Below are 72,089 nucleotides of genomic sequence, written 5' to 3'. Positions count from 1 at the left end.
TTTTGTCAAATACGTAAAGACGGCTTTATAAGAACTCTGCACATTTTTATTCTAATCATTATTTTTCTGATTGAGATTTTTCTATTATTCAATGCTTGGATTATGACAATTTAAAAGATTTAGATAAAGAGTTTAAACCTTCCAGAGTTTGTGGTTATTATATGGGTGCAAATGTTAGTGTTACCTATTCTCTTGCTAACTCCCTGATCCAATAATACTTTAGGTACCGGTTAAAAGGATTGGTAAGTCAATGCCATAGGTCCTAAATGAAATTTATAAATCACTGATTAGAGGAAAGGCCACAGGTTACCTGGTTAAACTCACATACAAGTTTGTTTTGTTTTATGGTCCCAGCTGAGTATGGTAAACCGAGTCGGGTAACCTGCGCGCTCTATCAATACCAGTAAAAGCAATGTGGATGTTCGCCATGATTTAGAAATATATTACTATGCCAATATCAATATCAATGTCAATATGTCGATATCGATGCATTCTATGACAACTGTATGCACAATATTGACTGCCATAATATTTTTAGGAGTTCCACTTAACTCGCATCGTTATTGTCGCATTTACCTAAGGTGATATCCCCATTAACACTGAGTGAGAGATACATGGTCAGGCAGGTCCTGCAACGCATATCCACGCCAATTGAATAACAGGTACAGATCCGTCTTCTCTTAACCCAAAGACAAACGCATGTCCAAGGAAAACCTTAATCTATCCCACAGATAGATAGTGGCACCACAAACAGGTCCAAGGCAAATGGCCCCAATAAAATAAGTTTAGAGAAAGGCTCTTGTTCCCCAAAAATACCACATGTAGATTGAAAAACTCAGCCAATCAGGACATGACATGCACACCACATGTAGCGATCTAGCACTCCTCATGTCGGACATCTGGACACTTACACACTTGCCCACACTAGTTCTTCCTCAAGGTGAAGAGACATCTGTGTCCTTATCTGATGCTCAAGCTCATTCATTAATGACTGAGATGCTTTTCAGGAATGTAGAAATTGCTTTTTACACCTCATCAGAAGTATATAACACCTGCCAAAACTTTGTACACAAAGAGACTTTCCTCAGATGTACTCTGTTGAGACACTGCCAGCCATTGTGTTTAATGAAACTAACTTTCTCCTCTTTTGCCCAACACCTCTTGTGTTTTCATTTCCTTATGGTAAATTCATATCCAAGCAACACTCCCTTAACCTAGGGAAATCATTAGGGAATGACACAAGATCACTCCTCCTCCAAGTCACATGAACATAACCTCCACTGAGTACCTCTCGTAAAAGAAAATGTGTAGTTCCTGCTCCCCCTGTCTAGAAGGAGGTGGTTTCTCCATAGATTTTTTGTGAGCTTTCCTTTTTTGACCTGCTAACTTCTCACTTAACCTCACTTCAAATCCGGATGCTTTGAACTAATTACCAAATGTGCATCTCCATCTCAATCTCCACATCCTGATTGCAAAATGAGAGTTGGTGGCTCTTCTGTATACCTTTGTCCACTCCAAATCAGCTTCATATTTCTGATCTATTTCATACAATTTATAATAGTCTTGTCTTGCTCATCTGGCAACATCCTTGCTCATAAACACAAGTCAAATTTGTTGATAAGTGTCCATTCAAGTCAATTCAATATTCCCACTTCATCATTTCATCCAATTCTAATTTCAATTCCCCCAAATCCAGCAAATTTACCTTCAAAGAGGACTGAATGGTTCCTTGGCTCAATTCTGTACTTTCACTCCCATTCAATCAAACATTAAGAGCTTTCAACTACTCATCTAATTCCTGAACATTAAGATTTTACTACACTTCAGAAGCTTAGGCACCCTCTTCACTCTAGGTCTGTTACTATGCACATTCAGAGGTGGCTCCAATGTGAGTGAATCCAAGTCTGGCACCCCTTAAATGACCTTAAAGGTCTACATCCAGTCCAATTAGTGGGTAGGTCTGCAATCGCACCACACAGGGAAATTGCATTAATTGTGATTAACCTTAGTCAGACAAAATGCCCCCTTTGAGGAAATGGAGACTTACCACAACATTGACACACACAGCCTTATACCAATAGGATGACAGTGGGCTTAGAGGATATAATCAAATTAGGCAAATCTAAAAAAATATATATAAAACGTTTATTTATACATAAACAATATCATATGCATCATGGTATTAGAATTCATTAAACAGTCCTACACCTATATAATGCAATATGATAGTGAAAAGACACTGCAATGATTAAAAAAACACTGTAATGATTAAAAAACATGCAGACACAATCTTATTTCCATTAAAAACCACACATTTGTGCACAGAAAAATAAGTTCATTAAATCAGAATGTTGGGAACAAGACAAGAAGGAAAAATAATTTCCATTTTTAGCAAAGAAAACCACAATTTAAGCAGAAAACAGAAATATACAGCTGTGACTAGTCATTCAAATGTTTCCTATCCATAACAGTTGTTCTCCATAGGACATCAACACGTTTCTGTGGGCATGAGTTTTTAAGCCAACACCTTCTTCAGGAAAGTCACTTAAGGTCCCAATTGTAACAACAGCCTGCAAAAAGCTTATAAAAACACAAATTTTAGACCCATTCCTCATGGAAACTGGTGTCTAAAAAACCTGCCTATTTGAGTACATCAGTCCAAAGTCCACAGCTCACCCCACTAGTGGATGAGATAAGGCCTACACATACAGCCACACATGTATACCTTCCAATCACAGATGTTCAGTTAATAAATGGGCCGAGACATGCTCTGCTTTCCCATTCTTTCATTCCAGTGATTAATCAGCCATCATACCTCAACATATAATACATTATGGATGATCTGGCCTACATGGTTTCCAAAATAGGGTCCCACGCTTCCTCATTGCGTCTCAAAATACAAACCCTTTCTATCTATGTTTCCCAGGATTATATTAGGGTCAACATTACCAATGTAGAACGGAATGAACGATCTACCTGTATGTTCCGGGCATAAACACGCTTCCCAATAAATATTATGAAAAGGTACCCCAGGTCATAAAAACCTATACAGGAAAATCCGACTGTTAGCTAATTATACCATAACAATGGACTGCACACATCTATATTTAAAATAATGGCAGCCTCAACTTACCTTATGGCAGGAATACCTAGACCAAATATCAAGTCCTTCGTAGGCAGGTTTACGCCCAGCCGTCAGCACAGTGCATTGCCGATCACCCTGGAAGCCTTGTTGACAACACAATCTGAAATAGAGAGGAACTCATGACACACAAATCTCTAAGGCCCTCAATGTACATCACTCTACTTCCCATGCATAGGGGATATTGCACCGTGTATATACCCATCCAATGGAAAAATCTCTCAATTGCTTGTATAATGGAAAATCACTCAATTGGTCATTACATAAATTGTTGTGGAGTGATTATCAAAACAAACTGGTCTAAACGTAATTCATTGAGATAATGTGCGTGTATACCTTCTCTAAATATTAACATACACAAAACCTAAACAAGTTTCCTTTATCCTATGCGGAAGGCCAAAATCACTCTGTTCAATTAGTCCAACAGAATGAAAGAATAGTGGTGATTAAATACGTAGTCCCTTACTTCCCACAGAATGTCTAAACATTATATTGGACTTCAAGACTCTGAACCCTTACCTTTAGAAACAGTTGATAAAATATAAATACGGTACGCTAATAATGTCGCAGATTAAAATTAAAAGACAGTCCATACAGGGATCTGCAAGAGATAACGCGATACGGAAAATCAATACTCTACTAATTCCCTGTTACTAGTACAACCCCCTCCCTCTCACTCGAGAACACACTGAAGTTCCCCCCATACGCATACCTGCCAGAATTGGAAGAGAACGACACGGGGCATAAACCTCCTGGTATCGGAATCAATCCAGTCTGAGTTGAGTTTGAGTTTAAAATATTTATAAAGCGCACGTACACCTGACGGTTTCATGGCGCTATAGAGTACTGAGCTCAGGAGGTCAGGAAAAACGGGGGAAGATAAGAGTAGCAGTTTTATGGAGAGAAGGCTTGTGAGAAAAGAAAGGTTTTTAGTGATTTACGGAAGAGTGGGTATTGGGTGCACGATCTAAGGTGTGCGGGGAGAGAGTTCCAGAAAGCGGGGGCAAGTGTGGAGAATTTCATGCCTCCCTACTTTTTGTGTTTGAAGCGAGGAACTGTCAACAGCTGTTGGGTGGATGAACGAAGTTCCTTGACAGGGACGTAGGGTTTGATTTCAGAAGAGATGAAGGCAGGGGCCGCGCCGACCCGAGCCTGAAAGGTAATGCAGCCCATCTTGAACTGGGCCCGTTCATGGACGGGGAGCCAATGTAAGGACTTGAGGAGGGGAGTGACGTGGTGGGATTTGGCCAAGTTGAAGACCAGGCGAGCAGCCTGGTTTTGGACCAACTGGAGTCGTCGCATGCTGTAGGCGGGCATGCCGCAGTAGAGGGCGTTGCCGTAGTCTAGGTGAGAGGTTACCATTGCCAGGACTATGAGCTTGAGGGCGGAGAAAGAAGAGAGGACACAACAAAACTAACCTGGGAGTGAAAAGTGAGTTGGTCGTTCAGTTTGACCCCAAGAGTTTTTACAGATGACGATGGAGAAGGGGGGGACCAAAGGAGGGAGGCCAGAAGAGAGAGGTACAGGGACTGGAGCAACCACCTGTCAAAACCAGCTCCGTTTTGTCGGGGTTTAACTTCAGGTGGTTGTAGTTCATCCAGTCCTGGATGAAGACCATGACAGACTGGAAATTAGACATGGATTCGGGGGATGTGGATAGAGAAAAGATAAGCTGGAGGTCGTCCGCATAATTGTAGACGGAGACCTCCAGCTGTTGAAGGGCAAAGATAAGAGGGGTAATGTATAGGTTAAATAAAAGAGGGGAAAGGGAAGAGCCCTGGGGAACCCCGCATTGTACTCTACGGAAGTCCGCAGAGAAGTTACCCAAGCGCACTGCCTGGGTGTGGTCTCTCAGGAAGGAGGACAGCCAGACCAAGGCCGAACCTCCAACCCCCGCCGCCCTGACACGCAAAAGTAAGATAGAGTGGTCAACCGTGTCAAAGGTGGCGGACAGGTCGAGGAGGACCAGGGCCTGGGGGTGGTTGGTGTCCATACCTTCTCTGAGGTTGTCAAGAACCGATAACACTACGGACTCCGTAGAGTGAGCGGGCGGAACCCAGCCTGACGGGGGGCTAACACCCTGTTCTCCTCCACAAAGGTGCTGAGTGTTCTAGTCACATGGCGCTCCAGAACCTTCCCCAAAAAAGGCAGTAGTGAAATGAGGCGGTAGTTGACAAGAGCGGAAGGGTCGGTGCCAGGTTTTTTTAAGATAGGGACGATGATGGCCGATTTGAGGGGAGGAATGACAATGCCCTGGGACAGTGAGCTGTTGAGGAATGTGAGAGGGGGCAGCACACAGGCTGAGTAGATCTGTTTCAGGATGTGGGCGGGGCAGGGATCCAAGGGGGAGCCTGATTTGACCATGGGCAGGAGGGAGAAGAAAGACTCTTCTGTTAGAAGAGGGAAGGAGTCAAGGTGAGCTGCGACTGACGGACACTGGGGGTCAACAAAAGAGGAGGGGGGAGGGATGTTAGCTTTGATGTTAGCAATTTTGTCCAGAAAGAAGGTGTTGAGTGAATCACATAAGTCCTGGGAGGGAGAGGGTTTGAGGGTAGCTCGGTCAGAGAAGGCGAGGTCCTGTACGATAGAGAAAATCTCTCTAGGCTGATTTTCGCCCGCCAGGATTTTGGAGGAGAAATAAGCATTCTTGGTTGCCAAGATTGATTTTTTGTATAAAGCCAAAAGGGAGATGTACCGATTTTTAAGATTAGGGCAATAGTCACGCTCCAGGACCGTTCCGTGCGGCGGACGCTGAGTTTTTGGGCCTTCAGTTCCTCACTGAACCAACGCTTCGCGTTGTTTGTGCGCCTGGCGGACACTCGCCTGAGGGGGGCCACGGAATCACAACCTGATTGGAGCCAGGAGTTAATAGAGTCGGCTTGAGCGGAGGACGACAGCCCGTAGAGATCCGGGCTGGATGCGGAGAGAGTGGCGGACAGAGATGCCACGTCTACATGGTTCCACGAGCGTGCCCAGGTGTTTTTGGGAAGAGAGGGCGTGGGAACTGAGGTGAGGGTTAGGGAGAATCATATCAAAAGGTGGTCGGACCAGGTACAGGGGGAGATAGACAAGGAGGTTACTGGGCAGTTGAGGGACCAGATCTGGTCAAGGATGTGGCCCTGGATGTGGGTGGGGGAGTGGACGTGGGATTGGAAATTGAGGGAACGAAGGGTATCTGAGAATTCTTTCGAGGTGGAACATTCAGCCGGGTCTGAGGGCCAAAAGTTGAAGTCTCCTAACACCAGAATGGAGTAGTTGTTGATTGCTAGAGTGGCCACTAAGTCTTGAAAGCTGGGGAGAAAGAGTTGGGAAGGTGAGGGAGGGTGGTACATGATTAGACAGGTGAGCGGAGTGCTAAAAGAAAGTGAGCGAGCAACTAGGAAGTCTGAAGAGCCGAAGGAAAAGAAGGCTAAGGATTGAAAGGAAATTTCTTTACGGGCGATCAGAGCGACGCCGCCGCCCAGTTTGCCAGAGGGTCGGTCAGCTCGTAAGGCATAATAAGATGCGGGAAGCGCGGCCAACAGAGAGGGAAGAGAGTTTTCGCAAAACCACGTCTCTGTAAGGAATAAGAGGTCAGGTTTGTGCAGGTCCAAAAGGATAAAGAGTTTGTGGGGTTGCGTAACTGCAGACCTGGTGTTGAGGTAATAGGCGGATAAGCTGGTAGGTGCAAGAGAAGCCGGCAGGTCGGGGCAAGGGCCAGTAGGAGGGGGGATGGATGAGGGAGGGGAGTGGGGAGGAAGGTGCGGGGCAGACAAGCCCAGCCTGTTGATTCGCTCGGTCGCAGTGTCGTCCAGTGGCCACGGGCCTTGGAGATTAATCAGCTGCGTAGAGGAATATTGTATAGTTTGGCCATGATGGGGGGCCCCTGAGCCCGGTCAAGCGCGGACGGGCGCAGATGGGCTTACCTTTGGCGCGCCTTCGGCGCACAAACGTCGCGCCCGCTGCGCTCATCCGCTGCGCTTCCGGAAGATGCACATGATTTATGGGCAGATGGGGCGGCGACCGGGGGGGGGGCGTGGTCTCCAGGAAGGGGCGTGGCCTCCGGGCTAGCAGAATGGCGGCAAGAAGTGGTAGGATTGAGGCGCCGCGTCAGCGCTAGATCCGCTGCACGGAGCGACTCGTTAAGCCAAGAAGGTGGGTTTAAAAACAACAAAGTAATTTAGTGACAATCAATTTTTAAAAAGTATCTTGCTCCCGGCTTCCGCCTCAGGAGCTCAGTGCTGTGATGGTGGGTGCCAGTAATCGGCGTCTATATATAGTGCTCACCGGGGGGCGTGGCCTCCAGGAAGGGGCGTGGCCTCTGGGCTAGCAGAATGGCGGCAAGAAGTGGTAGGATTGAGGCGCCGCGTCAGCGCTAGATCCGCTGCGCGGAGCGACTCGTTAAGCCAAGAAGGTGGGTTTAAAAATAACAAAGTAATTCAGTGACAATCAATTTTTAAAAAGTATCTCGCTCCCGGCTTCCGCCTCAGGAGCTCAGTGCTGTGATGGTGGGCGCCAGTAATCAGCGTCTATATATAGTGCTCACCCGGGGGGCGTGACCTCCAGGAAGGGGCGTGGCCTCTGGGCTAGCTGAATGGCGGCAAGAAGTGGTAGGATTGAGGCGCCGCGTCAGCGCTAGATCCGCTGCGCGGAGCCACTCGTTAAGCCAAGAAGGTGGGTTTAAAAACAACAAAGTAATTCAGTGACAATCAATTTTTAAAAAGTATCTCGCTCCCGGCTTCCGCCTCAGGAGCTCAGTGCTGTGATGGTGGGCGCCAATAATCGGCGTCTATATATAGTGCTCACCGGGGGGGCGTGGCCTCCAGGAAGGGGCGTGGCCTCTGGGCTAGCAGAATGGCGGCAAGAAGTGGTAGGATTGAGGCGCTGCATCAGCGCTAGATCTGCTGTGTGGAGCGACTCGTTAAGCCAAGAAGGTGGGTTTAAAAACAACAAAGTAATTCAGTGACAATCAATTTTTAAAAAGTATCTCGCTCCCGGCTTCCGCCTCAGGAGCTCAGTCTGCATCTAGCCATCCTTTAAATCAGCGAACTGCTAATTATGAACCCGTAAGCACCTGATCCAGCGCTCCTAATGAAAAACTGTCTCAGAAACGCTACCCATCTCCACAATACTGACCATTAATCTTGAATCCCTACCTAGGCCCATAAAATTACGAGACAATTTTTTGAGCGTCTGAATCATGTGACCTAATTAAAACACTCTATTCATAAACTTTTTTCAAAATTATATACAACTGCAGTTTATCATTTCTTACCATGGTTTTTAATCATACGACATTAATTAAGTCACATAGACAAATGGATCTAATAATGATAACTAGACCATGAATAAACAAGACCAGCTTGTCATTTCAAAAATCTAATTTATTAACTTTATTTTATTCAAAGAAAGAGCATTCTTTATTCAGAAATCATTATTTTATTAGCAAATTGAAAGCTTCATTCAAGGAAAGGCTCATTAGTCTGACATTTCAAAGAATATCATTTAGCATGAATTAAAGCAAAATAAAGTTTCCATTCCCTAAATTCTATTTCCCTGTCTAAAACTCTCTTCACCTAAAGGAATATTTAATAAAGACTGCTGTCCTTACGTGCACCAAGAGTCCAACAGCACGTCATTCAGGAATCGGGAAGCAGGCCCCTCCTGCCTGTGGAGCCAGATTTTATACCTTTCTAACTAGCTAATCTTATCAAAAAGTTCACTTTTTCTTGCCATCAGAGTTCCCATTGGCTGACTTATGCCAGACCATCCATGTCATCACCGCTTTCGAACTATGAACAGGCTCTTCTTTAGCCCTATTGTTCGTGTTATTTCGCTTCCTCGAAAATTTATCAGAATAAGTTCTTTCGAGTTACAAATCATAGCTTCCTTGCTTCGGCAATCCTGCCGCTTCCTGTCCTTGGACAAACTTCATGAGCACATTATGCACGTCTTTATTTCAACAGTATTTTCTTTTGACAAAATTGTCAATGTGGTAAAACTTTCCACTTCTCGAGTGTGCAAGGCTCCTCTCTGGACAGGTTTCAAAAGCGCCATCTTTTGTAGGCCCAAAAGGCCACTCACGGTAACTAGTATTTAAACAAACACAAGACAGTAATTAATTAAAGAATTGAAACCCAATCTGTTACCCTCCCCTTTGCTAAATATTAACTCATAAATTATGTTACCTAGCAAAGCACATAAAGCAGAAGGTATAGTAACCTTCTTTCAGGCCACCAGGATTCTCCACGAGCCATTGCTACAGAAAAGACACGAAAAAACATATGCACACGAATATAGCATATGCCATTAATAAAACAGCCGCATTTAATACTGACAATAACAATAGAAAAGGTTAGTTTATTATTTTTCACACACTTGCAAGTGCAACATGAAAGCACATTAGTCCCGCGTGTAATGTATGCAATTTTAATCTAGGTTGGTTAATTATTTCAACACATGCTTTTAGTACTGTTACATTTATTATGGACATTTAATTTTGCGAGTTTGAATAACATTTTATTCAACATCTCGCTCCATCAACTCCCTCATCTGGTGATTTCTAAATCACCAAACAACACCCAAAAACTTTCAGCAAAAATTTTATCTATATTGACCATGTTTTGAACATTCACTTTATTAGTTTTTCTAAAGCTTAGATTCAGCAGTTTGCCTACTACTCCCCTACTACTCCTGTTCTTTTCTGAGCTTATAAATTCTTTTCTTTTCCCTCACAAATTTCTTTCTCTTGTGTAACATGCAACTAATTTTTAACAAAAGTATCACTATGACTATAACTATTACAGGATAAAGTATTTTCCCAATGATTGAACTACCAATCTCTTGGAACCAGCGTTTAATTGTTGCGAATCTTTTAGCCAAGCACTCTGTAAAACTCTCATCTTCAACAGGTTCAATTTCAGCATGTAATTCTATTAAATTCTTTATATACATTTCTATATCCCTACGCTTATCTGGTATAAAGGTACAGCAGTGTTGGACATGCAATATCCCACAAACTCCTCCCTCTTTTGCTAGCAGAATGTCTAGAGCAAGACGGTTCTGCATTACCATGGATCTCATGGCAACAAGTTTAGTATCAACTAATTGAAATCCACTTGCAGTGTCTGTTGACAATCTGTCAACAATTGTAGATACTTTTCTGATTTTATTTGCATTCAGGGTAATTCCCACCATAGGTATTATTGCACCAAATATATCTCCTATAATTTCTGAAAAGCTTTCCCTTTTAAATCTACTCAGATGATTACCAATTTCAAATGAACCCTTTGAATTTCTATCTACATGGAATATCTTTGGGAAAACTAAACAAAACAGGTCAGATACCAATGGTCGAGAAGACTGTAATAGGCTTTATTCCCACAAATTAAGTAAATTCCAGGAAAAATTGGATCTTTGCCCCCTTTAAATCCCCAACCTCTTATAATACGATAGGTATCTTCACATTGACTTGCACCCACAAAATAATTATCATATTGTGTATTATCTCTCCTAATGCAAAGCTTTCCTTTATCAGGTTTATCTATGTTAATAGCAACATTTTATTTTCTTCCATTAAGTTTCTCGTCCTCCTTTTGCCAAAACTTAGACTTGGTATGTTTCGTCATCATGTTTCTCTTATAAATTGCTCTTCTCTCTTCCACCATATTTAACAATGTCTTTTCTTCTGTTCTCAAGTTACATGTTAGATTTTTTTTAAAGGCATAGTCATAATTGAGTTCACCAGTCACTAAGAAAAATTCCCTCATCTGTTTCGTAGGTCTCACTTTTTTGTTTAAGCTATTTACAACTTTTAGATTTGCAGAAAATTCATCAAAGTCAGAATAATAATATTCCAACCGACCAGTTTCATAAAACAAACTAGTTAATACACTGCAAGTAATGCCATAAGTAAGGGGAAGCATATTATACGTAACCCCTTCCAAAACTGAAGCAGGTAATTTCACACAGATATAACAATCTTTTACATTCATCACTTTAACGTATTTAGAAAGAAGTCTAGAAAAAATATTACTAGAAAAATCACCAACAGATCCATCTTGGTGGATCTCTGGTTTGTGCTCCATGACTCTATTAGTCTTGCCGGCTACATCATAAATAACTTGTTTAGTCTCAACTTTACTAGACATATTAGCTTTGTACATTTCTTTGTCAATTCCAAAAGGGAAAATGACAGCTAAAATTAACCAGACCAAAATTATTAAAATCACACAAATAGAAAACATTTTGCAACATCTTCTCAAAATAGAGCACCTCGAATTTTTGTTAGAATTAGGCATCTTTTACTTGAGAAAAGAGCCTTTCAGAAAAAACAAAACAAAAATTTTAAAGTTTAAAAATCACTAATATACACCCCCCTTTTTAAATGTTTTTTTTAAAGAATCCACTAACAACTTTTCTTCGACCTTACGTCTTACAATGTGTTTTTCCAGCTAACACAATTTCTTCGACCTTGTGTCACCTAACACATTTTCTTCAACCTTGTGTCACCTACAATTTTACACCCACACAGTTCCGGTATGATCACTGGTCCTACAAAGTGATACGTAACTAAAGCCATTTTGGGAGTATGCCTACCTCAATGCCGGATCCTGCCTTTCTTTATTATTAATGGCAATGCAAGATAAAATGTGGCCTCAGATGTATCTACATAAAGATACCTAGTCAACACAGATTTTTCCAACTCTCTCCTCAATATTATGGGAAAAGCGGCACAATATGCAAATTTCTAAATGAATTGTACCACTAAGCAATGCTGCCTCTGTAATGCTCTCAACCACGCAGTTCCGGTTTGATCACTAGACATTACGCCGTGATACCTAACATCCGCCATGTTAGAAGTATACCTAACTCATTGGTGAATATTGCCTTACTTAGTCATTGATGGCAGTGCAATGCTGCCTCTACAATGCTCTATAATGACCGTGACCACGCAGTTCTGGTTTGGCCCCCTTCTTTTGCTATATACGGCGACACAAATAAGAGTAAAAGTACAGGATAGGTTTTAATGATACACAAACCAGCCTTGGCAGACACCATTGCGGGTCAATAGATAGGTTGTAGAAAAATCTGTGACATTATTATGGGAAGATTTTCTTTACCACCACAGTTGGTGAACAAGAGGGATAGTTCTTACCCTGAACAAACCCTCTATTGGATAGTGTAATAGTCTGGGGACGCAGGCGCGTGGTGACTCTAGCGCTGCGGCATGGAATGTCACACAGGACACACTGCTCAGTTACTGCGTGGTCTGGACTTCCGGTCCCGGCCGCGCTCTCTCTATTATATACTTGCACGCGTGACGTAGGACGTCTGCGCACACACACACTCGTGAATACGCGGGTAACTAGACTGCTGCCCCACGGTCGTAAACATTACAGATAGATCGATTAGGGACTTAGAATGAGGAACGGCCCAAATATATACACAATGTTTCATGTCTCGTTGTAATTTCTGCCTAGGGGCTGGATTGCTTAGTGCTGTACCTAGTTTTGATATTTGCATATTGGGCTGTTGTTTTTAAAATATTAGGGAGATAGCTGGGTGACACCAGTGATGACTATGTATCTTTATTTGGATGCAGCTGTGGCCACAACCTATCTCGCACTGCCATCAATAACTAAGTAAGCAGTATTCACAGATTTTTGGGCAACTTACTGGCCACACTCCTGCGATTTAGGTTTCATGTTCTCTTCTGCATCCCAATAAATATGAATGCATGAATGAATGACCAACTTATAAAGCACAAACAAATACCCAAGGACATCTTGGTGTTAAGCGGTTCCACTGTCACTATGGCTGGGGCATCAACCCTCTATAAGAAATAGTTACAGGGCAAAGAGCCAGATCTTCAAGGACTTACCAGAAGAAAGGTGTGATTAAAGACAAGAGATCGATATGGAGAGAGTGTACCAGAGTTCAGAGGGCGCAGCAGCAAAAGCTCTTCTTCCCCATCTCGCCCTCTTGAACCTGGGGATAACCAGCCGATTTCTATCGGCAATACACAACTGTCTAGTGGGGAAATAGCGTTGGGAGAGGTGTTTATTTCCTTTGGGCCTGAGTTGTAAAACGCCCTATGAATAATGCATAGGGCCTTAAACAAGATTAGTTTATCAGCAAGCAGCCAATGCAATTAATGAATAGCAGCAGAAATTGAGTGAAATGTCGAAATTTTCAGGACAAGACTCGCTGAAGCATTCTGGACAAGTTGCAACTTTTTAAAGGATGCCTGTATTGATTGCCAGGTAAAGTGCTTTACAGTAATCCATCCTGAACAAAATCAAGCCCAAAGCTGCTTGCTTTCGTTCAGGGAGAAAGGGAAACTGAACTATCTTCCTAAGGGTCCTTATAACCCAGAAACAGGATGAGACAGTCCTTTTGACCTGGAAATACAGTTACCTGATTAGGGAATGTATGGTATGCTCATCCTCATGATAAACTTTACAATTGGCTTTGAGTATGCCTTGTTGCAAGAGCATTGTTGATTGAGATCCTCACTGATACTTCCTGCTGCAAACTTAGCCTTTGGAACTGTAAAGTTACAGTTTGGGAAATCAGGGGATTTTCATCATCCTATGCACACATTAGAGTTTACAGCTTGAATCTACATCATCCTGCATGCCTCTGAATCATCCTCACCTAAATATCCTGTGCAAAGTCACAGAAATCCCAAGCTTTCTACATTGCAGTGTACCAACCATAAAAAGACTTTCAACATACTTTAGGCCTGATTACGAGTTTGGCAGAATAGGAGCGGGACCGCCTCAATCCCCCACCACCAAACCAGTGGTTGAACTGCCCACCAGATAAGGAGTTTTCTCCTGTCTAGTGGGGGGTTCTTTGGCGTTTCCACAGAAGTGCCTATGAAATCGGCACAGCAGTCGGAACATCAAAATCAGTACCTGCACAGTATAGACTGCTGCAGTCCATGCTGTGCAGGTACTGGGTTGCATGCAAACAGGTGGGCACATGTGCTTCCCTGCATGAACACCATGGCCTTGAGACGATAAGGGGCCCTGTGGGTCTCTCTTGGTTCCCTCTCCACCACAGTTTTCATGGCAGGCTCAACGCCATGAAAACCATGGTGGAGAGGAAAGTTGTATTATGCTTAGTGGGATTGCAGTGGTCTTGTTAACCACATTGCAGCCTCAAGACTGCCACGCCACCACCTGATCCCTGGAAGTTGTGGTAGCCCCAGGGCAGCCTGACTGTCCTGGTTGTCATAGGGCAGTCATAAGATCACCACTCTCCCCCAAGTCTGGCGGTTTTTGAATCACCAGACTTGTAATGAAGCCTTAAGTTTACACTTAAGGAGCTAGTGATTCTTTACAAATGTGGTACTTTGCATGAAATGTTCATATAGGATCAAATTGTAATTTATTTTAATGAAACACAAATTCAGGAAAAACTGTGGGCACAGGAAGATTCCAGTTTGAAAGACGTTGACACCATAGTAAATAAGGCAGTACTGTAAAAAAGGTGAGCTAAAGCAGCATTAAATGGTGCAAAGAATAGAAGGGACAAATAAGGCAAAATTATCTTGGTAATGTCAAATTCTGCTAAATTTAACAAATGGAGGAATACGAGGACTTCTAGTAGGGATGATACCAAAATGCCTGTGAAACAAAGGTTGGGTTGAAATGATTGGAAATCCTTTTGTAGGTGTGGGAGTAAGAATCATTTTACACAGGACATAAACTGCTAAAACCAAAGTGTTAATTTTGCAGAATGTTGGTGCGCTTCACTGGAGAGTGCAGGAAGAAATTTGATGAGATTTGTGTTAAGTTTGTTAGAGACAAGTATAATCGAGAATCTTCATACGCTGATGAAAATAACATAGAGGAGTTGGTGCTAAGTATTGAATGTAACATATTTAGGCTATCTGGTTTTAGGTTTAAACCTATAATAACTGATAAAACCCCACCAAAAAGAATATTGCCATCAACAGTGTAAACATATAAACACTGAACAAACACCTTTACAACCCCAAACTAAGTGCCATTTAAAGAAAGAAAAAGATGAGTGAAAGTCATTTTTATTTCTTCCTGAAGTGGCCAATACAATATAACTTTGTTGTACAAGGTAGCATCAAGAAAGACTGAGCTAACATCACTCTGCTCGAGTTTTGATTGTTATTGATGTCACTAAAACATTGTCTCTTCTTCCTTCTGCTTTTTTCAGTTTTGTGGTCTTTGGTCTAAAGGTGCAGTGTTTTGATGCAAGTCTTAGGTCTTACTTAGTTATTCTATAAACTGTAGAGCATCAGAAAATATCAAAATCATATTGATATCTTGGCTACATTTGATTTCACTGATAGGTAAAATGGTTGGTTTCATAAGAATCTTTCCAAATGTGTATCATTACATTTACTCACAGACAGAGAATAGGTGAAATCTTTTGATATATCAGCCCCCTTTTCTAGCGAGTCCTTATTGATTTAAGTGAATTGCCAAACACCCCAGGCTTTAAACATTCAATGCAAGATATACGTGAAAATAATGTTGTCACCAAGCATCTGAGATAATGGTGAAAACATGACACCAGATTTTTGTAAACATGGAACGCAGTGTCACATGGAATGCTGATGAAAAAAGTTTCTACCAGGTTCAATAAAGATTGGAGTGATAGTGTTTGTATTTGCAGTAATTCAGCTATGTATATGAAAAAATTGCATGATGGTGTGTCAAATTTGATACCTGAGCTGAAGTGATTCCCTGAAAGAGATCCTTGTCACTTGCAAGATGATATGCTGAAAGCATCCTTACAATCTTCAGGTATAATGAAGAATGCTATTGACTTTGTAGTCCATTCTGGTACAGTAACAATGTATTTGGACCTCATATACCCTATGCACACGCTATCTATACACATTCCCTATCAGAGCAGAAGGCAAGCAATAAATTAAATTAAATAAAAATTCCATAAACACGGGGAAAACACTGTTTCTGTTGCTTTTAGCAGTGCAAAAATGTGTAACAACTGATAACCAATGTTTTTTTTTAACGTATTGAAAAAACAGAAAAAAAACACCAGAGTTTACCAAAAATAGTCATAGTAGGAAGGTTGTTAGAGATTTCAGACATCAAGCCGCAGAGATTTACAGGGGAATCTATTTTGATGCTGGAATGTAGGACTTTACTTTTTGAGTTTACCATCAGGAAGCCCCACGAGACGGGGGGTCATTAGTTTTGGACCCCAATAGCATAGATCAGGTTCTATTGCTGGTAAATGGTGGGGATTTGTGCAACAACATTTGAAGGGAGTATAGAAAAATACTGAAGCCCTCTTATGGTAGTACACAAATGAAATCCCCAAAAATGGTACGTAGAAAAAAACTAAATTAATTTTTTCAAGAAACAACTTTATAGCATATCCATGATCCATGTTGTTGTGACATCAAGAAAAAAGCCGCCACATGCTTTGTCACAATAATGACTTTTTCAAGTTTGTAAATGTACACATTTTGTATAAGAGGAATTACCAATCATACTACTACCACATAAAGAGTTAGCCAAAGAGACAAAGGGAGAAAACACTAAGAAAAAAGCTGAAACAGTAAACAATTTCTGAGTAGAAAATAGAGATGTTAGTGTGTAATGAAGTGCAATGAAGGCACTGTGCCAAACCCAAATCCGGATATCATGACGCACTTCCCAGAGACCATTCATAAAATAAAGATGTATATAAAAGTGATTAACATAAGAGAAAAGCTAGAAAGACATATTTAAATGTGATGCCCAATGGGCGAACCAAAAAAACCTCTAAGTCAATTTGCAAAATAATTTATAAAAGTAATGCTATCTTGCCCAGTTATCATAGGATAAACTAAATAGTCAAGCAACACTATGGAATAACAACTCTGGAATTGCTAGTGGGATCTGTGTTATATGTGTAAAATTTCTGCACATATATAAGTATAGTTTATATGGTATATGGGTACTTGGGTAAGGTTAAAAACATGAAAGATGTCATTGAAGATAGGTTAATGGTCCCCGCATCTCAAACAAGGGTGATCTACATGTTTCAGCCATCTAAACCCAGAACGGGTCTTGTGGCTTTCCTCGGGAACTCTATATAGCAGATCCCCATTATGGTAAGCATTGGAACACTATCCTACAAATAGGGTCTGATTATGAGTCTGATGGTCTGAGGACCGCCAGACTTGTGGTGGTGTCTTGTGGTCGTGCCAGCCTAGTACCGCCATCTCCTCCAGGGAACGATTGTTCCCTGGCCGTGGCAGGCAGGTAAAGAGGCATCAATATGCTTGGCAGGACCACCGCGGCCCCGCCAAGCATATTATGACTTTCATCACTGCCACTGTCACGGTCTTTCCTCCATGAAAACAGCGCCCATGAGGAAAGACAGGACCCCCTTGGGCCTCACGCCTTGTGACTGCTTACAGGGGGGCACAATATTGTCCCCCCCTGTGTGCATGCACAGAAGTTTAAGTTTCAGTCCTTGTTGTGTTGGAACTTCCTTTGACATTCCCATTGCAGTGTCTATTTTATAGGCACTGCCGTTGGAATGGCAAAGGAAATGTAAACCAATGATTAAAAAAGTAATTTTAGGGCAGGGGTCCTCACAAGGGTTTGGTGGTGTGGTCATTGTTTCTGGATACATAGTCCTGGAAAACAGTTGCACTCTCACCAACATTGTGACCAATGCATGCATTACAGAATTGATGACAAAGACAATGTCAATCATGAAACTGGATCAAAGGGAGGAATGGACTGGCTCCATGCAGAGCAGCTTCGTCCTAAAATATCAAAATAGGTATTACAGGAGAACCTGAGACTAGTGGCAACCCCTAATTAGCAAAGCACTGTTCAAGGAGGCCCAGGTTCTGAGTGTCACAGTACACACTTCCAGATAAATGCCAGACTTCAAGGAAATCAGCCAAAGCAGTGCACACCCTAATAAAAAATGAATAAACAACCTAGATTGGCTTCTAGCAGTAACCAGACATAAGAGGGCTACAGGAGAAAAGCCCATTTAAATCCAAGCAAAAACTTAAACTTGAGGGATCTTAGGGCCAGATGTATATGAATCCATTTAGTGGTTTCAAGGCCTGTGATTCACTGAATTTAGATGGGTAAATGGTGTTTTATTCTAAAAGTTTTTTGCAATTTAATAAAATCACAAAATTAGTTTAGAAAGACATAACAAATCACAAATTGTAAGTGCCATTTTTAGGGCGTTCCTTCCAAATTGTTCTTCCTAATGCTGAATGTGAATGGGTACTGACTCCTCAAATAAGGTGATAACCTATTCACAAAGGAGAATGGGCAACAATTTTTCTCTAAGGAATAGAGGTAATCACATGTAAATTGACATAGGGGGGGTGGAAATAAGGCGTTGAACTGCAGACACTGCATTGAAAGTTAAAGCACCTAAGTGGAAATGCATAGTCAAACCAGCTTGAACTGCAGAAAAATGCTGTGCATTTGTATTTTGAGTAATCTGAGAATTAGCAAAAGGAATTTGTGAATGCCATTAATTACTGTGATTTCATTGGTTGTAAAACTATTTCTCTACATTATGATGTTCCTTCCTGTAATACAATTTGGAAATATTTTTCATCTTTCTAAAGAAATGGAACTCAGTCCAGAAACTCCATAAAAATGTATGTGCCATCTCCATACAACTTCTGCTAATTTAGAACTGTCCTAATCCAGTCTGGGCATTAAGCTGGAAGTGAGACCTGTCAAAATATCACTAATTTCCACTTTGCAGGAATGATCAGAGTTTAGATATTACTCATATAAAAGAGTAGGCTACGAAAAAGTGAAGTAGGATAAATGATCAACCCAGTTTTTCCCTTTTAGTCAAAGTACCTGGTATACTAAATGTCTTTATATCTGTGCTGCAGATTCAATACCTCTGCTAAATAGAATATATCCCTAAAGTTGAGCTATCTCTTTTACATTTTTTAATTTTGAAATACAGGACTTTGCCTAATCAAACTGCTGTGGCCTAATTAGGCGATTACCAGTAGCTACGACCTAGTCAGACCTTTTCTTGATCCTGGCTAGAAGACTGTTTCACCTCTTATCTATCGATGTTTCCATCGAAGAGATTTACTACCCAGCTGGTAAAAGAAACACATGCAAAAGGGGAGGTAGGAGAGGGAGTTATGCTATTCATGAACAAATGTGACTGAACATATTTAATCATAGTTGGTTATTTTCAAGAAGAGGTGTGTAGTAGACATAGGGCCATATTATCAAGCCCCAGCGATAATTATCGCTAAGCGCACTTAGCGCTAGGATAATTATCGCCGGGTAGCGTGGATTTTTATCACTCGCTAATCTCAGAAGTGATACAAATCCTCGCGCTAACTGCCAAATGAGAGATTATCGCTGGAAAACCAACGATAATCTCTCGAAGTTTGGCGTTAGCTTGATGATAGGGGCTCACAAACTTAGCTATGATATCCACCTTCCATAGGATATCATGGCTAAGTCAGGAAAATACCAGGTGTAAAAAAAGCAGCGCTAACCACGGTTGGCGCTGCTTTTTTTATCACTAACAGGGTTAGCGATATCCTTGATAATAGAAGAAATGTCGCTTAACAACATTTCTCCTATTATTTTTCTCTGGAACGCCCCCTTTGCATCTCATTAGAGATGCAAGGGGAAGCGTAGAGAAAAATTGTGCTAACATGTGAATTTGCATGTTAGCACCCTATTGCTGATAGGGAGATAATTTTATCTCCGCTTTCTTAGCTTTTAAAGCCAAAAAAGCAGAGCTAAATCCCTTGATAATATGCCCCATAGGGTGTTAGATAGTCTGATATTAGGTATGCTGCTTAAGCCCCCTTTAATAATCTGTACCAGCTCATCTTGTGTGTCATTATTTGTTTTTTTCTCAAGCCTTCTGTTTCTTAATCTTATATTGAAGTTACGTGGATATGTTTATTCTCTTTCTGCTTGTTTATGACTTTAAAAATGTTGAGCTGCTGACACAGCTTAGTCTTAACATTTTAGTCATTCGTATCTTTGAAGTTCTGCTCCGCATGCGTTGTTGGATGGGTTTTTGTGGGCGTTAGCAATCTGTTTACAAAAATGATGCTTCTTTTCTGTTCCACTTGTGTCCCGCTTAATAAGGTCTGTCTTGTTGGGTGAATAAGATGGGTCCAGGAGTGCTGAGTTCAATAGATTGTCAGCTAACATCAAAGCAGACTGTTGAAATCATGTACATTTGTATTGTGGATATTTAACACCATTCTTGCACGATTTGATTTCATGATGGTAACAATGGGCGCCACTTGTTTCCTTCTGATGTGACATTGATCTAATTTCTAATATTTTTTGAGATTTGCTATTTGGTTTGGTGAAATTTGGCCTTCACAACAGTTATGTTTTAACAAAAACACTGAGAACAGATGTAATTTCATAACATATCATTGTTCATGTGGTTGTCATTTTTCACTTTTAGCAAGATTTCATAGGGACTACAAGGACAATTCACAGCCAGTTGTGGTAGCAATTTCTGAAAACTGCTTTGGCAATTTCGGGCTAACACAAGAAGGGAATGAGTTTATACTATATTGACATGCCACTTATTTGCCTTCAGGGTGAACAGGATTATGTTAACACCTTTTGCTACAGATGTTTAGATAACATCAAGTAGTTGAATTAATTCATGAGCTGACATCAAGGACAGGTGGCACTTTTATTTTTCCACTTTTTCTCCTTCTTTGATACAGAAAGCATTGGTGAAGCCAATAGTTTTTAGATTTTAGGGTGACTTCAGATGAATGAAAGGGTGAGTGCATGCATGGTGAAAAGTAACCCTGGGCGTAGTGGGCGTAGTGGGGCTTCGCGGAGCTACGTGAAGTGGGCGAGAAACTACGCCCACCTCCGCACTCCGCGTAGCCCCACTATGCACCACAGGCCTCCCTCCCGCCCTCCCTAAATACTTTAAATTACATCTGTAAATGAATTAAAAGGCACTTACCTTGCCCGCCGCTGCCCGCCGCGTCTCCTCGGCACCCTCTCTTCATCGCCGCCGTCTTGGGTAATAATGCGCATGCGCAGGCGGCCGCGCATGCGCATTTCTCGTAGCCGCCCGCCCACCCTTAGTGAAAAGGTGAGTGAGCACAAGGATAGATGGCTAGATGGAAGAATTAATGAGCACTCAGATTTATGGGCAGATTTATTGCCGAGTGTGTGAAGTGTCCAAGGGCACTATAAGGGACCAATGGGTATCAATAGTTTATTTTTACCTTTCTCTAATATCAAAGAACAGCCTTTTTTTAATTAGATTTTTTTTAGAGTTTAATCGGAGACTGTGCACAAAAGCTGTACACTGTTGGATGTACATTATACAGGTCAGAAAGGGCTAAACATAGTCGGTGTATCTAGAGGCCAGAGGTGGAAAGCTAAATCTTATTTTCGTTCGCAAATGAAAAAAAGCAATTTTTCAATGTACAAATGCTTACTATGCAATTTGGTAACCTATTTCCGAATCACAATTGGGTTTGCAATTCGGTATTAGGAAGGGGTGTGTTAAGGAGGTTCCATCCTAATACCGAATCACAGTGGTATGTGTGAAGGTTTTGTGACTGAAATGCTGTTGCTAAACATTCTCATTTTACCACCTTCTTCAAGTGGTTGATGACCCACTCGCAAATGGGGGCCCCAGGGAACACTGCCTGCTCTTAAAAGATGGAAAGACAATGTTTCACTTTTCTTTTTGAAATACATCCAAGTTTTCTTTAAGGAGAATGGGTTGTATTTAAAAAAAAAATCTTTATTTAAAAGCAATGACAGACATGATGCTCTGCTGACCGCAGCAAGCCACTATCCCTGTGATTTGTGCAAATCCCAATGGGTCACAAAACAAGACCAACTGATTATTTTTCATGAGGTAGATTTATTTGCGACCCACTGGGAATCACAAAATGTGTAAACTTCACATTTATACATGCATGTTTAAGATTACCAAATAGCAAATCGCAAATGATTACCTTCGAAAATCTGGCCCTAGAAACAGGAGAAAGTAGCTTTGCCTGCAACAAAGGTGTATTAGTTGCTTGTAGTGACAGGGTAGGAGGTGAGCTTTACATTGAACATGCAAGCCTAAAGCAATGGCTGAGGTTAATTATGGGGATCATTTACTCATTAAGAGTTTCTGTTTCATCAGTGCTTGACAGCAAGAGCCAGTATGGATGTATTTTATCTCGATTGGAAATGATACACAAACACAACCTCCTTTCAAAATAAGTTCAAAATAAGCCATAGGCAGCATATCCATCTAGAGCTTGGAGAAAGAAGCTGTGTATCTATAGAAAGGATATCAATGGTTATTACCAATGGGTGTAGGAAGGGAGTGGGCAATTGAAGGTGCAAGATATTAGAGACTCCATAGGCATAGCCCACCTACGCCTGAGTTCATAAATCCTTCCTCTAGCACCCTCCATCCTGAGTCCGTAAATATGGTCCATGACCATTACCACGCATCCTTTACAAATTTACAAAGTACATGCCTTTACCACGTATATCAGATTTCGTGAGTGTGGTATAGGCATATTCATGGTAAAAGCTTTGTGGTCACGGCCATATGTGATAAAGGCATGTTCATTGTTAGGAATGCGTGGTAATGGTCATGCGGTGTTATGATCGTGTTTTAATGGTTGTTTCCCGTTGCAGAAGAGCATAAGGGACATACGCATAAGAACAGGACCGCATAAAATAGCTTCCTAATACCAATGTTTAGTAGAAGCACCTGTGGCACAGTGAAGATCAAGGCAAGTCCACCTGTGTCCGTCTGCAAATCAAACATGAATACAGCTAGAAACACTTGCCCTATGACACCAGAAACAACGATTAGGCACGAGAGCAATTGCTTGTAAAGGTAGCTTCCATCTCTGAATCACACTATATTTTATTATAATACAAAATTAGCTTATGGTAGACATGAGAGAGAGTGTTGGCACTTAACATTTGTAATGTTGCCCTGCCTATGGCTTTCCTAAATGTTAGCTCTTTAGTGAAGCATAGCCAATATATAAATCAATGTGTAGAAATGTATTTTTTCATAAATTAAATCCATAATAAGGCCTCCTCCCTCCCTGGCATTCATCTAGCTATGAACTCAGGTTTTAAAATGCTTCATACTGATCAGCAGCGCAAACATCTGGGGATGTGGTGCTACATTATTGAACCAATCTGGTGATAAACATACTCATCATATGGGTGCTAACTGCAGACAGGATAATTGGTGTTTATGATTTGACCTCATAAACCTATAACCCTCACAGGCATCTTAGAAAATCACCTGTGAGGTAGTACGCTCAATGTTAATGGCGTTTTTTCTACTCCATTGGTTTTGGGAACCTCTAAAGTCTTAGCACCTGGAAATGTTAAAATTCACACATATTCCACTAACAAGGCAGTCTCTAGAATTTGGTATCTGCTTGCACACTTGGACTCACTCAATTGAACAGTGAGTCCAAACATGCTGCTGGGCATTTGTTAGATCTTGTTTTTGTCTCAGATAAATGTGTTTCTGAGTTAAGATACCTCCATTTAACCTGGTAAAACAAGGTTGGTCAATTTTCCCTCAACCACTACTTCTCTTAAGCTTTTTCTATAGGCAACAAGAAGTTCTTTTAACATTATTGTTAACACCCTTAATTTAATTCTGTAGGCAATTGTGGAGGTAAGTTATGAGAAGAGGTATAGAACATTGATTTATTTAAGTACTGGATTATTTCTGTGCTAAACTAAATCAGGCTTTTGGAAACTTCAGTTTTATTTCATAAGAGGACTTTCGCTGCTTGGCCTATTCAAACAACAATGACAGACACGTATATATTTTCAGAAAGGTCTTGGCATCATAAATTATTACCTGAAGACAGAGCAAAATATGGACAGGAACTGCACAAATAGAAAAGAGAACTAGTCATTCAATTAATCAATGGCTCTTTGTGGCTATCAAACAGCAGCAATAAATATATAAATATATAAATAAATGTCACCCAAGACACTTTAAAATTTACTAATACTGTAAGTATTAGACATGTGCTAACTCCATCTTTAGAACTCTTTAATTCACTGTCATAGTTTTTCTCTGCTAATATCATTACAATCTATCAGTTTTTTTTTTACAATGTAATATGTGAAAGATCTTAAGCATTTTACAACCAAAGAGATAATGGTGTCTAAAGCACTTAAACTTACTGAAGCCTTTTCTCTTTTAATAGCTACTCAAAGCACATTAAGCACAATGACAACAGTCAAATCTGGTTCTCCATGCAGCCCTTGACCAGCCACTTTTGTTAAGACTCTATCTTTCACTCGGGCCCTTGTATTTTGCGATCTGATTAATTCCTTCTTTATAGCTCTCTGCATACTAGAGAAAGGCATGATTTACCAAACATGGCTATATTGAGTAATTATCAGCCAATTTCTATTCCTCATTACTGTGCAAAGCATACAGAAAAATAATTAAATGTACAACCTGCAGAATGTGTCAAGGTTAATGCTCTTCCTAATCCCTTTCAAGCAAAGTACATAAGTAATAATGGAATTTCTTCCTAATGACCAGATCATGGAGAAGCAGAACATTAATTGTATTCACTTTGTCTGCAGTTTTTGACAATGAGCATCACTCCACTTTATAGGAGAGGCTGAGAAGCACTGAGATACAAGAAAAGTATTGGATTGGGTATGTTTATTTGAAGCCAGTCTGTTTTCACCTATCTTTCAGGTCCACCAACAGTACCCCTTACAGCTTTTGCTTAACGTCACATTTTTCAATTCATATGCGATAACGTTGGTGAATGTCTTTCTCTAATTTAAGGCCTGATTAAGAGTTTGGCGGTGTGGGACCACCCCGCTCCCCCACCGCCAAACCCTTGGTTAAACCGCCAGCCAGATTAGGAGTTTTATTCTGGTATGGCAGACAGTTATTCGGTCTTACACAGGGGTTTATGAGAGGCAATATATATTGAGAATAGATAGAAAAGGTGATATGTGCGAATTTGAAAAAACAAATGAATAGACAATGTTGTTGTAGCCTGTTTTTTTTCAGTTATGCTGGGTTTTCAGATATAAACAGCCAACACTTTTTGCCCAAACATGGGCTTTTTCAGGGCTGCAATAGCATATAATGTGCAGGAAGCTGGTGAGCATGAGCAGGATTTGGCATCACCTAGCTTGATTTCTGATCTCTAGGAAGCATTCCATTGCAATTTTCTAAATTGCAAGCGGTCGTGTTTAGAGGGCTGCTTCTCAAAAGAAGCAGCAAAATCAACGTGAAATCATTTCTTCAAGTAAGTATGGTTTAGGTCATATTTTTGCGCAAAAAACATTTTTAGGAAGGAGTCCCACAGAGTCTTTAACTTTCTGTTCCTGTCCAGAAGCATCCTCCCACATCTTTGTCCATCCTTTGGTCACTTTTCTTTTTCATTTTGAGGGGAAATGATTACTCTCTTGTTTGTCTTCCATCCCTGCTCCATAAACCATTGGATTCTAAGGATTTTGTTCGTGGGAAATCAAGTAACTTAAAGAACTTTTGAAAAAGTTTGTTGTTTGAAGGAGAACAAGCCCCAGTATTATTTTTTACCTTTTTTGTTTTTTTCTAAATTCAAAAATTTGATTGTGAGTGGCTTGGAGTTGCAGTAGGGGTCTATAATAGATTCACTTTTTCTAACAGAAAAGATGTTCATATTTTAGGGAGGGCTCGGGCCTGGCTTTAAAGTACCTTTTCTTTATTGTCTTGCCTGTTGTTTATAAATGTTGCGCTATTTTGCTAACTTTACAGCCTGGGGTCTAGTCTGCCAATGGGCCACAGCAAGCCAGCAATATCAATTGGAATACGATTACAAACCAAATAGGTTTCTATGATATTTTACATTTTTCTGCAAAGTTTTTATGCCTTTGTATGCTTGTGGTTGGCGAAGTTTTTAAGTTGACTTAATTTTCATTTTTGGCATTGCTAAATTAATGGTAGTGTATTCTTCTTTACCATGTGTCCTTCCTTTGCAGACCAAGTGGCCATTTTTGTATGGCCAGTGCTTGTGTGTGTTTGCCATAGGCCACCATGTTATCTTTATTCCAAACCTATTTTTTGCCATAGGGCTCCATGTGTTCTTTGTTGTCCATGCCTTCTTGCTTGTTGTTATGAACATTTTGTGTAGTCAATGTGCTTTTGTGTTGTTTGTTGTCCATGACTTTGCCCCAGGTGGCATTGTGGCGAGGCGAACACTTTGTATAACATGTGTGCTTGCTTTTGCCATAGGCCTGCATTTGTTCTTTATTGTCCATGTCTTCAATCTTGGTGGCCATGTGGCAGGGCAGCAATTTTGAGTAGCCAGTGTGCTTTGCTTTTATTTTAGACCTGCACAGGTTTTTTTCTGTCCATGCCTGTGCCATCGGTGGCCATGTGCAGGGGGTCCATTTTGTGTAGCCAATGTGCTCTACTTTTGCCACAAGAAAGAAACAGGGTATAATCAAGTTAAGGGATCTGGGGAGGGATCAATATACAGACCAATAAGATACCCCAGTAACCATTGATACATCAGTCATTTACTACAGACTTGTAGTTACTCCGGGACCATATCGACTTGTTCTTTTCATAATCACTTTCATATTCCAGATCACATGTACATCAACCTACTCTCCATCAATTAAATCTTAAAGCAAGAAATTATTCCTCTTAATCAGTCTTTATATTTTCCAAAATGTGTATACAAGAACCAAATATGAGCACAAAATAAAAAAATACAATAACATAACTTATGAAGACAGATACAGATTGTGAAAGAAACATGTAAAATATATCACAATGAAGTACATAAGAACCTGTGCCTTAAATACATTACATAACATGAACAAGAGTCAAACATCTAACACATATATTAAGCAATTGTTACATGTTGGTATTTTCTTAAACCAAATATTATGATGGCCCTAAAAGGCTGGGGCCTACTATTAAACCATTAGTCGTGTTTTGACAGTCCGGTCTCATTCGGATGGAATTTTCTGGCAATATATTTTTGTGTACACCTTCACCCTTAAGTAGTATGCTGAGGCATTTTGACTTTCTCAAGGGCTTAAGAAAAATTGATGATAGTCTTCCTCAGGGCTCTAAGATTTCATGCACGACATAACATAAAAACAAAGAAAAGCTCCATAGCAGTTCCTACTTTTTATTTGGAGTACGTCAGACAGAAGAGTAGGTACACCAATTCCAGCATTTTTCCATGAATAACAATCACACCTGTAAAATAAAGAGATAGCACATGTTATTTTCAATGCTTTTATTGTTACCATGAACAAATGACCAATTAAAACTACCATTAGCAGTTACCTGCATTTTAGGTGCTGAACTAGGTCAGGTCTAAACTATAAATTCTCACAAGCTTTGTGATCTCTTTGTGATGTGCCAAAAAAGTATAATAACACATTTTAGGCACACTGCAGTTTTACGGGATAGTTGTGCTGGGAAACAAATACATCAGAGATAGACATACCTCCATGGCATTAGCATGTAGTCTTGTTCACCTTATAGCGTGGTGCTTAGCTACCATAGCAAACACATGCTATTTGAATACAAAACATGTATCTGGCATTGATTGGGTAAGGATTCATCTTGGTGCTGAATGTTTCTCCATGGATCGAAAAGACATTTGCTATCATCGTTCTCTAGTGCCTTTCTGGGTCTTCTAGACATCCTTATGCGAGCTAGGTTTTTGTTGCTCTTTTGTAGTCTCTTCGAAGGGATAAGCTAGCCGTGTGGGTTATGTGACTGGTGTACAGATCGGAAAAATAGTCCTCCCATCTGGCTCTCTGGGAGCATGTATTTTATCGAAATAGACACACCATGCTTCAGCCCAATGACCAAACATGCATATTCAATAATAGAATATGATGGAGGTTTGGTGGACAACATTTTAAAAAACAGGGAGTCAACCAGAAGCTTTTTCCTCCTAATAGAAGGCTGAGCTACGTAGGAGAATGTAACACAGTGAAATGGTAGAAAGCAATGCTTAGGACATATTGTATTGGTTGGAAATGGTTTATTATCCTGCCATGCTGTGCTGTCATGGTAACAGCCAATACAAGGCAACATTGGGGGTCCATAATGACCACTCTATCTCTGCACCTCTGCTTTTTGATTAGTTGATCAAGAAAGTGTTTTCAGCTGTTTGGTGAATACATGGTCATGCAATCCTCTTTCAATTACCTAAAGTTTGTTCTCTTAACAGTACTACACAAGACATGTAAAGGAGGGGTGATGGACAGTTTACTGAAAAAGGAACAGAAGAAAGTTACAGACAGGAAAAAGTCAGCTGTGGAAATAGGAAATATAGAAAGTACAGGGATATTACAGGATAACAAACATTAGCTATGGGAGGAGTTGGAAAAAAAATAAATGCAGAGGCCGTGTTAAGTTTGAGAACAGTGGTGCTAGTGGTGGGAGTGGTCGCTTGGTCCTTGGAAGTCCTCTTCCCCTTGGATCCTTACGAAAGGAATAAAGATAAACATAAAGGGCTCGATTCACAGAACTAACTTAAGACAAAATCCTAAACGTACTGCTTTTGGTATTCACAGAATGCACTTACTACTTTTGGTATTCACAGAATACAGTTACTACTTTTGGTATTGGTCCTTGGAAGCTTACCAGCTTACATATTGTGGAGCGTCACGGAGAGCAAAAGTTCTGCCACAGGGTGATTGGTGGAACTTGGACCGAACTCCTTGTTAGAAAGTATCACAGAGTGGCCAAAATTCCACCAATTCGGGTTGTCACTAGGTAGTTAGAAGTGGTGCATCTAGAACCCCTCCCTATGGCTGATATTGCCCCTGGGGACTGCCACCTCTCTCCGATGCCACGCCAATATGTACAAGTATGAGAGAGGCGGCCATGTTGACTCCCTCTATAGGCCATTTACAGCCCCAGAGAGTGCCACTTCTCTGGGGTCAGGTTACATTAATGGGGAAGGGGGCACATGGCCCACTTCCCGGGCAATGTTCGGCCTTGTGGACCACCATTTCATGGTGCTTGGCTACACTTAAAAGGGGGAGGGGGGCTGAATTGCCCATCTCCTGTGCCGTTTTCATCAGGGCAGGTCCTAGGATATAAAGGTATAAAGGGGGGGCCCATTAAGAATAAGTGAGTTATCTCTGTGATGGCATTTATGATGCTTCAAATTACTATTACTATTTTTTAGCAATTTTGTACATCATTTCAAGCCTCTAATGCCACACTACTTTATTGAATAATGTGTGCCAAAATGCTTGGATGATGTCATTAGTGATGTCATCACTGATGTCATTTGAAACATCATCAGTGATGTCATAAATTATGTCATAGAACATGTCATGAGTTATTGAATATGTGAGGTCGTACACAGTGCATGAGAAGTAGTTTATGATTGTCTCTGTCTACACCAACTGTTTTAATATTCACTGTAAAATCTAAAGGTAAATATACAACCCTTCCTTTAATCAATTTTTATAGGTTCATTGCTGGCAGCTTCCCTGTCTTAGTCTCCATATGAACTATGGCCTGGAATGGATCTACATGTTGTATTAGAATAAACTTATAAATATTTAAATCTTGTATTTCTTGACGTATAGCTGTCAAGTCTAACCTGTTATGTATTGCACTAGCTGGCATTTTGTTTTCTTCTAAACTATTGTAGCAGCACTTACTTATAATTTGATGAGATTACAAGTCAGATCGCTCCTCTACAAATGAATGAACAGCAAATTGTTGACACCTATCATTGTCCTTTTTTTCACTTTTTAAATTCACATCAACATTTCTAGTTTGACTTTTGTAGTGAGTACATAGGCAACAAATACAAACATAGTTTGTTTTTTCAGATTGTTGGACCTGGCTCCTTTTGTAGGTTTCGCCCCAAATGTTTTGCCATTTTCCTACTATTTCTAAACTGTTTTTTGTTGGCTTCAGGACTCCGGGCACTTTGTCACTTCTGATCAGTGCTGATTACATGAGATTCAACTAAATGTGAAACAAAGAAAGTATAAGTTAGCTTATGGGCCTGCAAGTGCGCATATAGGTCACTGAAACGTCTCACTCCATGAGCTGGCTTATAAGCATTTAGCAGTATTCCCTACACACTAGCTACAACCTACCTCAGGAGTGAATTATATGTGGTGGAAGAGCAGGTTAACGCTTCGCAAAGTGTTTTAAATGGAAAGTCAGCCTAGTAGTAGAACTGCATGCACCTGCTCAAGTGTACCAGCCCGAGATATGGTTAAAGGGCTAATTGTCTGGATGGTTCATTTAGAAGTGATAGTTTTTTACTAGATATCTGAATGAGTGCTTCTGTCGCTATAAGGTGGTCCGTTTATTTATGTAAAAAGTTTATTATAACATTGCTAGCTGTGTTTGTGAGAGTGTGACTCTTTATTTCTATATGTAATGGCTGAAATTGATTGTGTCTTGGCTGTGTGAGTCACTAATATGTTCATTAACTATCTCACTGCCTCCATTAGTGCTAGATATATAAGAGTTGTGTCTGTGCATGTGAGTGAAAGTTCATATGCCTCTAACACTGTCTGAGGTTATCAATTGGTAGCTCTCCTTTTGATATCTGCGTAGAGGAGATTGAACTCGATGTGCAACACCAAACAGTATAAGTCGGCTTAGTGCATGCATAGCTCACTGAAACTTCTAAGTTCATGAATTAGCTTTTAAGCACTTAGCAGCGTGCATTATTGCCTAGCTACAGACTACCTTACAGGTGAATTATACGTGGAATAAGAGCAGGACAATGCTTGGTGAAGGATTTTTAAATGGCAAGTCAGCCTAGCAGTAGAACTGCATGCACCTGCTCAAGTGTAACAGGCCTGAGACATGTTTGAATGGCAACTTCTATGGATAGTTCACTTGGTACTGTCCGTTCTTCATAAGATATGTGAATGAGTGTTTCAGTCCCCATGTAGAGGTCTGTATCCATATGTAAGAAAGTTCCTTAGTGCATCGCTGGCTCTGTTTGTGATTGTATGGGTCTGTATATCTATATGTAAGGAGGGGCGTGCATTGTCTCTTGGGTGTCTTAGTCACTAATGGATTATTTAAGTGATTGCCTCACTACCTCTGTTAGTACTTGATAAATAGGAATTGTGTCTGCACATTTAAGTGAAAGTTTAGATGCTTGTAACACTTTCTGAAGGGATGTGCTAGCAGCTCTCCATTTTCATATCTGCTCACATGAGATTGAACTCAATGTGGGACATCTGCATGTGGGCTTGTAAGAGTGCACGTAGCTCACTAAAACTTCTAAATTCATGTGTAAGCTTTTAAGCACATAGAAATGTGTCCCATGGCCTTGCTATAGCCTACTTTAGAGGGTGAGTTACGTGTGTTAGAAGAGCTGGTTAATGCTTAGCGAAGGAGTTTTTTAAATGGCAAGTCAGCCTATAAGTTGAACTTCATGCACATGCTCAAGTACGCCTTGCCTGAGACATATGCATTACCAGCTCTCCCCTTTTGTGTGTGCTTACATAAGGTTCAATTCAATCTGAATCACTGAAAGTATATAGCATAAGGTCGCGTAAACGCACATATAATTCAATGAAACTTCTAACTATATATGATCGTTTTTGACCCCCATAGGAGCATGCCCTATGGCCTAGCTACAACCTACCTTAGGGTGAGTTCTATGTGATAGAAGAGTATGTCCCTATGTGGGGGTGTACGTTTGTTGGTATATTCTGCAGACTGTTTCATTAACCAAATGCCTTTCTATCATACTCTTTAAATATATATATATAACACGTAATATTCACATTACATATCCACTACACTTCACCTATAAACAAATATTTTTTGGCAACACGGGGGGCCTGCCACCTTGTGTATGGAAATGCAAGGGGGTACCGTCGGTACCCCCCCCAAGAGCACCCCCTATGCCCCTACACCCCTGGGGCCCACAACGGGTCCCCATAGCAAATCCCCGCCAGCATTTCCATGCCACCATATTGTGGCCCCAGTCCGCCCAGGCGGCAATCGGGCCGATTGCCAATGGCGCAAAAGCAGTGGCACTTTGCATCCACCGCAATTCCTCCGCCATTATATTATGGCGGGGGTAAATCAAGTTTGGATGGCAAGGCGGATCGCCACCACCGGGCTGGCAGTGGCGATCCACCCGCCATCGTAATCAGCCCCATAGTTATCAAATCAGAATGTTCCCTTCATTTATTTACTCTTCTTCGACTAGTTTTCATTGGTGACTTTTTAAAACCTTTATTAGTGTCCTGATAAGAAGCCCAATTTCCTAGTGCCTGTAGGTGGAGTTGCGACCCCATCGAGGTGCCCAGCACTGCCCCAATGGAAGCCACAGTACTGCGTTAAAAAATACATGTATCACACTTTATACTAGCTCTGAACTAGTAGACTTTCAAAAATCAAACCACAATCTGTTTTCCACCCTTCTCCCTTATTGCTCTAGCACAATTGCCATAGCATGCTTCCTTGGAAAAACACTCTACTGTACCAGTATGTCATAGGTTCACTGCAGTTTCTATAAGCACCATACTAGCTTTAAATTCAACTGTAGCAGGTGTGGTTGAGTATTTCAAAATGTAAGCATGTCAAGTATATCGTAACTTGTGAAAGCTTTTTCCACAGCCAATAACAGAGGCACTTACTTTAGTAAATAAATGACTACCTATTTTTAGATGTCAAATTATGTACAGCAGCCAATAAAATACATCCTTTTCTTAAACCAGGTACATAACTCCATTTTAACTGCCTTTCATTCTACCAACAGTCACATTCAGCTGCATCGTTATCCTGTGTCCTACTGCTCCTTCTATAAAAATGGTTAGAGCGTGAATTGTGGGTCACAGTTATGTCTACTGGGCCAGAGAGTGTATTAAAAAGAGTGGCATTGACAGGGACTTGGGTTTGCTAAAGTGGACATTAAACGAATTGGCCAAAAAGGTTTAAAGTGGTACCAATGCTGCCTTTGTCAAGATCCACACATCATGTGCACTGCAGTGGCAATGACCTTGGCACTCTTGCTGGTGTTGGTTTGGAAATTGCAATGAAGGAGACCTTTGGCCAACTAATGATACTTTTGCCTCACACTGGTATACTCTAACAAATGCCGGAGGCAGAAGTGAGAGTGGTTAAATCAGTTTTGTGCATAGATTAACAAAGTCAGGAAACATGTTCATAAAGCTCTTTCAGCATTTCTGAGAGACCATAACATAGTCTCTATCTACAACAACAATCTGCATTTCAGTAAGCATGAAAATGATATGCGTGATGGAGTTCACTTTACAGATGAATGCAACAGGATGTTTCTCAACAACCTGGAACTCTGCATTCGGCCATATATGTAGCTAGCACAAATGTAAAATGAACACAAAACAAAAGCTACCCTCAGAGCCACCCTATTTCTCAATTCTAAATATCAATCTTTTTTGCTACCTTTTAAAAAAAATATATTTTCTAGAGTCACAACTCCACCTGGGCTCCATAAAGCATAAGCACAAATTCAATGCACAACATATTTAAAATTTATAAGTATCATATTCACAATATACATATTAGTGTCCAACTGCCTGAATAAATAGGTAGATAAGTGTGAGTAAATCTGCAAGTACATATGTTAGTTTCTGGGCGAATGTGTGGCTGGGGGCAACAATCTCTGACTATGTATGTGAGTAGGTGAGTGCCTGAGTGAATATATGAGTGTGTGTGTGTGTGTGTCCGAATGTCTGTGTGAGCATACCTGTAAGCCTGGTTGTGTCAGGGGGTGTTTGAGTATCTCAGTGGACTCTGTATATCAGTGCTTGAGTCTCTGAATAGGTCGGTCAGTGAGTGCATGAGTTTCTGAGTGGGTCTCAGTGTGGTTGAGTCAGTGTCTCAGTGGGTCTGTTACTGGGTATGTAACTCTATGAGTAGGTCAGTGAGTGAGTCTGTGAGTTTCTCAGTGAGTCTGTGAGTAGGTATATGAGTTTCTGAGTAGGTCTGGGATTGGGTGTCTTAGTCTATGAGTAGGTCTTTGAGTGGGTCAGTGACTGTCTGAGTGTTTATGTTAGTGTGAGTCTCTGAGTGAGTTTGTGAGTGGGTCTATAAGTTACTGTGTAACTATTTCAGTGGGTCGGTTAATGGGTGTGTGAATCTGAGTTGGTCTGTGAGTGGGTGTGTTAGTCTCTGAGTGGGTATGTGAGAATCTGGGTAGAACTATATGTGGGTGCATGAGTTTTTGAACAGGTCCATAAATGAATGTGTGAGTGTCTCAGTGGGTCTGTGATTCTGTGTATGAGTCTGTGAGTGGGTCACTGAGTTGGTGAGTGACTATCTAAGTGGCTCTGTTTGTGTGAGTATGAGTCTCTGAGTGAGTCTGTAAGTGGGTGCATGAGTCTGTGAGCCGGTCTATAAGTGAGTGCGTAAGTATTTGAGTGGGTCTGTCAGTGGGTGTGTGAGTCTCTAAGTGGGTCTGTGAATAGGTGCATGAGTTTGTGTGCAGGTCCATGAGTGGGTGCATGAGTTTGTTTGCAGGTCTATGAGTGAGTGTCTGAGTGGGTCTGCTAATGGGTGTATGAGTCAGTGAGTGGGTCTCTGAGTGTGTAAGTGACTGTCCGAAAAATTTTGCGTGTGTGAATCTGGGAGTATGTGCATGAGTCTGTGAGCGGGTCTATAAGGTAGTACATGAGTGGGTCTGTGAGTGGGTGTCTGAGTCTCTAGTGGATCTGTGAGTAGATGTGTGAGTATCTGAGTATGTCTGTGACTGAATGTGTGTGAGTGGGTCTATGAGTGAGTGCATGGAGGCTATATAGCTCTGTGAGTGGGTGTATGAGTCTGTGAGTGGGTCTGTGAGTGGGTGCATGCGTTTCTCAGTGGGTCTTTGAGTGAAGGTGTCTCTGTGACTCTGTGAGAGCATGCATTACTATGTGTTTGTGTTTCAATATGTTTTCTTAAAATTTATATTGACAAGGTTGGCGACTGCAACATGACCTTACATGGGGGAGGAAGGGGGCTGTGCTGAGTGCTGAAATTGGATCACACCTGCCTGTGCTTGGAAAAGAAAAGAGTTTACAATATTTTTTCACTCATAATGCATGCTCCACAAACCACCATAATACCGCCATGGGGTGAGGGTAACCTTACCCTGACACCTTCTATACTTTTTTTACTTATAGACACGTCGTCCAGGACCAGCTCCCACTTCGAAAAATGGCAGCCAAAGTTTTTTCTTCTTTAATTTATTTGGAGGGATTGGCGCCTCCATGCAATGTTACACTGGGATCCGTGCTTAGCACCGCGACTCCATCCACAAGGGGAAAAGTGGATTTTGGCAATGTAAAACTCATAATAGATCCCTGAGAGACCCCTTCAATATGCCCGTATGACCAGGGTACTCCAAGCCTGACCCGTATATACTTTTTAACATTTATATATATCTCTGGGACTGGCTCCCGCTTCATAAAACGGAGGCTGTGACTTTTTATACAGTTTGTGACCAGACAATTACAGCACTTTTCCTGGTGCATGGCTTCATATAGGTGCGTATCGGGCGTATGGGGATTCTCCGCATCCCTATATATACAATTGGAAATGTATTTTAATAACTCCACAACTACTGGGCCAATATCTACTTTTCTACCAAATTTGATGCCATTCCTTTCAACAGTTCGGGTTGTAATTATGTCTAAAGGGCCTAGGGAAATTAACATAGAAAATACATGTTTTTGACCCCCCCCTTTTTCTCACCCTGTTTGACAGATCACCCCAAAACTTTCCACACGCAAAAAGAATCACTGGGGCACTTTTTTGAAAATATTTCTTGAAGCTTCATCAACGGGCACCAAAAATATAGGCAAGTAAATAAATGCTTTTCATATGGAATCTAGGTCCTAACTATACTTAGCATCCAGTGACAGCCAGTATTACCTACTGGAAAAATGCTTTTCCTATGGAAACCAGGTCCTAACTATAACTACCTACTGGCAACCGCCAGTAGGTAATATATAGACATATGCCATCATAGGGAGGTCGTAAATATCCCAACAACATTGTGAATATTGATGGAAATATATACAAATATATAAATTTGTACACTCACCAGTCACTGTCACACAATCATGTATGCATGCACAAACTCACTCAGACACTTCTACACCCATTCACATACCCACTCACACACTTACATATTCAGTCATATACCCACTCAGATACTCATGCACCCATTCACATGCCCATTCAGGTACTCATGCATTTACTTACAAACTCACTCAGAGAGTGATGCACCCATGTACAGACCCACACACAGACTCATGCACCTACTTAGAGATCGGCGCATAAATGTATGCACCGTCTCATGTCCACTTAGAGACTCTTACACCAACTCACAGACCCACCCGGGCAGTCATGTACCCACACACAGACCCACTCAGATACTCATGCAACAACTTACAGACTTACTCAGAGAGTTACACACCCATGTACCGACCTGCTCAGAGTGTCATGCACTCACAAAAAGATACACTCACAACTCACATATGTACTCACAGACCTACTGAAACACTCATACACCCACTTACAGATCCAATCAAACAGTCATACACCCATACAGAGGACCACTCGACATTGCGGAGGGTCTTATTGACGATCGTGATATGATATGATATGATATGATAAAAGGATTTTTAAAGCTCTCGTTAACCAACGGTTCCTTTTCGCTGGGGTGGAGGGCACATGACCAGACGGGAGGGGGGATGTGAGTTAGTGGTTGTAGGCCTGAGAGAACAGCCAAGTTTTTAGAGATTTCCTGAACAGGGGGTAGGGCTCAATTTGACGTAGTGAGAGTGGCAGTGAGTTCCAGAGTTGCTGGTGCTTGAAAGGGGAATCTTAGCCCTCCATGTTATTTCCGCTTAGCGGTGAGGGGGTGTCAGGAGATTGGCTGTGGCAGAGCGGAGGGAACAGCTCGGGGTGTAACGCTGGATTCGGTCTGACACGAAAACTGGCCCATGGGAAGAGAGATCTCTATAGGTAAGACACCCCATCTTAAAGAGGCAACGTTGTGCCACGGGGAGCCAGTGGAGATCCCTAAGGAGGGATCGTGTGAATAATACCACGACCTTGGCCTTTAATTGCGGATATCATTGGAATTATAAAACTTCTGTAATACAGAGCGTGCAGTATTACTATTTCAGATCTGCTGGACTCAAGAGAAAATAATTGTTCAGTTCGGAGACCAGCGGCAATTGTGCCCAGTTCCTTCAAGGGGTTTTCTTTTTGAAAAACAATAGTCCTGATGATGGTCTCATAGATGACAACAAAGAAGACTGAAACGTCGACCAAAAACATCATCTCCACAGCATTTGTGCATTGGAAGAAACCTTTTCTACATTTATGAATTGGATTTCCTTCATTAATTAACAGAGTTGATGCTAAGTTGTGAACTGACCTGTGAATTGACATGTACAGCTTTTCAGAACTTTTATACTTGGATTAATTTGTATACACCCCCATGATTTTTTTCAAATATAACATTTTCTTCATATATAATTGGTTTGCTGTGTGCCTTTTTAATTTCTCCTCTTTTTGCTCTTCATTGAATGTATTATTTTGAACAACATTGGAATACATGAGTTATCCTATGGATGCAGTTGGGCTCAATTGACTTATGAATCCTAGAAGTGATATTACTTGAATCATACGTACTCTGTCTGAAAACAAAATCCCTTGTAGACATTTCTTACCTTAATCATCATACACCCATACAGTCATTCCCATACTCAGTCATAGCCCCTCTCAGATATTGTACACTCAGTTGCAAAGGTATACACATTGAGACTCACGCACCCACTCATGGACTTACTGCGATATATACATACCTACTCACTCACCCAGTCAAGGCTCATGCATCCATTCACAGACCTACCAAGACACTCGCCCTCCCAGTCACAGACTCACTCAGACACTAATACATACACCAATTCATTCACCTACTTAGAGGCTTATTCTCTCACTTATAGACACTTTGAGACACTCATGTACCCACTTACAGATCCACTCAGACACTGATAAATCCACTCACAGACCCACTCAGACACTCATACAGTCACTCACACAACCACTCATAGACCCACAAAGAGACATATGCATCTAGTAGGTTATACACTCAAAGACTCATCTACCTATGCACATTCTCACTGACAGACTCATGCACACACTCAATGATCCACTCAGACACTCAGGCATACCCTCACTCCCCCATTCAGACACCCACTTAGATACTCATGCATCCACACACAGATCCACTCAGTCAGTCATATATTTACAAATGCACAAAATCACTCATGCACCTACTTACAGACTGAGTGAGAGACTTATGCAACCAATCACGGACCCATCATGACACTGATGCACCCACTCAGAGATGTACTGAGGGAGTCACAATTTTGTTACAGAAGTGATGCATGCGCTCATAGATTATACAGAAAAGGTTACGCACTGTGGTATAGAGATATTAAGGGAGCTGTACATGCTATTATACAGTCGTTTAGATAGTAATGTGTTTAGTGTGTTGGTTATAATTAATTTTTCCATTATAAGTTTTGAATATGGTGGTGGCTATTAAATGCCTAAATTTTTGTTTTGTCATTTCACAATGTATTTACAGTGGTCGTGTCCACCGATAATCACTGCGACGCCCAGCGTCACCTCGAAAGCAGAAAATTGGTTTAAATGGTTGTTTTTATGCAAACTCCCTACATAAATATGACTTTAAACAATGCAGCAATAGTATCCAAAATACTGTACAATGTGTGCATATCTGTGTTTTGCACTCCCTAAAAATGGCACAATCATCGCATTTACCGGAGTCATCATGACTCTCGGTGTAATCATGAAAACGGAAAGTAGTGTTCAAACACTGTTTTTAAAAATGTTACAACAGATATATGTGTACAAATGTGTTTTTAAAGCAGTGATGTGGTTAGTAATGTATGTATTGTAACAGTTAGAATGAAAACAAGTTTAATGTGGTGGTGGCCGTTGAATGTCTGCTTTTGTTTTGCGATTTCACGATCATCGCAACTCAGTTTTGAAAAATAAAACAAAAATTACTTGACAAAGAAATTGAAAAACATTTTGGCTTCTTGGGTGGCTCTGATTTAAATAATGCCTTTAAGTGTATATTTCAGTATGTGAACTACATCTGCTGATCACATATTCTTCACAGTGATTGCGACAATGTTGTGTTGACTGAAACAATTCTTAAAAATAAAACTAGTTATAAAACCAGTTATTAATGTACTTTCTGATAAACACATACCTAATCGAAAAACGAGTGGTATATAATATAAATATAATATACAATATTAAATTATAGAAAGAAAATACATAAATATTAGAGACTCACTTATAAAAATGGATGTTACAATTAAGAAATAGAATTTTAAAAAACCTTAGAAATTCACAGAAAAACAAAGGTTTAAGGATTGATATAGATAGTAATTAGCATTTAAAGACTACAGGAACAAAACCAGAGAATTCAGCAGTTATAGTTAGCTGAGCTAACTAAAACTCACACCCCTCAATGCACTGATGATGACCTCACATGTTACATCACTCATTACATTCTCATCACAATCAGAAATTAATAAATAAAGCAAAGAAAAGGTGGGAATAATTAAGAGATCATATGGGGTGAATTGGATGAGATTGGAGCAGGATAAAGTCAGGAGAACAAAATAGCTGGAGTAGTATAGGTAAAACAACATGGTTGTGTGTTTGTGTACTATGTTGTCCCATGCATAACACACCTTCCGGGAGGTAAATAACAGCTCAGTGTGCATGTTTGCTCATTGTATGCAACCCTTTGGAAAACCACATAGTGAAATTCAGCAAGTTCATCCCAGGATTAGTGTCAGGCAGAGTCCAGCAGCAAGGTCCAGTCCATAACAAGTTTCCGCTGGTCTTCTTGACACCTAAGAGAATAGAACAATTGCAGATTGTTATGTTCCTGAAACCACACAGAAGGTCAGCCAACTGACCTTTGGAGACCACTTCTTTAGCCTGGGTACAAGTAGGAGCAGGTCCAATCCTTCATGTGCCCACACCGACTTTGAACAGATTTCAAATAGCAAGAGCAGTCCTTCTTCTGTTCTCCCACTGGTTCAGAATGTGTTCTGAGGATAGTTTCTTTGGGTATTATGTTTGTGCTTGGTAATAGCTAGAGTGTGGGATGACTCCTGGGTACTCCCTAACCAATGGGGTAAAAGTTGCTCAGTACTCTCTACTTTTTCAACTGGTCTGATTTGCTTTACTGTAAACAGACCCAAAAAGCTAAGTGCCAGGACAATTTCAAAATGGCAACGTTTTTAGACCACACTAAGCCTGGGCTCTGAGGTCTGGGGTGAATAGGGAAGTGGTCTGTGGAAATTACCTCTGTTTATCCACATCCCACAGTAAAATTCAGTTTGAGGAAGGCACTGTCCCCTAATCAAACCTAGAGGCAGACATCTGGTAGCACAAAGGCAGGGTTCTTCATCAACCAGAAAGGGGATACAAAGGAATTGTCTTGACATCCTATTATTCAGGTGTGCCAAAGTAGCTCAACAAACCTGGCAGTCAGAATTTGACATCATACTGTCAATAGAATACCCACCATCCACACCTTGCATATTCTTTTGAGCTCAGAAGAGTCATTCCTGTCCATTCATGTCAGTCTATTGTGTGCTCCTGGGAGAAATCCACACCTCTTTTACACCTCTTTCTGGTGTGAGTATGGGGTGGGAGCAGACAGAGACTAATGGTAATTAGCCTTCTTACAGCTTAGTTAAGCAAAAGGGTTTAAATGTTATATTTGCTTCTTATCACTTAATAACTATTAGAAATAGTAGTTTGATTATTTTTCTAGCTAGTTTCACTGCAGAAATACAGTGTTTATGGTTTAATCTATACTCTCTGTTTTTCTACATAGGCCAGCCAGGCCTGCCACAGTTAAACCTGTTTTAGAGCCCTGTCACTATAGGGAAATATAACATTAATTTTCTAAATGTTCTACTTTTAAACACCATAAATCCTACCTTGAAGGCTGCACGTCGTATACAGGGGTGACTTAATAATATTTTAAATGGAGATTTTTAACTGTTGAAAAAGAGTTATTTTAACAAGTCACATTGCAGGTTTAAACTGCATCAGTCTGATTACAATCATAGGAATGAAGACAGAATGGAAGGCGCACTCAAAGAAATTACGTAGATACTTGTGTTCTTGATTTTTCGTTTCTTTATTTGGGTAATTATACCAAAACGAACATGCACAGCCAACGCGTTTCGTTACGTGTTGTAACTTCGTCAGGGCTAGGTCTGTGATGTAGATATGCAAAGGTAGAGTAGGCTTGGAATTGAACAGGCACCGTAAGGATGACGAAAGATCTAAAGAGAGGACTTAGTGAAGCCGATCTGGATGCCTATTTCCAAAAAAAGTAAGAAATGGCCTGTCGCCGTAGTTGTGGATCGATAATGGTGTGTACAGAGATCTTATCACTGTAATACAGTTAAAGGAGGTTTCTGTACCGAGGGTTACTCTGCAACAAGTAAAAAGCTCCTGAATGATTGGAGAGGTTTGGGCTCAAAGACCGCGTCAGAAATCAAGACATCGGCCCAGTGGACATGGTATGCTCCGCAATAGGAGTTAACGGTCTTCCGGCACAATAACACGGATTCCGAACAAGATGATTACAATAATAGACCTGAAGTAATTGTAGATGACGCAATAAGTGCTGCAGACCACAGGTGGCATTTAACATTTTGACAAAACTGCACCCAGGGCATTTAACTTTACATGCCATTGGTGCAGTTTTGTTGCCATATAGACTTTTAAACATCAGTCAAGGATTAGACATTTTCTGGACGTTAGGGTCAGAGCACACTGAGATCGGTGTCCCAATGTGCAAAGTCGAATAATCAACAATAAAATTCAATAAATGATGTTGGTGAACATGCAGAAATGGTCACTTCCTTACTTGGATTAAATGCAGCTCATTCTTTATCTTGAAAGACATAATGAGGTGGTTCAAAAGAACGTTTAGTCCTGCATTAACAACGTTGTGCATAGAATATTGGGAAATTGTCTTAAACTGAATTCTGCTATGATGGAAATGAAGGTGGTAGGTGTGCAATTGTTGTGTACATCTGACTGAGGGGTGTCATATTTTATGAAGATTTCAAAGAATTTAGTATCTGCTTTTCTCATCTCAAATTAGTGAAGTAAATTCTACCATTTCTTGCAGCCTGTCTGCACTGTACCATCCAGCAAGCAGTAGAGACATCCCATGTTGACTGGAGCAAAGAGTTTCTTGCTATTGCATTTAATATGTGCCTATCCAGTTCTTGTGGTGGTTCCCATGATTTGGAGAACAAGCCAGAGTAGCTGTGCTTTTTCTTACTAGACAGCTGTGGTCCGGAATGTTGCGTCCTTGGTAATCACGTCCGCCGACAATATTTTAGTCTATAAAAAGAAACTGAAGACATTTCTCTTTAAGCTGTAAGAACTAAGAATTGTTTGCTTTGAAAAGACCAATACAGGCCTTTTACTCACTGGAAAGATACTATTTAGTAATTGTGTGCCCTGTAAATTCCTTAAGCAAAATTAAGAAGCATGGGAGAGCGTATGATGCTCAAGATAAGGATAACTTCAATAATTAAAGCCGCTATTTGATCAATCCTTGTTCGCATTAGCCTTTCCAGTAATGGACTATGGGATGTACATGTTCCTAGTCGGAAAGGATCAACAAGCACAACCCCCTTTCAAAGTAAGTCCAAACCAACACCATCTCCCAATTACTGCAGAAAGTTTAAAATGAGAGAAAAATGTTTGCTTTGACTTAAAGGAGTGCACACCAATTATCTTTGCCAGTGCTTGAATGTATCTATACTTTTTTTTATAAATAAGACACATAACTCTCGTTCAAATAACTTTATGCGATTCATTAGAATCAAAACGTTTACACAATAAAACATCTAAAAACAATTACAAAATGTGCACATATTCCCTTCCATAGATCTTAATAAACCAGCAAAATTAATCAATTTTAAAATCATCATAGCTATCCCCACCTCAGTTTGTACAATTGATTAAAAAGAAAGTTCTTATTAAAATGGACCACATACGAATACAAGACCCAGACCTGTTAGGCACATAAAACCCTATCCTTCTGTAAAGGACATACCAATTTTCGCAACAATATTGCAGAAAAAACACTCCCCTATCCTTAATTATTTGGGGTAGTAGGTATAGCCCTGGACGGTGCCTTATTTAACAAACGCTTGTTCCAAAAACATCAATTCAGTTGTGAGACACAAACACTTCCACACTTTAGAGTCACCCGTGTTACATAAATGACAAAAAAATATGAGTGAGAGCGAGAAAACACCTCACGGGCGCACCACCAACGGGAACCTGGCAGGTACTCACCAGGATTGCCCTGTTATCATCATTGGTGTTTTCAAGCTCAGAAAAGGAAAGGAAAAGTGTCCAGAGCACACAAAGAATTTGTGTAAAAGAAAATATGCAGTGAAAAAAGAAGATCAAAGTAGTGATCTACACAGAGTCCAACAACATGTAAAAACACATAACACACAGCAACACAGATATATCACTTTATTCTTTTTCTTGTGTTGGGTGTGAAACTCTAAAAATAGTAAGTGAGGTCACTAACTATCCAACCATCACTACTATACTTGCCGACATGTTTCATTGCCATATAGAAGTTTTGGCAATTTCTTCAGGGCGTCATATATATTAATGCCACTGCATATGGACCATTAAGTCTGCACAACCTTTCACGGCCATTTCACTCGTACCGGCCGCTGGATAGATATCTAATAAAGATGTGTTCATAGAGGAATTTTCCCATCAATTTTCGCTATAGTGGAAAACCTCTGCCGTATCATCAGCCATACTATTTTTAGAGTTTCACACCCAACACAAGAAAAAGAATAAAGTGATATATCTGTGTTGCTGTGTGTTATGTGTTTTTACATGTTGTTGGACTCTGTGTAGATCACTACTTTGATCTTCTTTTTTCACTGCATATTTTCTTTTACACAAATTCTTTGTGTGCTCTGGACACTTTTCCTTTCCTTTTCTGAGCTTGAAAACACCAATGATGATAACAGGGCAATCCTGGTGAGTACCTGCCAGGTTCCCGTTGGTGGTGCGCCCGTGAGGTGTTTTCTCGCTCTCACTCATATTTTTTTGTCATTTATGTAACACGGGTGACTCTAAAGTGTGGAAGTGTTTGTGTCTCACAACTGAATTGATGTTTTTGGAACAAGCGTTTGTTAAATAAGGCACCGTCCAGGGCTATACCTACTACCCCAAATAATTAAGGATAGGGGAGTGTTTTTTCTGCAATATTGTTGCGAAAATTGGTATGTCCTTTACAGAAGGATAGGGTTTTATGTGCCTAACAGGTCTGGGTCTTGTATTCGTATGTGGTATTATGAGTGGAGGGCGACCTACGACTAGCTTTACCCTCTAAGCTCCTGTGTTTTTGAATACTTATTAAAATGGAAACAAATAGATTCATTTTCACACTTTCTACTTCATAAAATTTCCTGATTATAAATGCAGTTCTAATAAAACTAAGTACTGCACTAGAGATTACAGTTGTAGATAGTGCCCTTAAATAGGCATAGCCCTCTTGATAAGAGCAGAGCCTATTAACGTTCAATATAGGTTTAATAAAACGTGCTCTAGGTTATTTGGGTATTTGTACAGGGAACAGAACAACATAAAATGCATTGTACTCTGTTTGGCCAAATTATTACACAGACAGGGGGCTAGTCTCTCACACCAGCCAGCCTGTTTAAGATAGGCCACTAAAAAATGCAGTGTTCTCAATCGAAATCTGGTCAACAGAAAACGTGATTATACTTGTGAATTAAAAGACAAATAAAATTGCTGCGGACCTAATGACCCATCATCTAACGTTCTCCTGCCCTGGTCAGACATCTTTAATTCAGTCCGGTATGTACTTTTTGTAATCATTTTCATATTAGACTCAATAGTATCTGGGTTATTATAACATTCCTCTAGGCCAATCTTATAAAAAGTATCCCTAACATAATGCAGCCAAGGGAGTGACATTTCATTATCCAGGTTCATACAATCATTAAAGATAGTCCTAGTGAATGTCAAAGTCTTTCAGGACCAGATTGTCGCCCATAGGATAAGGGTTGCAATGTTTATCCTATCTTTCACGTATTCCAGGCCCACATCTGAATGACAAAATGAGGTTGAAGTACTGCTCGGAATCATTAAAAGCCTTTTTAAAAATGTGTTTTTTAAAACCTGAATCTGATAACTCTTATGATAACCCCATACTCTGTCTCCAAAAGTAGCTACAGATAAACATTTGGATTTATATAAAAATATCATTTCAATAACCGGTTTATGTCCCAATTTACAGCCAAAACGAAAAAAAAACCTCTGTTATTCTACTGGTCTATTGGGCCCTTGTCACAATTAGTTTATCCCAACTCAATTTGTTGTTAAAAACATTACCTAAATAGGAAAAATTGGGCACCTTCTTTATGATTTTTCGTTCACAATGAGACACATAATTGAATTTGCGATTATTGAGGGTAATTTTTTACTTTTCAGATTTAAAGAGTTCATCCTGCTTCTCAGAGGAGGTGATAGACAAAATAATCTTGCATTCCCATCCAATAGTGATGGACAATGTGCCAAGCCAATGCCTGAGGTACAGTGATGAGATTTATAGAGCGCACAGCTACTCAAATGTATCCCTGGGCTATACAGTGTGAGTGAGAAAGACAGGAAGATGACCAGCGCTGTGAAAGATTCAATGTCTTGAGCATTTTCCTAAAAACAGCTTCAGCCTTTGTTTGACGCAAGTCTAATGGGAACTTGTTCCAACCAACGGGGCCCAAGAAAGAGAAGGAGGTACCACGTACTGTAGCTAGACAAACTCTAGGAATGATGGCCAGCTAATATTTTGAAGACCATAGCACTCTCACTGGGCTGTAGAATGCAATCCTGGCAGTGGTAGTCAGGGCCAGACAGATGTAGCTTTCTCTGCATTAAGGGGCATATTAGGTAATTCACATTTTGCGATTCTCAAATAGCGATTTTTAAGGAATCGCTATTTGAGAATTGCAAAATGGAATGTAGGTAAAAAGTCGCAATTTTTTTGCGAGTCCCAAAAATTCCTTAATTGCGATTAGCAAATTGCGAATTGCAATTAAGGAATGAGTGTCCCATTCATTCCTATGGGCCCAGAGGCCCATAGGAATGAATGGGGATACATTCTCAAATTGCGATTTTCTATGAGAAAATTGCAATTTGAGAATCGCAATTCCAAGGGTGCCAGGGTGTCCAAAGGACACCTGTTGCACCCCTGGAATGTGCCTGTAAGTACATGTGGCGCACATACATGCCCTAAGGGTATGTCTGTGCACCACATGGCACTTTGAATTAAAAAAAAAAAATCATTTTGAAAGGAAATCGCAAAATACCATCTACTTGGAGTAGCTGGTATTTTGCGACTCCTTAAGACATATTCGCAATGTCAAATGCACTCCTACATAGCATTTAAGGAATCGCGAAATTGTGATTCCTTATTTTGATATGTGGCACCTACACACCAAAAGACCGTTTGCGTTTCGCCAACGCTGGAATTCTGCGAATTCCGGCGTGTGCGAATCGCAAACGCCTACCTACATATGCCCCAAAGAGAGCAGATTTAAAAAGAATATGTTTTTTCCCATGGAGGAGCCAGTGCAGATTGCGCAAGTGCCTGGAGTTGTGTTCTTGTCTTGGGAGACCAAGAACTAATACACTGTCACATTGTGGACTGTCTACAGTCTTTTCAGAAGAAATGTTGCCAGGCCTGCATATGATTAAGACTGGGAAGTGAACTTGGCTCCGCTTTAAGATTTTGTGGAGTTTTCTGCAATCCGCGTTACGCGGAGCTTCTGTAGGTTTTTACCTCGCTCATGCTCGTCAACATCAAGTTGGCGAACAAGGAAAATCCACCTCCCAGTGTGATTTTTTGTCATTCACGCTTGTCAACGTCAAGTTGGTGAGCACGAGCGAGGGAAATCAAACTCCCTACTAGATTTCTCAATGCGGGCAGTCGGATTTGTCAATAAGCACTCATGTTGAGAAACTGTCTGTTCGCATTGAGAAAGTTGCCACTCAAGTACAAAGTCTACTCGAGTTGCAGAAAGGAAGCAGCACCCACTTGTGCCCACTTGCACTGTGCAGGCTGCCATGAGCGATAATTTCACAAATGCAGACAAACACTGAGCGCTGCAAATTACTGCAAACTGCATTTTTCTAATGCAGTCCGCTACTTCCAAAGCTCCGCGTACCGTGGCAGAGTTGTATTTGCATGTTGCGGACTGCATTGTTACGGACCTCCGCGAACTCCATCCAGGTTTACGTATAACGCTTTGACATAGTCCTGTCTGGACATAACCAGAGCCAGGACCACTGCGATCTTAGTTGGAAATGAGAGCAAATGCTGATTTGTTTGAAGGATGCTAAAACACACACCAACCACTGAGATGATTTGTTTGTGGAATTACGCTTTTAGAGCAGAGGTGCCAATAGCTCCTTTCTGTATATCTAAAGCATATATTGAATAAATATGTTTGCCATGAAAGGCGCAGGCACCCATTACATGTCAAACTCATCTGTAGTTGAGTATCTAGATTTCCAGAAAAGCTGAAAACCCTGTTGTTAAACAAAAACACCTCCACCTAATAACTTGAATTTCTTCTGATGCTTTTATCACCTAATCCGTTCTACACAATGTGTAGGTGTAATTGCACGTTCTGTGTTAGTGCAATGTGCAGGGGCTGCTCAATTATTTCCCTAGGGTTAAAGTGCCATGCAAACAAAGGAAAACCTTTGACCATGGGCCTAAAACTGTTGGACAGGATAAAAGCCACTTGGAAGATGTGCTAGCTGTGTGCTACCACCAAGGTTAGTTGGCATAGGCAGTGGAAAGATATGTTCTCCTCACTTGTTAAGCATGTTGACAGTCAAGGTCCATGACATGATCACCCAAAGTGAGTTCAGTAAATTAAAACTATTGAGTGGGCACATTGACGTAAACCAGGGGCAGGCTCTGACTTTAAAAATGACCCAATTCTTTTTTTGATGGGTACAACTCATCTTTCAATGGATTGGTTTAGCTAGTACTGCAGCTAAATGCCTTAACTGAAATGGCTCTTTTTATGAAGGTTCGGTTAAATGTATCTCATTCCAACAAACAAATTGAGAAGAAGCACACATTTAACATCAGGATGTACTTATCGTTCCTTTAATTATTACCTTGGTACTACATTAGACCTTATAGATGTTGTGTTGCAATATTGGACCTTCAATTCATCCTTTTAATTTTTTCAGATAGACTATTTATAAGGTCTTGAATGTGGTGAAATGCATTTCCTTTCTTGAATCCAAAGTATTATGTGTTTCCTTATCTTCCAAGCTGATTTTACATTTTCATATGCACTAAAATGCCCACTACAAATTATATTGACTTTAAGGACATCTGTATAATTTAACGTGTCCTTAACGGTTATTTTCACTTTAGGTTTTTTGCAACGTCCTGACAAAAACTGAATGCATAAATGGATAACATATAGTTGTCATGTCACATTGAAAAGGCCCAAGCAATAAGGTATCATATTGTTGAATGTTCTAGATTTGAGGTTTTCACTTTGACACTTGAAATTTGTGTTTTCTGACTTTGAAATCTGCAAGGCCACATCCACAACCACCTTTGTGAATTCACATCTGGGGCTGTAGGACAACAGAAGTAGATGCAGATGCTTGTGCAGCTCCTGTCTGTAATATTTATAGTGCTGGCCCATATGTGGAACCAGAGCTATAATGAGAAAGCGTCTCATCATTTGCATGGTGGAGTGGCTCCATGTAAATGAGGGAATATCTTTGCCTCTGCACATGCGCCATATTATAGATACGGGTGCAGATGCAAGCAAACCCTAAAGATGAGCACTCACAGTGCACCACGAAAAGGTGGTACTCAGTCACTGCACCTTTCTCAAACATAGACTGGAGAGTGGTATGTTTCAAATCCCCATTCCTGCAATGCACTTGTTTCATGCTATATTAGGTTAGCAGTGCGAGGCCAAGTTGACAACATTTGCGTTCATGTTATTCAACCCACTGAGTTATCCCAGTAAGTTTCAGGCTTTAGTTAGAAAGTGTAACTCCATTCATTTTGCTTCTCATAATCCCTATTAGGCGGCTTAGACTGTGCCCGAGTTAGGCCTCATTGCTCATGTTGCTTGCCTCAGCAGGACACTGCATCTTCTCGTTATTATTTTCTCTGCTGCTCAAGGCTGTTTTCTGACTTGCTAATGAATAGGCCATTCTGCCCTGCCACACTTCCCTGAATGTGCAGTTTCTGCTCCCACGTGCACCACAGCCTTGAGGCCATGATAACGTTTACCCATCTGGCAGGTGTTAGGTCATCCCACTGTGCCTCTTTGCTCATATACGACCCAGGCTCCTATTTTTCCATTGCGGGAGTGGTTGAGGCTCCACAAAAGGAATGATTATCCACTGTAGGCTGTTGGGGGGTCAGTCCCTCGGCAGACATCTTAGGGTGCAGGTCATGATGAACTCCTCTGCAGGGCATTGCTAATAAATTATCTATTTGTATTTTCTACTGTCTGACCTACTCTTCATTCTTGGGAAGGCATAGCAGTTGGTTGTGAGTAACCTGCGTGGCCCCTAAGGGCCACATCCTTCAGTTGGCACCCGAACAGGTATCCTGCAAGATGATTTTCAGGGCCAGGCTGCGTCTGGTTGAATGGGTGGATCGGGGTACCCCACACTTACCTTAGCTCTCGCAGCTGCCCCGCCCATCTAATTGGGCGACTACTTGTCTGGTGGTCACCGGCCGGGATCCTGAGAAGGCGAAACCTTGGAGTTGACCATTTGGTTTGAAGAGTCGGGAGTGCGAAATAATTTGACTCGCCCTGAGCACAACAGGTGAGTGATTTGATTCTTGGGCAAAGGGCGCTATTCTTGAATGGCACGAGCCTACGGGCTGTGTCTTGATACAGTCTCTTAACTGTCTTGCTTGGACAGCAGAAGCCGACAGGCTGTGTCTTGGTCTGTTTTGGTTTGAACTTGGTGGGTTTACAGACCCTTTTTGAAAGATACAGAGTGTTTGCGTACAGTCTGAGAGACCAACTGGTAATTTGGTTTCTTTTTCCTCGCAAAAGGTTTTGGGCTAGAGCCTGTCTTCTTGAACTTGGTACAGTCTCCGGTCTGCAGTGAGCGGTTTGCGGACAGTTTTGCTTTGGTTTTTGGACAATTGTTCTCTTGTTTATTTTCTTTCTTTATTTTTGTTAGTGTTATATTTGTTCATTGGGGACAGCGTATATGTCTTATATTAAGATGCCTTTTTTAAGTAAGTTTGGATGTTTTGGATGTTGTTCTACTGAGGCTCTATTGGAAGAGAGTCAGCCTGCACCACCGGAGGGTTCTCCAAATTTTGACGTATATGTCAAACACGGTATTGGCCCTATTATGTTTAGAAAATTCTGGCATAAGTGGATCTATACTCCTTGGAAGAGGAGTGAGGTCCTATCTCTGAACTCCGGAAAAATCCCACTGCATATTATAAGGAACTGACAGAGGCAGCCTCCTCCACAGTTATGACGTTAGCTGATATTGAACTGTTCTTTGGTCTGTTAGTACCGGTGGACATATGCAGGATCATGCATTGGAGTTAGGTGGTTCATGGGATGAGATCAAGGCATGGTATAAGTAGCCTAAGCCCGGCGATAAACCAAAAGTGGAGCTCCTAGCTTTACCTGGGGGTATTATCACTTACATGCACTCCCTTATCCCGCCAAAAAGAGTGGATTGGGTTGAGTTGAATGCGTATCGCCAGAAGAAGGATGAAAGTGTGTAGGATTTCTTTACTGGATTTGAAGGTGTTTGTTAACAGATTTGTCACTAATTTCCTTCCCGGGATAGCAAAAAGGTTGCTGGCTTTGGAAAGTACTTGGACAACAGCATCCCCATCCATGATTTTGAGTATGGCACAGTACTACGATCATAGAGAGAATGAGGATAAAGAGAAGATGGAGAAAAAGTCTAAGGATTTTAAGATGAGGGTGCTGATGCAGCAGGTTGCAAGGGGAAGAGGCAGGTGTTTGGGTTCAGCTCACTGGTTACCCAGGTCCAATAGGGGTAGTGCTTCAAGTGTGCCCCTTAGCTCAACCAATGTGCGTACTGTAAGAAGGATGGACATTGGTGGAATGGGTGTCCAGAGTTGTTGAAGAATGGAAAGGCTCCAAGAGGTCAAAGGTTTAGAGGACGAGGAGGAGGAGGCCAAGGGGGGATGCAGTCAGAGGATACATCGTACAAGAGGCAGAGCAGGAATTACTTTTTTGACCCCCCGGGCCGACAGTACTATCTTAATGACTATGACATGGATGAGGTGACTGGATTGTCTCACAGCTAGGACAGCTAGGGACAGCGTGAGGGTTCAGTTCCGGTGCCTATAGATCAGTGCGGACCCTACATCACTGCTGATTTACAGAGCACCACAGAAACATTTCTAGCTGATACAGGGGCTATGAATAGCTCAGTTTCCTGTTCAATGGTCCCGGGGGCAGCTCTGTCGAGCCAAAATAATGTTTTGGTGGGTTTCTCAGGTGTGCCAGTTGTTAGCCCAATTTCCAAACCTCTTGCCTTGACTATTGGTCCCTTCACGGTTGAGTCACCATTTCCATTGACGTCCAATTGTGGGGAGAATTTGTTGATACTGGATTTGTTAAAAAGATTACATGTGACAAGATATTGGTCTCGTGATGGTGGACCACAGGTGGCCCAGGCAAAGCATTGCTTCTTAAAAGATGCTCCCCTCCCCACAGAATTCAGAAATGTGCCATGCACATTGTGGGCTACAGGGGACACGGATGTGGGGTTGCTTCAGATCCCACTTGTCTCCATTCCAATAAAGTACAATGCCAAATTGCCACGCATTTCCCTGTATAAGATCACACAGGCACAAGAAAAGGCCTTATTACAAATAATTCAGGATTTGAAAAATCTAGTGTGGTTGATGAGACAGTGGCAAATGTGTGTAAAAGCTCTATTCTTCCTATTCTTAAAAAGACACCCTTGGACTCTTCTGTTGCCCTCCCAGACATTTTCCGTTTTGTGATAAACCTCAGAGAGGTCACTAAAATAGTGGTTGCCCAGTACCCTGTGGTCCCAGACATTACTACAATCCTGACAATGATTCCCCCATCCATCAAATTCTTTGCCGTGATTGACTTAAAGAATGCTTTCTTCAGCATACCAATCCATGCAGATAGCCGATACATGTTTGGTTTTGCAATTGCCAGTCGGAGCTTTAGATTCTGCTGCGCTCCACAAGGCTATAAAGAAAGTCCTAGTATTTATAGCCAATCTTTGAAGGCTCAATTGGACTCCTCGGATCTTCCCCCTGGTGATGTACTGTTGCAGTACGTTTATGACCTTGTTGTGGCTTCGGACACTGAGGATGGTTGCAAAGAAGCCACAGTTAAAGTATTGTTGCATTTGGCTCATCATGGACACATGGTGTCACTTTCAAAATTTCAATATTTTCGACAGGAGGTCACCTACTTAAGTCACCTATTGTCGAAGGAGGGTCACAGACTAACACCTGAACGCATAGTTGCTATTACTAATATGCCTGTTCCAAAGACCCAAAGCGAGGTATGTGCATTCATTGGGATAACTTTGTATTGTCGGCATTGGATCCCTAACTACTACCTACTAAGAAAACCCCTTCTTTATATGACCACCAAAGACGTGCATGAACCCCTGCCTTGGACACCTGCATGCCAGCAAGCGTTTGAGCAATTAAAGGTTGCGCTTTTCTCTGCTTCTGTGCTTGATACTCCTGATTAACAGAAGCTTTTTGTGCTCTACGTCTACGTGCATGAGGCAGTTGTGCGCTTTCTGTTCAAACACAGGGTTTCAGTGGTAAGCAGAGACCCTCTGTCTACTTCTCAGCCATGCTCAATAACGTAACCAGAGCTCTCCCAAGCTGTCTGGGAGCTGCTGCGGCAGTGGCAGTTTCCATCGGGCAATCAGCAGGGCTCATCCTTGATACTGATCTCACAGTAATAGTACCTCATTGTTAGATTTGGGGTTCTCTATTTTGAAGACGTAGGTACCTTTGAGCAAATAGGGACCCTTGCATCTAGTCCGGGTAAGGGGTTACACTCCTAAAATAACCCCAGCTCACCCCCATGGTCGCTTGGCACAACCAAACAGGCTTATCTAAGAGGCAGTGTGTAAAGCATTTGTGAACAAATACAGTAACCCAGTGACAACACTACAGATGGACACCACACAAGTTGTAGTATAAAAATAGGTATTTTTATATAGACTTAACAGAAGACCACAAACTACAACAATCCACAATACTGTACTTTAAAAATGGTAGAATTAGCTTAGTTCTCTTTAGATGTAAAATGCAACACTTTGAGTTCAATGTACATATGGATGCTTAACGCTATACAACGAAAGAGTTGCAAAAAGGTTGGTTCCTTGCACACAATAATGGTGATGCGTCGGGTCCCTACTGATGCGTGGGGGATGCATCAGTTCTTCCAGGCGTAGGAAGGTGATGCGTTGGTTTCTTACTGTGCTTCCGTGGCAATGCGACCAGCAGCGCCATGATGCGATGAAGATCCGGTGCAATGAAACAAAATGGCGTCTTCTTCTTGATGTGACACGATGCATGCATGCCCGATGGCCGTGCAGCGACTCAACGTTTCTTCTGAGCCATGACAGACCCTGCGACACGCTTCTCTGATGATGCGGTGGCGTCTGATGCAACGCCGATCCTCTTCTCTGGCGATGCGAGGTGCCACTGCGTTGCGAAGCGGCAGCAGCGAAACCCTTCTTCAGTGATGCAATGACAGCGGCTGCAGCGTCGACACTCTTTTTCTTCGTGATTCACGCTTCCAGCTTCTTGCAACACGCAGTCCCTCAGAAGGCCCAACACAACAGCAGGCACTTCAAAATAACTCTTGGGGAGCTAGTTGGTGAAGTCTGTTGTCCCATAGACTTCAGCAGGCGGCAAGCCCTATCTCAAGACCTTGGAGATTATTCGCAAGTTGAATGAAAGTAGCACAAAAGTCATTTCTCCTTTCTTTGGCAGTCAGGCAACTACTGCAGGCCAATCCCCCAAACAGCACTCAGCTTAGGGATAGTCTCTTCCTCAGGTCCTCTGGTTCCTCTACTTAGCAAAGGTTTCTTGTTGGTTCCCAAAAGTGTTGTAAAGTTCTGTAGTCTGGGTCCCCTCTTTTATACTAATTTTCCATTTGTTCTCTGACGGCAAAACTGGTTCTGGTCAGTCCTGGAGCACTTTACATGACTCCATCTTTCCTTTTACAGTGTAGGCCAGGGACATCAGACGCACCACAGAAGGTGGAACCCGCATAGTGAAGGGAAGGCACAGCCCTATTCAGGTTCCAGGTGCAACTCCGCCAACCCATCTGCATGCAGATCTCTCCATTCAGCCCTGTGCTGACTCACCCTGTATCCTGGAATCCCCCAGCCCCTGTCACTCAAACTCCAGACAAGGAATGCACAACCTAGCAGAGGTAGGCTTGGATAGTTTGGCAAGAAAATATCTATTTTCTAAAAGTGATATTTTCAAACACAGAATGTTAGAACCAACTTCATTAAAAGATGTATTTTATCATTCTGAGTTCAGGCATACTAATCTCGAATTTCTACCTAGTTCCCTGAGCCAATTAGGATTATAAGATATAATAATCAAACTGTCCATTCTGGCCTATGGGGAACAGGTAGCCTTGCAATAGTGAAAAACGAAAATGGCTGTAATTCACTATTAGGACAAGCCACACACATCAAGGCTTGTCCTACCTTTTACCTACAATGCACCCTGCCCTTGGGCCTAAGCTAGGGGTGACTTATATGCAAAAAAGGGAAGGTTTAGGGCCTGACAAGTGGGTGCACTCTCCCAGTGAACATGACAGTACCAGACTGCACACAGGCTCTGCAATGGCAGACCTGAGACACACTTTCACAAGCGGCTTCTGTGGGTGGCACAACCAGTGCTGCAAGCCTACCAGCAGGATTTGGTTTGCAAGTCCTGGGCACACACAGTGCGCTGTTCTAGGGTCTGACAAGTAAACCAAATCAGACATTTATGGTGTCACTAATCCATACATCAATTTATATTGGGGAAAGCATATTGTCGTTAGCACTGATCAGCAGTGGTAAAATGCCCAGACTCATAAAACCAACAAAAACAGGTCAGACAAAATATAGGAGGAAGGCAAAAAGTTCAGGGATGACCCTGCAAAAAGGGCCAAGTCCGACACTTGGGTACGCTTTTGAATAAGACAAAGACACAGCACCTTAGTAGTGCATGTCTTACTGGATATGAGCTGACTTTGTTTGCTCCGCACATTACCATCAAACGATGTGCCACTCTGAACCCAGCCACGTTACTACCCCTCCCTTCGGAAGAAAACGACAATGATGTCCATTATTGTTTGTTTCTGACTAAGGAAGAAACAAAAGGATGGGTAGACCTGACTGATGTTCCCTTATCCGACCCCAAGGGTCTTGTTTCTAGTTTCCAGACGGCACCCTCACTGCAGCCTATGCAATCACAACGTTACATGCTGTAGTTGGGGCATCCCGTATCCCATATCAATCGGCCCAAGCCGCAGAGTTGGTTGCTCTCCTCAGGGTTTATGAGTTGAGTCAGGGACTAGCTGTTAATATCTACAGTGACAGCCAGTATGCCTTGGGGTGGCCAATAATTTTGAGCGCCTCTGGGCAGAGAGAGGGTTCTTAACTTCACACGGGCTGCGAATACAGAGCAGCCCATTGATACACAGATTGCTGTCCGCATTGATACTTCCTGACAAGTTAGCCATAGTAAAATGTAGCTCTCATAAAGCCATCACAGATGATGTTGGGAGAGGAAATGTGTTTGCAGACCAGACAGCTAAGGAGACAGCTCGATCTAAGATGAAAAAGATGTTTGAGGCATTCCAGACAATGGAATGTTCGGGGACACATTGGAAAATGTCAGGGAAATTCAGGCTGAGGCAACTGTAGAATTGGCAATGTGGGAGGAGAGAACAGGTTGTTTGGATGAGGATGGGAGTTGGACTGACTTGTCTGGGAAGCAGCGATGGTTGCTTCCTAATGCATATGTGCTCCCTGTTGTGACTATGGCTCACGGCCCAGTGCAAATCAGTGCCAAAGGAATTAGTCCCAGTATGGCAAAATGATAATATCGCTAAGGTAGCCATATATCTGGTGAAGCACTGTACATTTGTTTGAAGCATAATCCTGGAAAATGTACTCCTATACCCACTGATAACTTTACACCGACTTCCTTCTCTTTCGAGGTTTTCCAGATGGATTAATCGAAATGGAACAAGTGAATAACTTGATGTATGTGCTTGTATAGTTGTGCGCATTCAGTAAATGGATTAGGGCTTACCTCACTAAGGAGAATACAGCTCTGGCGACGGCGAATGCACTTTTAAAAGAGTTCTACCCACGCTATTGATTGCCACGCAAGATTTGGAGTGACAACAGAAGTCACTTCAATTCAAAAGTCATTGAATTGGTGTTCAACGGCTTGCATATTAACCCTTTCGATGCTCATGACGAGCTCAGCTCGTCATGAGGCACAGTTGAGCTGTGCTGATGACGAGCTGAGCTCGTCATGAACAATAGGATACATCAAATATCAGCACAGGAGGGGAAAATGCACAGCAGCCAAGGTGTTAAGCAGAAGGCTGCAGAGTATTGCTAATAAATTAACTATTTGTATTCTCTTCTGTCTGACCGACTGTTCATTCTTGGGAAGGCATAGCAGGTGGTTGAGAGTAACCCACGTGGGCCCTAAAGGCCACGTCCTTCAAGAGAAGAAATTCGGCCCTATGGACTCCTCAATACATCCCATTGAATGCTGGTGCAATACCTCAGTGCAACTGTCTCAGGGGGATCCCTCTCCCTTCTTTAAAATACAAATGGGCTGCGGCAGTACTGTCAAATCCAGAGCTGCTTTGAAGCAGCCACTCCATATTTTAGGTGAATGTGAATTTTCAGCTGCCCAGGTGGCAGCCTATTCGTTGTATAGATTCATTTTTTAAAAGTTTCAAATGAAAGAATATTTTTGGGTTTGAATTAAAGGCATGCACATCAATTATCTTCGCCAGCGCTGGACTTTCTTTATACATTTTATAAATGGGACAAAGAATTCAATTTGTGGTTTATTATTGTGGGCACATTGTTCGTTTTAGAAGTTTCATCGTTCCTCATGCACCTCAGCGGAGGCAGAAGGAAGCACTCCAACAAGAAATAAATAGATGCTGATCAGAGTTGCCAACAGCACCTCTTCTGAATACGTATGTTTATCATGAACGGCTCAAGCTCCCACAACATGTCAACAATACAACAGCGGATGAATATATAGCTTTCAGGAAAAGCTGATAACCTTGTTGTTTTGCATTAAATTATAACACCTCCAACTACCAACTTGAGTTTCTTCTGATGTTTTTATTACCCAATAACTACTACACAATGTGAAAGTTAGGCATGGGCGTAAAATCCGTTCCGCTCGCGGATTTTGCGGATTTTCGGTAAATCCGCAATCCGCGAGATTCGCGGATTTCCCGCAAAATCCGCAAATCCGCGCGCTGCAGATTTTTTGCTTGTGTTCGCACTGCTCGCGGCCCGCGGCGCGGGCAGCAACAATCTCGCACTCGCGAAATTCCTGTCCAGCAAGTTCCTCCCATTGGGGAGGGGTGAAGGAAGTGCCCCAGTCTCCAACTTCCTGTTCCTGTTTCCTTTCCTGGCCATTTTGGATTCGATCTTGACTGGGAAGGATTACTTTTTGTGGATGCTGCTGGATGTTTGGATTTGAGGCCTTTTGGATTCAAAATTTGATTTCACAAGTAAGTTGATAAGTTGATGTTGTTTGTGGTGATTTTTGTGTGTGTTTTTCGACTTTTGGGATGGTGTTGGGGGCTGGCTATGTTGGTGGTGGGCCATTTGTATTACTTTTGGATTCGAAATTTGATTTCACAAATAAGTTGATAAGTTGATTTTCTTTGTGGTGATTTTTGTGTGTGTTTTCCGACTTTTGGGGTGGTTTGGGGGATTTTGCGGGTGTTTTGCCGCGTTCGCGTCGTGAAGCAACAATCTCGCACTCGCGAAATTGCAAAAAGTGCAATTCTGCACCAGAAAACCACCAGCAGGCAGCATAAACCTTCTGAAACTTGATGGATGGCATTGGATTGTGGTGATTTGTGTTGTCTTTTTTGACTTTTTGGAGTAGGGGTTGGGGGCTGGCTATGTTGGGTGGGGCCATTTTGAGGCATGGTCCTCCTGGCCATGTGGATGGGGGTCAAGCGGCCATTTTGAAGGCAGGCAGTGAGCTTTGTGCCATAGGCCTGCACCCATTTTTCCTTGCTTTCACCCCTTGTGCCCAGGTTGAGTCAGTGGTACATGAAACTACAAGCCTCTCTGTGGGCTCTCTTGGATCAATGTTAAATTCCTGTTTCCCAAAAATTTAGCAATTCTTATTTTTGATATTTCCATATTGTGGTGTGCACGTGTGTATTCGAAATTTGATTTCACAAGTAAGTTGATAAGTTGATTTTCTTTGTGGTGATTTTTGTGTGTGTTTTCCGACTTTTGCGGTTGTTTTGGTGATTTTGCGGGTGTTTTGCCACGTTCGCGTTGTGAAGCAACAATCTCGCACTCGCGAAATTGCAAAAAGTGCAATTCTGCACCAGAAAACCACCTGCAGGCAGCATAAACCTTCTGAAACTTGATGGATGGCATTGGATTGTGGTGATTTGTGTTGTCTTTTTTGACTTTTTGGAGTAGGGGTTGGGGGCTGGCTATGTTGGGTGGGGCCATTTTGAGGCATGGTCCTCCTGGCCATGTGGATGGGGGTCAAGCGGCCATTTTGAAGGCAGGCAGTGAGCTTTGTGCCATAGGCCTGCACCAATTTTTCATTGCTTTCACCCATTGTGCCCAGGTTGAGTCAGTGGTACATGAAACTACAAGCCTCTCTGTGGGCTCTCTTGGATCAATGTTAAATTCCTGTTTCCCAAAAATTTAGCAATTCTTATTTTTGATATTTCCATATTGTGGTGTGCACGTGTGTATTCGAAATTTGATTTCACAAGTAAGTTGATAAGTTGATTTTCTTTGTGGTGATTTTTGTGTGTCTTTTCCGACTTTTGCGGTTGTTTTGGTGATTTAGCGGGTGTTTTGCCACGTTCGCGTCGTGAAGCAACAATCTCGCACTCGCGAAATTGCAAAAAGTGCAATTCTGCACCAGAAAACCACCTGCAGGCAGCATAAACCTTCTGAAACTTGATGGATGGCATTGGATTGTGGTGATTTGTGTTGTCTTTTTTGACTTTTTGGAGTAGGGGTTGGGGGCTGGCTATGTTGGGTGGGGCCATTTTGAGGCATGGTACTCCTGGCCATGTGGATGGGGGTCAAGCGGCCATTTTGAAGGCAGGCAGTGAGCTTTGTGCCATAGGCCTGCACCCATTTTTCATTGCTTTCACCCATTGTGCCCAGGTTGAGTCAGTGGTACATGAAACTACAAGCCTCTCTGTGGGCTCTCTTGGATCAATGTTAAATTCCTGTTTCCCAAAAATTTAGCAATTCTTATTTTTGATATTTCCATATTGTGGTGTGCACGTGTGTATTCGAAATTTGATTTCACAAGTAAGTTGATAAGTTGATTTTCTTTGTGGTGATTTTTGTGTGTGTTTTCCGACTTTTGCGGTTGTTTTGGTGATTTTGCGGGTGTTTTGCCACGTTTGCGTCGTGAAGCAACAATCTCGCACTCGCGAAATTGCAAAAAGTGCAATTCTGCACTAGAAAACCACCTGCAGGCAGCATAAACCTTCTGAAACTTGATGGATGGCATTGGATTGTGGTGATTTGTGTTGTCTTTTTTGACTTTTTGGAGTAGGGGTTGGGGGCTGGCTATGTTGGGTGGGGCCATTTTGAGGCATGGTCCTCCTGGCCATGTGGATGGGGGTCAAGCAGCCATTTTGAAGGCAGGCAGTGAGCTTTGTGCCATAGGCTGCCCTGCACCCATTTTTCCTTGCTTTCACCCATTGTGCCCAGGTTGAGTCAGTGGTACATGAAACTACAAGCCTCTCTGTGGGCTCTCTTGGATCAATGTTGAATTCCTGTTTCCCAAAAATGTAGCAATTCTTATTTTTGATATTTCCATATTGTGGTGTGCACGTGTGTATTCATAAATGCCTACTTGCAAACTATTAATTGAAGCGCCACATATGCAACATATATTTAACTGATGTTCCTCTGTCTTCGTTTGCTTTTAGGTGCACAAAGTCAAGAACTCCGCATCATCGTTGAGCATCAGTGCCAGGAAGGAGTCCTGCTGCGGCCTGCTGTTCCGACATCTGAAGAAGAATCAGAAGATGGGTCCGAAAAGAGGTGCCCGTAGCTCCTCTTGCAAGAAAGATGTCTCTACTAAGGAGAAGAAGAAGCAAGTGGCACCACTTACCAAGGAGTCTGGTGCCTCGACCACTAAATTTATGTGGAAAAAAGAACCAAAGTCCACCATGAGTGCTGCACAGGTAGCCTGTTTATTGGTTCAATCAGCAACGACCAGTGATGTTGGCTCAAGTACTATTCAACAACCAAAGCCGCAACAACAACTGCATGAGCTAACAGTACAAGCACAAGTACATGCGCAAGGAGCTGTCCGAGAAGGAGCTGTCCGAGAAGGAGCTGTCCGAGAAGGAGCTGGCCGAGAAGGAGCTGGCCGAGAAGGAGCTGGCCGAGAAGGAGAAGGCCGAGAAGGGGAAGGCCGAGAAGGGGAAGGCCGAGAAGGAGAAGGCCGAGAAGGAGAAGGCCGAGAAGGAGAAGGCCGAGAAGGAGAAGGCCGAGAAGGAGAAGGCCGAGAAGGAGAAGGCAGAGAAGGAGAAGGCCGAGAAGGAGAAGGCCGAGAAGGAGAGGTCCATGGAGAGTTGCAAGTAGAGGTCAGTGAAGAGGGCCATGTAGCGGCGCATGGAGCGGTGCAAGTGGCCACAATGGTTGTTCTTCCCGAAGTAGGGGCACAGGAGGAAATTGACTTTGGACCCGGGGTATCAAGTCAGGAAGACGAAGCCACTCCTCCTGATGATTCATTTTCTCCCAGCTCCCCAGCAAGGAAAAGATCAAGGAGGGTGTGTAGAAGTTCCTCTTCAAGCCCCGCTCCCTCAGATGATCTGGATCAAGATTGGCAACCATCTCCGGCGTCTGAGAGGGAGGCACACCATGAGCTGAGAAAGGTATCAAATGTTAAAAGGAAGGGCCCCGGAAAGCTCATACTTATGGATCCGAACGTCGGACTTGATGAAGTGGTGCATTCTGATGTTGATGAACAGGATGACAGCAATGACCTAGTCATCACACACGTCATTCCAGCCACACCGGCCATGCAGCAGACAGACATTTATACCCTATCCCGACGTCATGCTGAGCGTGACCCTGGCGATGTGGCACTGGTAGCACCACCAACGCAGTCATGTAGTACAAGTTCACCAAAACCTACAGCTCCCATATTTTCTCCCCAGAGGGGAACTCCATCCAGCTCGACTCCCTCAAGTAGGGTTGCTGCAATAATTGCACAACCCAGTAGATGTCTGCAAGGCTCATCCACCACTGCTTCATCTGGCATTGGCAGTATCATCACCTCGTGCGGCAAAACCAGAAGATTCCAGTCCCCAGTTTGGAACTATTTTAGTGTCCATGCAAAGCATGATAACCTAGCCGTTTGTTCCATTTGTACGACTACAGTTAGCCGCGGTAAGATTGGTACCAACTATGGTACCGGAGGCCAGATAGGTCATCTTGAAAGAAGGCACGCTGTAGAATGGTTTGCGCACCTAGCAAACATCAATGCAAAGGAATCCCAAAGGGCAAGTGGCCAAAATAAACCCGTACTAGGTGTTTCATCTGAAGATGACGGGGATTTAGAAGAAGCGTCAGACATTTATCCGGGCGCACCCAGTACCCCTGGCAGCACCACACCCTCCGGAACACATAGGAGGCACACTGAGAGTCTGGGAGACACACCAATGCGGAAAATGTCAACACTGAGCAGAAGTGGGTCGAAGAAGGCATCAGCATCATCCATTAAACTTGTCCAGCGCAGCATTACAGACATGTTCTCCTCAGATGGGCCATTTCAACGCAACCACCCAATTGTGCGCCTGTATAACACTAAGCTGGCTAAAATGCTAGCGGTGGACCTTCTCCCTTTTTCGTTTGTCGAAGGTGTGGGTTTTCTTGAACTCGTGGAAACACTGGCCCCTAAATGGAAGGTTCCTAGCCGGTTCTATTTTGCCAGGGTTGCTGTTCCAGCACTACATAAAGAGGTGCTTGAGTTGGTTGGGGCAGCTTTGCAGAAGAGTGCTGTTCACACTATACACCTGACAACAGACATGTGGACCAGTTGCCAAGCCCTTGATTACATGTGCATCACTGCACACTGGGTCTCTTTTTCAGGGGTTGCAAAACGGATAAATGCAGGTGGTGACTTGGTCGACATTTTTAAGGGTGCTCGTAAACATGCAACATTAGCCATGTTTGGCATGGAGAAAACTCATACTGCAGACAACATTTTGCATGACTTTAACAAAAAGGTCTTGCAATGGCTGCCCAAAAGAAATTGCAAGGTTGGTTATGTTTCTACTGATAATGGCAGCAATGTAGTTAAGGCCATGGCGGACGGTGACTATTTCAGAGTGCCGTGTTTGGCGCACTGTATGAACCTTGTCGTGCAAAAGTTCTTGAAAAAATAACCTGCAGTCGACAAAATACTGACCATCTGCAGAAGAATATGCACACATTTCAACCATTCTTTTAAGGCCCGGAAGGAGCTGAGGCGCCAGCAAAATGTACGTAGAATGCCAGTGAAAGCACTTATCCAGGAGGTGGCAACACGTTGGAACTCAACCTTCTACATGCTTGAGCGTCTGCATGAGCTGTTTCCAGTAGTCAATGAGTATTTCTACAACCTGGGTGGTGATACGACAGAAATGATGCTAGCGGTGGAGCAATGGCAGCTAGTTAAAAGCCTGACAGACATGCTTCGTCCTTTTGAGGTCTTCACGCGTGAAGTCAGCAGGGAGGACTGTTCTTTGAGCAAAGCTATCCCATTGTTGCTGAAGCTCGAGCACCAAGTCAAGGTGGTGTCTTCAGAATTAAAGGATGCGGGAAAGAATGAAGCATATGAGTTGGCGCAGAGATTATTACAACGCCTAGTTAGCAATAAACGGCTTGTAAATATCAAGAAACAACAGCACTACATTTGTGCTACTATTCTGGATCCACGTTACAGAAAGCCATTGTTAGGAAAAGTATTAATTCCTTTTGAAACTTCAGATGTTACAGAGTACAAAGGTTGGCTAGCTCGGTCAGCCATTTGTTTTGAAAGAGAGAGGAAGGAAACTGTAGGAGAAGACAGTACTAGTGAATCAGCAGGCCAACAGGCGTCGGATAAAAGCACTTCTGTGCCTGTGGCAGAAGTGAGTGTCTTTTCCTCTGAGCCGTTAACCACACCAGCAACCGTATCATCTGCACCAGGCACAGGCGATATGTCTGAAGAGGATTGGCTAAGTCAGCTAGGGTTTGCTTGTCCCAGAAAGGACACAGAAGTGCAAAGTACAGGAATGCGGGAGAACATTGTTTCAATGGTGCAGGCCTACCTGGATGACTCAACAGCGGTCAATATTACTGAGGACCCATTGGCGTATTGCCATGGGAAAAGAAACATATGGCGAGAGCTCACCAACCTGGCTATCAATTACTTGTCTTGCCCACTCGCAAGTGTGACTTCAGAACGTGTTTTTAGTTCTGCTGGTGGCATTGTGACTTCCAAAAGGTCCCGCCTCTTGCCCGCAAATGTGGAGCGGCTCACCATGATAAAGATGAACCAGCACTTCATACCACCAGATTACAAAGTACGAGAATGCACGCAGGAAGAAGAGGACACCGACCTACCTGAGGAAAGTTCTCCTCAGTTACCACAAGTACTACCGACTGAATTTGCAGAGTATGAGGACGAGTTCATTTTCCCTGACACCGAGTTCTGAAAATGAGTCAATGATTCATTAACTTTATTTTTAGTCCGACTCCTTATTCACTTTTATTCCTGTGTGTCTGTCTTTCTTTGTTTACCAAGTGCTTGATCCCATTCACAACACAACTGTAATCACCCAATCAAAGAACAAGCCCATCAGCAGAACTGTCTTGATTTTGATGCCGCAGCATTCATCAGGTTCACAAGTTAGTTGCCAAGAACTCAGTCCTGGTCGTCTATCCTCCTCCTCCAGACTCACCCTATCCATTTCCCGTAATGCTGATGCCTGGATTCCGCACAATGAAGAAACTTACGTTGACGAGTCCCCTAAAGAGGTACTGGAAGTAGTGAGTCCTCATTTGAATACATTTTTCTAAGTGTGGCTTTTTTCCCGGATTTGCTTTTTGGCTGTTTGGGGGGTGTCAAACTTGTTTGCGCTTGGGTTTATGGGTCTTGGCTGGGCCATTGCTGGCAAGGTCTATTAAGGGATGAAATTGGTTAGGAGGAAATGGGAGGTGAAAACGTTTAGGCGTTATTGCTCACTTGCCTGTCTTAGGGGTGCTGTCTGTGGGGCTTCTAGGGTTTTGGGGTCTGTGAGCCCCGCTGGCACATTTCGAATGTTGATTGCTTTTGCTTTGCAGAAAATCCACGCCCGGAAACTCCAGTTGGGGCCCTGCTGCAGAACGCTTTAGGACACTGTGAATTCCAGGTGGAGACAGCCCTCAACAAACACAAATTACAGGTAAGATAAGCGTTTGGATGGGAGGTAGTATAATGGAGTATTAGGAGGAGAGGCGAGAAAGTGACAGTGGTACTACAAGTAAACTCCTAGGACTCTTGATTTAGGAAACTCTGTGACAGGCATTTAACTTTGAAAAACATTTGGCCAATTAAAGGGTGCTTTTGCTTTGCAGAAAATCCACGCCGGGAAACTCCAGTTGGGGCCCTGCTGCAGAACGCTTTAGGACACTGTGAATTCCAGGTGGAGACAGCCCTCAACAAACACAAATTACAGGTAAGATAAGCGTTTGGATGGGAGGTAGTAAAATGCAGTATTAGGAGGAGAGGCGAGAGAGTGACAGTGGTACTACTAGTAAACTCCTAGGACTCTTGATTTAGGAAACTCTGTGACAGGCATTTAACTTTGGAAAACATTTGGCCAATTACAGGTTGCTTTTGCTTTGCAGAAAATCCACGCCGGGAAACTCCAGTTGGGGCCCTGCTGCAGAACGCTTTAGGACACTGTGAATTAAAGGTGGAGACAGCCCTCAACAAACACAAATTACAGGTAAGATAAGCGTTTGGATGGGAGGTAGTAAAATGCAGTATTAGGAGGAGAGGCGAGAGAGTGACAGTGGTACTACTAGTAAACTCCTAGGACTCTTGATTTAGGAAACTCTGTGACAGGCATTTAACTTTGGAAAACATTTGGCCAATTACAGGTTGCTTTTGCTTTGCAGAAAATCCACGCCGGGAAACTCCAGTTGGGGCCCTGCTGCAGAACGCTTTAGGACACTGTGAATTCCAGGTGGAGACAGCACTCAAACACAAATTACAGGTAAGATAAGCGTTTGGATCGGAGGTAGTAAAATGCAGTATTAGGAGGAGAGGCGAGAGAGTGACAGTGGTACTACTAGTAAACTCCTAGGACTCTTGATTTAGGAAACTCTGTGACAGGCATTTAACTTTGGAAAACATTTGGCCAATTACAGGTTGCTTTTGTTTTGCAGAAAATCCACGCCGGGAAACTCCAGTTGGGGCCCTGCTGCAGAACGCTTTAGGACACTGTGAATTCCAGGTGGAGACAGCCCTCAACAAACACAAATTACAGGTAAGATAAGCGTTTGGATGGGAGGTAGTAAAATGCAGTATTAGGAGGAGAGGCGAGAGAGTTACAGTGGTACTACTAGTAAACTCCTAGGACTCTTGATTTAGGAAACTCTGTGACAGGCATTTAACTTTGGAAAACATTTGGCCAATTATAGGTTGCTTTTGTTTTGCAGAAAATCCACGCTGGGAAACTCCAGTTGGGGCCCTGCTGCAGAACGCTTTAGGACACTGTGAATTCCAGGTGGAGACAGCACTCAAACACAAATTACAGGTAAGATAAGCGTTTGGATGGGAGGTAGTATAATGCAGTATTAGGAGGAGAGGCGAGAGAGTGACAGTGGTACTACTAGTAAACTCCTAGGACTCTTGATTTAGGAAACTCTGTGACAGGCATTTAACTTTGGAAAACATTTGGCCAATTACAGGTTGCTCTTGTTTTGCAGAAAATCCACGCCGGGAAACTCCAGTTGGGGCCCTGCTGCAGAACGCTTTAGGACACTGTGAATTCCAGGTGGAGACAGCCCTCAACAAACACAAATTACAGGTAAGATAAGCGTTTGGATGGGAGGTAGTAAAATGCAGTATTAGGAGGAGAGGCGAGAGAGTGACAGTGGTACTACTAGTAAACTCCTAGGACTCTTGATTTAGGAAACTCTGTGACAGTCATTTAACTTTGGAAAACATTTGGCCAATTACAGGTTGCTTTTGTTTTGCAGAAAATCCACGCCGGGAAACTCCAGTTGGGGCCCTGCTGCAGAACGCTTTAGGACACTGTGAATTCCAGGTGGAGACAGCACTCAAACACAAATTACAGGTAAGATAAGCGTTTGGATGGGAGGTAGTAAAATGCAGTATTAGGAGGAGAGGCGAGAGAGTGACAGTGGTACTACTAGTAAACTCCTAGGACTCTTGATTTAGGAAACTCTGTGACAGGCATTTAACTTTGGAAAACATTTGGCCAATTACAGGTTGCTTTTGTTTTGCAGAAAATCCACGCCGGGAAACTCCAGTTGGGGCCCTGCTGCAGAACGCTTTAGGACACTGTTATTTCCAGGTGGAGACAGCACTCAAACACAAATTACAGGTAAGATAAGCGTTTGGATGGGAGGTAGTATAATGCAGTATTAGGAGGAGAGGCGAGAGAGTGACAGTGGTACTACTAGTAAACTCCTAGGACTCTCGATTTAGGAAACTCTGTGACAGGCATTTAACTTTGGAAAACATTTTGCCAATTACAGGTTGCTTTTGTTTTGCAGAAAATCCACGCCGGGAAACTCCAGTTGGGGCCCTGCTGCAGAACGCTTTAGGACACTGTGAATTCCAGGTGGAGACAGCACTCAAACACAAATTACAGGTAAGATAAGCGTTTGGATGGGAGGTAGTATAATGCAGTATTAGGAGGAGAGGCGAGAGAGTGACAGTGGTACTACTAGTAAACTCCTAGGACTCTTGATTTAGGAAACTCTGTGACAGGCATTTACTTTGGAAAACATTTGGCCAATTACACGTGAATCAACACGATGACAGTGTTCCGTAAAACAAACTTACTGCAAAACCACCACCCACCAGGCTCAAAAGTAGTAAAAAACAGCTATGCTCAGATAAAGTTTGAAAAAGTATATTTTTATATCCCTAACAAAATAAACTCCCGCAAGACCCTCCCTAACCCCAACAAATAAATAGTCCATCAAAAGTCCCCAAAAACCCCAACTCCCAATTCCCACCCCCCAAAAGTCTCTAAAAAAGGGGCAAGGGACACTCTACGGATGCAGGTTGTTGAATTTGGCCTCCAGGGCATCAAACTTCTCCTGGATGATGGCTTGATCTAAACGGAGGCCCTCCACCAGATTATGATACTCCTTCCATCTCTGGACCTCCGCCTCTAGGTTGGACACTCTGCGGAGTGCAAGGCGCAAGCGAGCCTTTACAGTACTGTGAGGAGGTGCAGCCTTTGCTGCTCGGCGGTGGCGTCTTCCAGCACGGCTCCGGTTGGCTGGAGCACTGCGCTTACCGGCAGAACGTGGGGTCACGGAGGAGGATGCAGAAGATGTTACACTGGAGTGCGTGTCGTCCCCTTCCATTTCCACCAGCCGGCGATATTGCGCAACAGTGGCATCCAGCCTCCGTTGCCGGGCAAGTACAGCCCGCATACTCCTGCTCGGTTTTGATGTTTTAGTATTACCAACTATAAGAAGAAAGAAAAACATAATCTGTAACGAATGCTCTTTAAGAATATGATTAACACAAAATGATTCAGCAGGAAGTTGTGTCACAGTACAACTAGCAACTAGCCAGCGCAGTACAAAACTATTGAGGCCAGTATCATGGGCATCCGCATGGAGGGGCAAGGGGGGGCGCTTGAATCACCATTTCCCTTCCCACAACTCACTTGTATCCTTGGTTTGGTGCTCTTTCATATGAAAGAGATCTGGCAGAAGTGAGTGACTTTTCCTCTGAGCCGTTAACCACACCAGCAACCGTATCATCTGCACCAGGCCCAGGCGATATGTCTCTATCTCTCTCTCTGTCTCCCTCTTTCTGTCTCCCTGTGTCTCCCTCTACCTCGCTGTCTCTCTCTCTGTCTCCCTCCCTCACCCTCCCTCTGGCTCCCTCCCTCTCTCTCTCCTTCTGTCGTCCTCTCTCTCTGCCTCTATCTGTCTGTCGGTCCCAGCCTGCTGTAATTACCATATTGTAATTTGTCACTGGTCCAGCACTGGATACACATCATATGCTATCTAAGAGTCAGATAGTACCATGATCCAGCTTACCTGTACTCCACACCACCGCTGCCTGCTTCCTCACAGTCTGATTGTCCACTTGCGCCGCATCCTCCCCAGAGTCGTCCTCAGACTCCGAGTCGATGACGATCACGTCCGAGCTGGCCCCGCCACCAGCTGTTCCACCTAAAAAATATATTTAAGACTGTTAGATTACACCACTCACTAGTATTTGGTCTAGGAATGAAGAAATTTGAAAACAGAAAAAATAATTGACTGTCTACTCTAGTCTAAAGTAAAAATGTCCCTCCTTCCAGGGAAGGCTGTTGTCTTGCTGCACTTTTTTGTCACAATTGATGAATGCTTGCTTAATTTTAACACACATCTTTTTTCTCTGAACAGACAGACGCTGGACTTCTACGGACAAGAGCAACATCAACTAAACCAGGTGAAAGCTCGGCTCGACCACAAGACATGTGTTCCATTACTCATCAACTCAGCACCAAGCACTTTTCCTTTTCCAGCTAACTTTATTTTAATATATGTGTTTACTTTTACTTTTTTTAATAAAGCTTTTAAACTTGAATAGACTCTGTGGTTTTTGGTCCTCCAAGCTAGAGTGACTGAGCGAAAGGTTTTGTAATTTTTGCAAGGAGGAGTCCGTGCCGCTGACACTACCAAGTTTATACTATAGTATACAGTGTGCCAAACACGCCACTCTGAAATATTATTACTCTGGTCTTTGGTGTCCATAGTAAGGTTTGTGGAGAATTGTCCCTGCAACAGTAGTATTATTGATTTTGCTCCTATCTAAACACTGTTTCGAAAAATTTAAATTAGGAACGCTTGGACAACAATAGGTCCTCTATATTTAAATGAAAACTTACTGGGGCCAGCAAAGGAGCACTCGCCGCCCTGGCCTGCATCATCCTCCTCCTTTGGAGCCACTGCATCCGCTGTTTCTGTCCGCTTGCCCCTGGGTGGACCTGACGTACAACATGAAAGAAAGAACAGAAAAAATTGATGATTTCTGCTTGTCGATGTACTTGTCAACCAAATCAAACATTTAGAAAGAACAAGAACCAACTATTTTAGCCAAAAAGAGGGCTACAAAGGAAGGACTGCACCTGAGCCTCTACTCAGTCATTTAGGACAATGATGCGTCACTGAAACCCTGCGCCTGCATGAAGCAGGCTTACGGCTTGACGCAGCATTGCTGGAGCTGCGCCATCGTTGTAACGCAACTCCATCAATGAGCCGCCTTTACGGCACCGATGCGTAACGCTTCGGTGACGTTTTGGCACCATGGCGTGCCGCATTGAAAATACGGCGCACCATGGGTGGTGCTGGCGTGCCTCACACTTTGCAGGGATGCACAGGTAATTGCTAATCTGACACTTAGAGGCATACTTACGAGTTCTGGGCTGCACACCTCCAGAGGTGCACCAGAACAAAATGCGTAACTCAAAACTAACCTTGCGTCACGGCAGATGCGCCGCAATTACAATGCGGCAAACCCTGGCGCAAGGGTAGGCAGATGCGTGATGCATCTCGTGACGAAAGAGGGGCGCATCTCTAGAGTCGCGTCGCAGGCGCGATGCAACTATAGCAATGCTCAGGGATGCCCAATACTCAACATACCGCATCAGTCCTTACGCCTGCTTCAAGCAAGCAGGCATAAAGAATTGACGTAGCAGCGTCGCGGAAGTGCCTGCGTTAAATCTTGTAGATTTCACGCAGGCACTTTTGCGAGGCGCACATCTGCCTGACCGCCACCCCCCCTCCCCCTGCGTGGGAACGCAGCCATTGTGGCGCAGGCCCAGGTCTTAACGTGGCGCATCTCCTTAGAAGCATCACGTTGTACATGACTCGCAGGGATACGCCACGTTTACGTCGCTGTGCGTCAGGTAAGGCAGCGTAAACGTGGCGCAAGGGGCTTGTAAATCTGCCCCTTTGTGTCTAGCATTACGCAGTTCTGTAAAGTACACTCATACATTACTCAGCCCAATTAAATTAACACAAAATAGAAAACAAATAAGCAGTGGCACCGCCACAGAGAAAGAGAGCAGTGCACCTGAAAGGCACAGAAGATTTTGAAATATTAATTTAGCTCTCCTATCAATGTAATCAGCAGCATTATTGCTCTTTGTAAAAAAGTTAAAGCAAACATTTGCAATATTAACACACAGAGCAGGAGAAAAAACAGAGTAGTGAGTGATGAAAAAATTGCTACTACTACTCACCAAGCCCGGGGACCTCCACTCCCAGCAGATCGAGCAGGTCGTGCTCCCGCTCCAGAATATCGGTCCAGCGGTGGGTCACCTGATTATAGGTGCGCTGGACCCCTGTGATCTTAAAAAGGGCCCGGCACACCTGCCCCCACCGCTTCCGACGCTCCTGGCTGTTGGTATAACCGGCAGCAATCCTGCCGCCTGCTGCGATGGTCCTCGGGAGACGGCGCTGCACAAAATAAACGAGTGTGCCCACCTCCTCAGGGCTGAAGATCTCCCTGGGCACCACCATTTCCGCCCTCAAGCGGCCACACGGGAGCCGGGCACGGGCTGCGGTGCCCGGCTTGGGCAGCTTGACAGCTGTCTTCACCATGTTCTGGGCAGGTAAGGAGATAAAATGAAAAAGAATAGTAGTAGAGAAGAAGGAAATAAAAGTTTAAAAAGTACTTGAAAAGTAAACAAAAGTAGCCTAAAACACAAAAATATAGACCTAGAAAACAAGAGGGATAGAAAAAAAGTTTAATAGATCAAAAACAAAATAAAATAAGCAAAGGATGGCAGAGATATACAGAGGATAGAAACACCATGCCCAGACACATAGGAATGAATGAAAAACAAGATGGCGGCCGATCACGTGAGCGTAAGTAAGTTCGCACGCGATTTCTTTCGCAAACTCGTGCGAACTTGTATTCGCAAGGCGCTCATCGCGCGAGATTACACATAGCGGGCGGAAACGGAAATACGTCACGCAAACAAAATGGCGGCGCCCGTAAATCTTGGGGTAACTCGCACGAGTTCGCGGCTTACACGATCGATTTCGCACGACGCCGCGCCTCACGAATAGTGCGAAATTACCGAAAAACGAGTTTTGCAAAAGGAAAAGCTATGAGCAGGTGCAAAAGTTCAACCTCATCATTTGTAACCATTCCCTGTAGTGCTTCCTGAAGGGGCCCTCCAGAATTCGGTTAGGTTCCTGTTAAAAAAAAATTACATTGCAACAAACAGGA

The sequence above is a fragment of the Lissotriton vulgaris genome, chromosome 6 (assembly GCF_964263255.1).
Source record: "Lissotriton vulgaris chromosome 6, aLisVul1.2, whole genome shotgun sequence".
In the NCBI taxonomy this organism is placed as follows: domain Eukaryota; kingdom Metazoa; phylum Chordata; class Amphibia; order Caudata; family Salamandridae; genus Lissotriton; species Lissotriton vulgaris.
This window is presented reverse-complemented; position numbering follows the sequence as displayed.